We start from the raw sequence: 72,089 nt of genomic DNA, 5'->3' as shown, positions 1-72,089 counted from the left end.
CATCGAGCATTAGAAGCAGCAACGCTAGGAGCAGGGGCACCCTTACATACTTTCGTATTATAAGACACATAATCTGCACATAACTTGACAAATCCAATTGCCACTGTAACAGGGTCAGCAACCAGTTCATCATTAAACATAGCTTTGTTGCGGCAGTAGCAGGCAGCCCACGCAAGAGCTGCGAAGCAACTAAGCATAGCACCGTCCAGCCTATCACATACCCAGACAAACAAATCAGAAAAGGAGCTCTTTGGTGCATCAGACAGCAATTCCAGAAAATTGCTTTTTTCCCAAATTTTCGTGGCAGCATTACAGTAGAAAAACGCATGAATTATTGTCTCGTCTTCATTGTTGCACAGATTGTAGCGACTGGAAGGTCTTATGTGACGTTTGTGAAGCACATCAAGGACACCCAAGCTACCCATACATGCCCTCCAAACAAAGTGACACAATTTCGGTGGACCCTTCAGGTTCCATACCTTCTTCCACACATCAGCAGTATCTCCTCCATGAAACAGCTCCCAAGCACGCAAATGCCCAAGTCTACCTAGCCAATACCCAGACTTGACAGAGTATATGCCATCCTTGGTTGGCCACCAATACCTTTTATCACTCGGCAACCGATTCGACAGAGGCACGTCTAAAATGGCATTTCTGCCTTCAGCATTTAAGTGAGCATTCAACTCACCAATATCCCAACATCCACCATCAAAGTCAATCAAATCACATACACGAAGCTCAGCATTATGATTAGGAAGAGGCATAGGCACATAGTGTCGTCCTTCGCCATTTACCCAAGAGTCGTCCCTCACTCGAATTGAAGACCCATTCCCAACTCTCCATTTCAAACCGTCAAGGAGGAGAGATTTTGCCCCCCATATGATTCTCCAACTATAGCTCGGATCATGCCCTCTTGCGGCTCCTAAGAAATCAGAATTCTTATAATATCGAGCCTTCAAAACAGCATGTAATAAAGAGTTGCCATCTTGAGTGAGTCTCCAACATTGCTTCGCTAGTAACGCTTGATTGAAACACTTTAAATCACGGAACCCCAAACCTCCAATCGACTTTGGAAGACACAACTTTTCCCAACTATGCCAATGCATTTTCCTTTCTTCCCCATTCGATCCCCACCAAAATCTAGCAAGGAGAGAGTGGATATTGATAGGTTGTCGTACACCTGTCAAAAATAAATTCCTAACAAAACCAACTAACAATGTAGTAGGGTAAGTAGGGTCGAATCCACAGAGAGATGGTTATTCAATCTAACTTCTAAGGTATGGAGAAACTAAACTATGTCACGAAATTGGGATAGAAAAATAGTCTAAATTAAAATAGAAATAAAATAATTAATAAAAAGACCTAGGGTTATGGTTCACCATGTTTATAGTTCTAAATCTATCAAATATCCATAACAATTCAATCAATCAATCATCTAGAGCAATTGCTAAGCCTACGGTCGGGTCTTAACGCTCTCAATTCAACATATGCAGTACGGTCGCTAGCATAATCAAAATTGCTAATTGTAGGGAAGCCTCTAAAAGTAAGATCTTTCGATTCAAACTCTTATTAACAATAATTAATCAAACAATTGATCAGGTTGTAAAATTAACAATAAAACACTATCAATTAGAGAAATCAATAATCAAAATATTAAAATTATCAATCAAGATTCATAATATAAACATGGATTCCCAAACCCTAGAAATAAACTACTCAAACATGGAAGAAATAATTAAAACTAGATCTAAGGAATAAAACATAATTAAAAATAAGAGATATAAATAAAATACCTCAATGAATTAAAATAGTAAACCCAAGAATCATCCATGGAAGAATCCATGGAGATGCCATGAGAAACTAGGGTTTAAAAGAACGTAAAATAATAAAAGATATAAAAGGCATAAGGGAAAAATAAAATCCCTTGGAGTATTTATATTATCCTAAAACTAATCTAAAGATAAATAAATAAATAAATAAATAAATAAATAAATAAATAAAAGATAAGAAATTTAAATAACAAATGTTGTTCGATGATTGGACAATTAAAGGAGTCGTAGAGTCGATCAAGGATCGTTGCGATGATGCAAAACAAGGCTCGGAGATGACCTGCTGCTGGGCGCGGAAACCAGCGGCCGCTGGGTATCCATCGGCCAGACCAGTAGCTGCTCGTGGCTTGGGAGTGCCGAGCTTCGGGCGCTGGTGGTCCGCTGGTTCGCAGGGTCGTCTTTCAAGGGCTATAACTCCTGTTATAGAAGAAGTCTCTGGACGTGTGACCTATCAATGGAAATCTCTTCAAGTCTAGTTTCCAACGCAATTTGAATCACCTCAATCAGATCTGTAGAACTCAAGTTATGATCAAAAGAGTGAATAAGAGTCGGTTTTACCACTTTGTAAAACATCGTTTAACTTCGTTTCTAACTCAAATTCAATCCTGAAAAGTGCGTAAGGATCATTGTGGATGCTATTTTCATTTCTCATGCATAAAATCCTCATAGTCAACATCCACAAACATGAGGTCTTCGATTAATAAGCTCAATTCATCGACTTTTCATCTAAATATCATCCGAATCAACTCCAAACACTTCGAAAGCGTCCAAATGACTATAAAATCACCTGAAACATCAAGACAAACACAAACGGAACGTAATAGAGCACAAAACAAACAACTTATGCATTTGCGTCCTAAAAAGCAAGAAAAGACCTAAAAGCTACTATAAACTTAGCATAAACGTGCCTATAAACTCTATATAAATATGATTTATCAAATTCCCCCAAGCTAAACCGTTGCTTGTCCCCAAGAAACACTAGACTCAAAACGGAGAAACAAGACCAATAAGACTCCAGGGAACCAGAATAAGACCGTCCTGACTCTCGAGCAAACAATCAAAGCAAAGTTATTAAGACCAAAATCTAGCTCGGATACAAATAGAACCACTTAACATCACGATCCATAATTGAAACCAAACTTGGCCACAAACGATTTCCCAATCAAGCTAGTCATCGCCGCACACCTTGTAGAATATAAATATTTGATGCAACATAGGGTAATTTGACGATAGCAAGAGATAATGTTCACTCAATCACAAAACTGACATGCCGATCAAAAGGACTTTATAAACTTGTAATGGGGCTAAGGTAAAGAGGTAGGATATTATTTTAGGAAAATGTGAGTAAAAAGCCAACTTGGGGAGCAAAAACATAAACACGATCAAATAATGATCTAACTCCGATTGACATCACCAACTTTCTCCAAAACATTATATCGAACCAAGATTGAAATTAATTATACATCGTAATGAATAATTTTTTTTCTTTCTTTTTTCCTTTTTCTTTGCCTTTTTCTTTTAATTCTTCGGCTTTTTCAACGAATTACATATAAATAAGCTTTTTATTTTTTTTTTCTTTACATCTTCAAGTAACACTTCTCAACTATAAATACAACTTTTTTTTTTCAATCTTTACTCCATCAGGTTTTGCATAAATTGAAGCTTGACACACAAACGACACCACATCAATAAGCTCCCCAAGCTAGCTAGACTTGGGAATAGTAACAAATGGGGCTAAAGAGGCTTGTAATGTAGCTATATATCAATAAATGGGCAAGGCATAAACATGGGTGAGCAAAAAGGGAACAAATGTATCTAAATATCATCTGAAGGCTACCTAAAGAACATGGCCTTTATCATATGCGGCATGCGTGAATCATAATCAAATTACTAATAAATCTCAAGCCAAAGTCATTGAAATAACAAATTGCATCAATCACACAAACACAAAGTAAGGTGACCTAACAAGAGAATTGGCTAGCTATACTTGATATGGGACAACCAATCTTCCACAAACCATTCAATTGATTCACACAATGTCAAGCAGTTAGCAATGTATAGCACATACCGACTGAATTTTAGAATTATAACTAAGATCAAAAGAAGCTCAAGAGAGTCAAACCAAATCCGCACACGGTTCAAAGTCAAAATATAAAAGATACACACAAGTATGCACTAGCAAAAACAACTAAAAACAACTTAAAACACTAAGAAAGCAATACATTGTTTTTCGTTGTATGTAAACTCCCATTCCTAATGAATGGTACAAACCATACAACACCTAAAAAGCAATAAAAATAAACTAAACACAACTAACATGCACAGAGTAATGATGGCAATCATCCTCCCCCAAGCTAAACATCACATTGTCCTCAATGTGAACAAAGAGGAGCTAAAACATAAATAAGGGAGAGGCATAACTCACAAAGGGGTGGGTAAGAGAAGGGAGCGTCAAATGTATAGACACCTCCACCACAATTGGTAGTTGTAATTGGGTAGCCGACATAGCCAAGAAACTTAGCTATGTTTGTACCTAGCAAAAGACGTCATCACTAGAACACACATTAGCATTGATATTTAAATAACGAAAAAAAATGAAATGAAAATAGGAAGTAGAAAAAAAAAAAACAAAAAGAAAAATGGGTTGCCTCCCAATTAGCGCTGGTTTTTAAGGTCCCGCACGACCCTACTCAATTAGTCAAACGGAAGAATCCAATGCCTTGAGTAACTTATCATACGCCCCTGCAAACATATCATTGAGCACCACATATGGCTTGATAGCAAGCACACTAATCTTGAAATACATGGGGCTAGAAAAAATAAAAGAAAAATAATCGAAAAAAGAAAAGTTAAAATAAAAAGAAAAAGAATGTATACACCTTACCCCTGCTTGCCCCTTAGGCAATGTAGACCTTTTTGAATAATCATTAAGGTCCACATGACCAAGTGTATCATGAAATGGAGACATTTTGAGAAAGTATGGAGGATTTGACATAGTGAATGAAGGAACTAGATCAAGCCTATGGGTAAATGGGATTTGAAGGGGAGATGGGTTAGGCTTAACATAAATGTTTTTACCTTCAACTTCACCCTCATGAATAAGCTTGTCAACAAAATTTTCGACTACCAAAAGATCCAAAACCATTGGTTTCTCAACCAAGGACTTCACGATAATTGGTTGTTCTTCCTTCTCCACTACCTCTATATCATCATTCCAAAAACTTCCACCATCAGAATCATAAATAGATGGGAAATTATTCTCCTATATTATACTTTCATTTGACGGGGAGTAAATATCATGAGTCAAATTAGCGCTTTCCTCCACTGAAATACAATCCTCAAAACCAATATCATTATCATCATGTATCACCTGTTGGTTAGTATATTGTTGCACAACAAGTAATTCAATAGATTTTGAAATACGTTGACAATCATGCATCAATTCATTAAGCTCTTCATGCTGATAAACAATAAACTCATTCATCATATTAAAAAGTTCCCTACACTTCGATGAATTTGGTTGAGTATAATTATCCACTTGAGGTTGGTAAGAGGAATTATAATCAGGCATATAAGACTCACTAGGGTAATAAGAAATTTCACAGGAATTCATGCATATATTTTGTGAATTTTGATAATCATATGATGTATCAAACATAGAAACATTAGCATTACAATACCCAGAATTATAATCATATTGCCCTTGATAATTAAGATCATTCATCCCATACGAATTATAATCATACCACTCCATGAAAACACAATAAGAGTAAAACAAAAAGGAAGTATATACAAAAAAAAAAAATAGAAATATATACAAGTTTAGTTCAACAAAAAATAAAAGTCAAATAAAATAAATCCGTCTCCTTGGCAACGACGCCAAAATTTGATAGGTTGTCGTACACTTGTCAAAAATAAATTCCTAACAAAACCAACTAACAATGTAGTAGGGTAAGTAGGATCGAATCCACAGAGAGATGGTTATTCAATCTAACTTCTAAGGTATGGAGAAACTAAACTATGTCACGAAATTGGGATAGAAAAATAGTCTAAATTAAAATAGAAATAAAATAATTAATAAAAAGACCTAGGGTTATGGTTCACCATGTTTATAGTTCTAAATCTATCAAATATCAATAACAATTCAATCAATCAATCATCTAGAGCAATTGCTAAGCCTACGGTCGGGTCTTAACGCTCTCAATTCAACATATGCAGTACGGTCGCTAACATAATCAAAATTGCTAATTGTAGGGAAGCCTCTAAAAGTAAGATCTTTCGATTCAAACTCTTATTAACAATAATTAATCAAACAATTGATCAGGTTGTAAGATTAACAATAAAACACTATCAATTAGAGAAATCAATAATCAAAATATTAAAATTATCAATCAAGATTCATAATATAAACATGGATTCCCAAACCCTAGAAATAAACTACTCAAACATGGAAGAAATAATTAAAACTAGATCTAAGGAATAAAACATAATTAAAAATAAGAGATATAAATAAAATACCTCAATGAATTAAAATAGTAAACCCAAGAATCATCCATGGAAGAATCCATGGAGATGCCATGAGAAACTAGGGTTCAAAAGAACGTAAAATAATAAAAGATATAAAAGGCATAAGGGAAAAATAAAATCCCTTGGAGTATTTATATTATCCTAAAACTAATCTAAAGATAAATAAATAAATAAATAAATAAATAAATAAATAAATAAATAAAAGATAAGAAATTAAAATAACAAATGTTGTTCGATGATTGGACAATTAAGGAGTCGTAGAGTCGATCAAGGATCGTTGCGATGATGCAAAACAAGGCTCGGAGATGACCTGCTGCTGGGCGCGGAAACCAGCGGCCGCTGGGTATCCATCGGCCAGACCAGTAGCTGCTCGTGGCTTGGGAGTGCCGAGCTTCGGGCGCTGGTGGTCCGCTGGTTCGCAGGGTCGTCTTTCAAGGGCTATAACTCCTGTTACAGAAGGAGTCTCCAGGCGTGTGACCTATCAATGGAAATCTCTTCAAGTCTTGTTTCCAACGCAGTTTGAATCACCTCAATCAGATCTGTAGAAATCAAGTTATGATCAAAAGAGTGAATAAGAGTCGGTTTTACCACTTTGTAAAACATCGTTTAACTTCGTTTCTAACTCAAATTCAATTCTGAAAAGTGCGTAACGATTATTGTGGATGCTATTTTCATTTCTCATGCATAAAATCCTCATAGTCAACATCCACAAACATGAGGTCTTCGATTAATAAGCTCAATTCATCGACTTTTCATCTAAATATCATCCGAATCAACTCCAAACACTTCGAAAGCGTCCAAATGACTATAAAATCACCTGAAACATCAAGACAAACACAAACAGAGCGTAATAGAGCACAAAACAAACAACTTATGCATTTGCGTCCTAAAAAGCAAGAAAAGACCTAAAAAGCTACTATAAACTTAGCATTAACGTGCCTATAAACTCTATATAAATATGATTTATCAGATATCATCAATGAGGCCATCCGGAATTTTAAAAATGCTCATCATATATGTGGGAATAGCTTGGGCGACGACTTTGATCATCACTTCTTTCCCCGGACGAGATAACAATTTCTCTTTCCAACCCTGCAATTTTTTCCAGATTTTTTCCTTCAAACATGCAAAGACAACTTTTTTTTATCTCCCAATTATAGTTGGCAATCCCAAGTATTTTTCATGACGTACTACCTCACGAACCTCAAGAGTTTCCACAATCAGATTCCTTTGCTCGATTGGCACACCTTTGCTAAAAGTGACTTCCGTCTTGCTTAGATTGACTTTCTTACCCGATGCCCTTTCATATGTACTGATTATATCAGCAATTTTAGAGCATTCGTGCAAATTTGCTTTAGCAAAAACAATACTGTCATCGGAAAAAAAGAGATGAGATATTCAGGGAGCCCCTCTACAAATTCGAACCCCACTCACCTGTCTATCTACCACAGCCTTAGAGATGAGAGTGGAAAAAGCCTCTGCACAGATAAGAAAAAGGTACGGAGAAATTGGATCCCCTTGTCTTAGTCCCCGAGACGGAACAAGTGATCCTTTGATCATGCCATTATATTTGAAGGAGAACGAGACACTTGTAAGAAATTGCATTATGCGCTTAACCCAAGCAATCCGGAAGCCAAATTTAAGCATCACCCTCTCCAAGAAACACCATTCAACTCTGTCGTAGGCCTTACTCATATCCAACTTAAGAGCCGCCGTACTATCCCGACCTTCCCCACCTCTCTTCATAGCATGAAAAATCTCAAACGCAACAAGGGCATTATCAGTAATTAGCCTCTTCGGGACAAAAGCACTCTGCTGTATAGAAATTATCGACTCAAGGAGAGGTTTTAGTTTGTTTGCAAGGGTCTTTGAAATTATCTTATAAAGCACATTGCACAAACTAATAAGACAAAACTCCGTTATACTCTTCGGGTCATTGCATTTGGGAATAAGCACAATGCAAGTGGAGTTAACATCATTCAAAGGCAAATTTCCCCTCCACCAACCCTGCACAAACCGAATTACATCCCCACCAATAACATCCCAAAATTTCTGAAAAAAGAGAGCATGCATACCATCAGGGCCCGAAGCTTTATTAGGATGCATTTGAAATAACGCCTCTTTAATTTCCTCGGCAGTAGGTTCACATTCTAGGGCATCATTCATATCATCAGTAACAAGATGGTTAATTCCAGCCAGAGCATCATCAAAATTAGAAGGAGCACTCGTACTAAATAAATCATCAAAATATGCTGCAATAATCTGATTTATCCCTTCTTTTGAAGTCTGCCAAACTCAGAAGCTATCATTGAGTCCCATAATTCTGTTTCGAGCCCTTCTTTGACTAGCCTTGTGATGAAAGTAGCTAGTATTTTTGTCACCATCTCGAATCTCATTGGCTCTAGATCGAGCATGCCAATAAGACTCCTCCAATCTTCTAAGCTCCGCTATCTCACTCACCACATTGTTGCATTGCGCCAATTTCTCAGCATCAAGTCTGCCACCTTGCAGCGCATTTAGTCTTTTTTCAGCCTTTTCAATCTGTTTTTTCAGAGCCCCAAACTCATTACTAGCCCACGTCGACAGCTTCCTAGCAACATTATTAATTCGGACATGTATAGGATCGGTGCATCCCTCTTCCCATGCTTCTTTAACCACCTTGCCACACGCATCACTAAATAACCATAGAGCCTCAAATCTGAAAATTTGACCTTGTCTCTCCTCTTCCAATTTGTCACTATATTTCTACAAAATGGGTGCATGATCAGAGTAACAAATTGGGAGATTGATAACTTCCACAAAAGGGAACATAGTACACCACGAAGTGTCCGCAATGAACCTATCAAGCCTTTCCCTAACAAGAGTATCAATCGAGGTGCCCCTTTGCCATGTATAAATATTGCCTTTAAATCCCAAATCTCTACACAAGCAATCCTCTAGAGCATCCCGGAAAGCATCATTTTGACGCTCCCCTCTAATCGCACCACCATCCTTCTCATTCATGCTCAAAATTTCATTAAAATCACCACACATTAAGAGAGGGATTGTAGTATTCGACCTTATTCTTCTCATCAATCTCCATGTAAGGTGTTTTTTAGCCGCTTCCGGCCAACCATACACCCCCACAATCTTCCACATCGGATCCCCATTCACACTACAAATTTCTGCTTCAATATGATGCGCCGAGTATGAGCCAACCTTCACATTCAAGTCCCTCCACCATAATCCAAGACCTCCCGATCTCCCATCACTACTCAAACACATGCCATTCGAGAAACCACATCTATTACGTATCAATTCTAACCGTTGCGCATCTATCTTTGTCTCCATTACAAAAACCAACTTCGGCCTATCCCTCCAACATCGATCTTGGAGGGCTTTAACTCGCAATGGGTTGCCAAGCCCATTGCAATTCCAGCTTAATGTTTTCATTGTTGTTCGCGGGGTTGGGATACACCAACCTCCGCTACTTTACATGGGATATCATCAACACAAGCCATATCACACTCCTTCACCTTCTTCCCCGGCCCATCGACACCTCCATCTCCATCTCACTCACGTCCTCCCTCATACTCCTTTTAACACCAGTCAGACCCCTCTCCCCATCAGCACTCACCATATATTCATCAAAGGTTGGAGCTCTCGGGATATTTTTAAATGTTTTTTTGTGGTTCCCCCCAGTCTCGACTCTCTTTTCACTTGACCCTCCCTTACTGTCCAGAGTAGGAGACAAAACAGGAAAAGAATGTGAATTTTGAGGTGGGTCCCCATCAGGTTTCCGCTCCCCGACCCCACATCACCTTGCAACATGTCCCTTTTGTCAACAATATTTTTATTAACATTCCCACCCCTCTCATTTTGTGCAGCATCCCTCACTTCCACACATGACACCTCACTCACATTAGCACACTTCACATTTCCCTCCTTGATAACAAGAGCATCAGACATATGCGGTTTATGCACAGGTTCTTTAATAGCAAAGTCAGTGGCAACTTTAGTGATAAATGTCAGTTTTTTTGAGCAAGTCATTCTACTAACTTCCTCCATATTGTTCATCCACCCCTTTCTTGGAGAAGCTTTCAGCCAAGTTCCCCAACCCATACCTCTATCATGAGCATCTTCCGACACATTTAGACAATCCTTCTCACTATGACCCATGATTCCACACATGAAGCAGAAAAAAGGTAAACGTTCATACTTCAATTTATTTTTAGCAATGTTACCTTCTTTGTTCATGATGTTCTGAAATCGACGTAAGGGTTTACGTACATCAAGGCACATTTTCACACGTCTCGCTTTATCGATATTCAGAGTATCTTCCTCTATTTCAAGCACCTCACCAAGATTACTTGCAACGTCCCTAACATGGTCATCAGTTTGACAGTTAAATGGCAAATCCTCGAGGCGAACCCAAAACGGAGAGTGTACCAGCGCAATGCAACATCATTCGGCTGTTCATCCCCATTAATTTCATTAAGAGTTAGAAGGTTCTGTTCGAACCACCAAGGACGCCCTGCCATAATCTTCTCCTTGTCCTTCCAATGGAACAATTGGAAAGCAAACTTATTAGCCCCGATTGATCGAATAGCAATTTGTCCTGCCACACCCCAAGATCTTGTCATAGTCTTTTTGAAAGCTTCAAGATTAACACCTCGATCGGATAATAATCTCCCGACTAGCAGCAGCGAAACCGTAGCCTCTTGATCGCTAGAAGTAACGCCCCCTACGTCCACAATATCCTTTTCCTCTTCATCTAGTGTCAAATTAGAACATTGTATCGCTAGATCTTCAGCCATAGTGACCGGAGATCAACCACAACAATGGTAGAACGACCTTTCTCTCAAGGTAGCAAACCCTTTCTTTCGAGGGAGTTAATCGATCCATCCTAATTTAGCATTCACAAACTAGAATTTGTAACCCTATTGGATCTTACTTAATTAGGTAACAACAATTGGTAGTTAATACCGTACTTAAAAGAGCTCGTAAATATGAAGTGCGAGTACGTTTTAATCAAGGGAATGACCATATATTGGTCCAAATTTATGCAATAATTGCACTTTTCCATTATTGAGTGAGAACAACTCAAGTGGTAAGCTAATCGTCAAATTAGCTAGTCATGCCATATAAACTTTTAAACTAATTATCTTTTTAGCTAGTATGAGTCCCAACGACTAGCTAGCTTACTGTTAAATTATTAATTTATTATTTTTTTATCTTAATTACTAATTCACTTTTAACATTTTCTTTTTAACAAGTTTTTTTTTTTTTTTTTTTTTTTTTTTTTTTTTTTTTTTTTTTTTTTTTTGCTTCTTCAAGCAAATCAGCTTAACTAATTGTATATTTTTGCTCCAATTGTCAAGCTTGCAGTTAGGGACTATTTAAAATTACAAGCAGGTCCCTAGTTAGTAGTTACGAGTACAAACTTACAACTCTCGGATGGAGTTGCTCCCACAAGTTTCAAAATATGGAGTATTTATTTATCGGATATGATTTTGCACTAACTTTTTTTTGACCCAATGATTTTGCACTAAATTAACTTGCACGGAATTTTGTGAAAAATGTACGTGGTAGCTAGATGAACTCTCCCAAATCACTACTGTACTTCCTTTGACAACATTTATAATGGTAGTTACTCGTAATATCTCACTTAAATGAGTTTGAAGCCATGCTTTAATAATTGAGGTAACGAGCATATATTTAACGGTTCAAAATCATATGTTCTAATTATTGCATTGCTTTACCTATAAGAAACTATTAAATTAGAAGCTTGCAAAATTTCTGTTTACGGAACACGTTTTTTCTCTGCATTGCATGCGTTTGCTGAAAAATCTGCGTGCTTTGACTTGTTTAATTGTTTTGATATTCAAGCGTTATCATCTACCCTAACTTGGTCATTATATTTTTAAATGACGGGACTTAGCGTATGTACCTGCATAAATTAAATTAAATTAAATTAAAAAGACGAATAATGTAGTTTAACGCTTTAGACATTGATTAAAGTAGGAGTTTAATTCTAGAAGTCCTTGAGACCTTTAGCTTTTATTAAAAACAAAAAACTTTCTGTTATTATCTTTGTACTTACTACGTTGTTGAGCTGAGCCTCCGTTTTTTAGTGCATCGTAGGCTTAGCTTATTGTTATTATCTTTATATTTAGCTGACTTTATCGTAGGCTTAGCTTATAGGCTATAGATATATAGCCAAAGTTTTGTTAGAATAAGTTGTATGATCATATAAATCCGTTTATACAACAATACAAAATCACAAACGCAAGGAAAATCAAACATTCAAACTGATCATATATGTCTTCCTTTGTCAAACGTTTATTTCGCAAAAAAACCTCCAAAGTCCCAACACCTCCTAAATGGCAACCTTATAACACCAACCACCACTCGAACTCCGATGATGGTTACATAGCCAATAGATGGGAGCTTTTGATGGGACAAAATCATTGGGAAGGCCTACTCGAGCCACTCGACAAGGATCTCCGAAGAATCATCATCTTCTATGGAGAGATGGCTCAGGCAACCTATGACACTTTTATTCGAGATAAATACTCTAAATATGCGGGTGCTAGTCGTTTTAACAAGAATAACTTCTTCGCCAAGTTAGGTCTTGAATTAGGTCATCCTTACATGTACCGTGTTACAAAGTTCTTTTATGGAACTTCGGGGATAGAAATGCCTGATGCCTTCTTGTTTAAGCCATTCTCGTCTTTTGAGCCATGGAGCAAGGATACGAACTTCATGGGGTATATCGCGGTGGCTGATGACGAGTCTGTGGAGTTGTTGGGAAGAAGGGAGATTGTAGTGGCATGGAGAGGGAGTGTACAATTCTTAGAGTGGCTTAATGATTTTCAATTTTTGAAAGTTTCAGCATCTGATGTTCTTGGCCATGAAGGAGATCAAAGTGAGCCTGAGGTGCATCAAGGGTGGCATTCCATCTATACTACAAAGAATTTATTGTCACCTTTTGATAAGACTAGTGCAAGAGACCAGGTTAGTGAATTGTGAGAATTTTACAAAATAAAAAAAAGATAAAAGTTTCGAATAGAAAAGGTAAGTGTTCGAACTATTTTGAGATAGAGAAGTATTGTACGGAGTATAAAGATAAATCCTATAACATATAGAGTAACGTATGTTATTGTTATGATACCAAAAGAAACATATCTCTATAATTGCCGGGTAGCATACCATTTTAGTTATATAGCTATTAGCTAGGTATAAATTGTATGGTAGTTCATGCATGTAATAAAGTGGCATATATAAAAATTGATATAAATCTACTAGGACTACTACTCGTACATCGTTTATTACTTTGACACCTTTGATGCATGAATTTTAAATAAACTTTTACCAAGGTTTTCTTTCCCAAATACTGTAGTACGTAATCTAATTTAAAATTTGGGTCTAGTAAGGAAATTTATTTCATGGATCAAGGAACAACTTTATATTGAAATTTATGTACATCATTGGTCATTATTTGGTCGGTAAAGGCTACACATACAATTGTTGTATATGGTTCCTACATACAACCATAATTTATAATGTTTTTATTGGCTAAAATTATGGGTCCAAGTTCCATTTGAATTCAGCTCTCTTTTGTGTATCACCTATTTGGTATGTTTTTCTTAATATGCTACTCCGTATAGAAAATATACAACGATCATTCGATCAAGTTCACAAGCTACGTGTTTTTAGCAAGAACATACACTCATAAACTGCATTTTTTAAGCAGTTCGTCCAAAAGTGGACTTCTATGCTTTAAAGACGGTCTTAAATGGAAATTTTCTTGGTTAAAATGGTCCCCAATTGATCATTTTATTTGGTGGACTGACCATATTATTATTCCCTAAAATTTCCCTATTTAATTCACTAAAAGTCTATTTTCAGCATGTAATTGTAAAACATATTTAGGGCTCCTTTGGTCCATGTAGGAATTGCAAAGTTCTTGAAAATTTAGTTTCTCATGTAATTGGATTTCCTAGGAATTTAAAAAATGTTATGTTAACCACGAGATGTGAAAATATGAAAATTTCCACTTATACTACCTCCGTTACAGATTATGTGCAACGCTTAGACATTTTCCTTCTCCGTTTTATGTCAAATCGTTGCACATAACTTGTAACGGAGGTAGTATATATAGATCTCCTTAAGTAATTAAGTTCCTTTTTTTTTTGAAAGAAGGTAATTAAGTTCCTTAATTTTGTGGGAATTAGAAATTCACACCATACACATGCAGTACATGGATTAGTCAACTAAATGCCACAAATAAAAGCATTTCAATTCAAAGAAACTTCAACTTTCCATATAATTTTTCGTCAACTAACCAAATGACACTAGAGAACTAGTTCATTAATGAACCGGTGGGAAGAAAAGTTGTGGATTGGATGCATTTACCAAATTGGCAATTGATCCACACTATCCCAGTTCGCTAAGTCACTAGAGGTCTAATTCTCTAACTATCCCTATTTCTCAATATACTACAGTAAAATTTGTTCACATATCTATTTGATATAATACAGGATAGATATTGTGTTATAAAAAGATATATTTTGCGAATATTGTGTAAATATCAGGGTTCGTCGTTAGTGTAATAGGGGATACTTCGTCAGTGTTTTTTTTATAAGTGGTCACACGCTGGGTATGGTGGAGCTATGTTACACCCACACATCAAGCCCAACAGACTCTCATGTGAGGGAGAGTGATAGAGTATATAAAATATATTTCTAAGACTCAACCATCAGTTCAAACTTTTGGTTGAGTTTGTCTACTAACACTATACGATCTAAATGTCTAGCGTCCCAATAAAATGGTCAGGTGCATGGTGGGCATGATGTCCCGTGGAATTTGCTTGACAGTCCTTTCAAAGGCAGGGATAGTGGTTTCTCCCCCTACATAGGTGCTTTAAACTATTTCTATGGTGAACCTATGTCTTTTATGTATCATCTAGGTTAACAACTAACTCTTATGGTCTATAATAACTATAACTTAGCTCGTTCGGAGCACCCTTAATCTAGTTTCGAACTTCCTTTAACATAATCACTATTATCCATATATATATATCTCAGGTTCTAGAAGAGCTTACAAAGCTAGTGGAGCAATACAAGGACGAAGAGATCAACATAACAATAACTGGCCACAGTCTTGGGGCGGCTCTTGCAACATTGAACGCAGCTGACATCGTCGCAAACAAAATCAACCAACCAAATAACTATCCGAATCCCAAACCTTGCAAAGTAACAGCCATAGTATTTGGTTGCCCTCGAGTTGGAGATGCAAACTTCAAGAAAACACTGTTAAAATACGACGAACTTAGAATCTTACGTATTCAGAACAAGCAAGATCTTGTCCCTAAGTATCCACCAATCAATTATGCTGAAGTCGGCGATGTGCTAATAATCGACACAACTCAATCGGCCTACTTGAAAAACCCGGGGCTTCCTTCGGTTTCACATAACCTTGAAGTTTATATGCACGGTGTGGCGGGGACTAGAGGGGGTGGAGAAGGGTTTAAGTTGGTTGTGGAACGTGATGTCGCGCTATTGAACAAGTCTTCTGATTGTTTGAACGATGAATACCTTATTCCTATTGAATGGTGGGTTCTTAAATACAAGGGTATGGCTCAACAACCTGATGGTTCTTGGCTGTTGATGGATCATGAAATTGAGGATGATGATTGAGAGATTCACGCATATATACCTAAGGTATACAATAAAAATATGATTGATCTTATATCGGTACAATTAAATAATCTTTCAGTGTATTATGTAATAGAGGTTTTTTTTTATTTTTTTTATTTTTTTTTATTTTTGTATGTGGGGGTGGGGGTGAAGGAAGGTACGGTGTGTTTTAAAAGGCTATAAGCCTGTAATAGATTAACTCAACTGCTATTTGTCGCTCCCAATTTACCAGGTAACGCTCCCTTTTTGACTTGAATGGACCACTATGCCCTTTATGCAATTTGTGTTATAAAAAGGACCTTGTTCCCCATTTGGACACCATACATGAAACGGTCCCCTCACTTCACGACATTGTTGTCCCGAGCCTCCCAAAATCGGTCCCCACGGCCTTGCAACCAAATCGGTCCCCACGACCACCTAAATGTTCTATTTTTAAAAATCGTGAAATTTTCCGACGGGTCTTGGGTCATGGACGGCGAGTGGAACATACGTACGCCGGAGAATGCGTCGGATCATTCTGTAATTTTTTTTTTTTTAATTTTCGGTAATTAGGACATCCGCCTAAAATTTCCGGATGTACCATGGAACATCCGGAAATTTCAAGCGGAAGATGGGATCCGCCTTAAAAATCCGGATGTTCCATGGTACATCCGGAAATTTTAGGCGGATGTACCAAGGGACATCCGGAAATTTTAGGCGGATGTCCCTATTCATATTTTTTTTTTTAAATGTTAAGTACGTTTATTTAATTTTTGTTATGTTTATTAAGTTTTTTTTTTTTGATGTATTTTTTTTTCGTGGTCTTGTGATTATTGTTGTGATTTAGTATTTGATAATTAATGTAATTTTGTTGTATTAATATGATTATTAGTAATATGTTTATTTTTTGTTTCATTATTATTATTATTATTTATATTATTATTATTATTGAAAATATTATTATTATTATTATTATTATTATTATTATTATTATTATCATCGTCGTAGTTGTTGTTGTTGATGATATTATTGTTGTTGTTGTTGTTGTAGTTGATATTATTATTGTTGTTGTTGCTGTTATTTTTATTGTTGTTGTTGTTGATATTGTTATTATTAATTAGTGGAAATATAATTTTAATATTATTATTATTAATATTATTATTATTATTATTATTATTATTATTATTATTATTATTTATTAATTAATTAATGTTATGGTCTTATAAATTGTTTTGTAGTTGTTATTATAATTTTTTATTATCATTAATATTGTTATTGTTTTGTATTTGTTGTTATTGTTATTAGTATTGTTATTAGTATTGTTATTATTATTATTATTATTATTATTATTATTATTATTATTATTATTATTATTATTATTATTATTATTATTATTATTATTATTATTATTATTATTATTATTATTATTATTAGTAGTAGTAGTAGTAGTAGTAGTAGTATTGTTTTTATTATTATTATTATAATAATAATTATTATTATTATTTTGACATAAAGCATGTTTTGTTTAATTTGTATAGGATATGGAATCTGAGGAAGGCGGTGACGGTGTGAATTATAGTGGGAATTTTGTCACCGATACGTTTTTTCCTACATTTGACGATGCAGTTACATGGGCTGATGGTGTTTCCATAAAATTGGGATTTATATTGGTGAAATTGTCTTATAACAAAACCAGAGATGGTCGGCCGTATCGGTATTTGCGATGTGATCGGTCACGAAGGAGCAAGCCGAGAGATTTGGAGAACGCGATACGGAAGGACACCAAAACCAAAGCTAATGGTTGTCCATTCTACATCAAGATATATTATGATGTGAGCACCGAAAGTTGGAAGATCATTGCGAAAAATGATCACACCGGGACACATAACCACCCAATGATTGTGTACCCAGAGGGTCACCGTAAAGTGAGCGGATTGAGTCCGGGTGCAAAACAGGTTGTGCGGGACATGACAAAGTCCAAGGTTGCTCCCCATAACATCATGTCCACTATTGCCGAGCAATTTCCTGATGATCATCCAAACATCCGACACATTTACAATTGCCGAAATGACTTCAGGATGGAGATGTCCGAAGGAAGAGGAGTTGTTCAGCAATTTCTTCATCTGGCGAGAGAGAGTAAATACATTTACTGGGTCACGAACGATGATCACAAAGTTTTGCAACATGCATTTATGGTGCACCCGATCATGGTCAACATACTCCGCACATACCCACATGTCATAGGTATGGATTCTACTTACAAGACCAATCGATATAACATGCCTTTCTTTGAGGTTGTAGGCGTGACACCGACAAACCAGAATTTTCTAGTTGGATATGTTTTCATGCGCGACGAGTGCACGGCTATCTATCGGTGGGTGTTGCACAGATTAAGGGAGTTGATTGGGTTTGATATAGAGCCATCTGTATTTATTTCAGACCGTGATCTTGGGCTTTGTGCGGCTTTGAGAGAAGTCTTTCCAGGGACGTCACATTTACTCTGTCTATGGCACATCAACAGAGATGTGGAGGCTAAGGTGACGAAGATGTTTGGAAACAAGACGGTTGGTGTCAGTTTTAGAGCTGGGAGATGGTTCAAAATCGTGAATGCAACAACACAGGAGGAGTATGATCGTGCTCTAACTGCCATGCAAGTGAGGTGGGGAAAATATCCGGAAGTGATTCAGTATGTTCAGAGAACATGGCTTTGTCATAAGGAGAAATTTGTGAAATTTTGGACGAACCAGATTATTCATTTTGGTAACACCACCAACTGCAGAGTTGAGAGCCAACATTCAGCAGTGAAAACTTGGTTTGAATCATCCACAGGTTAGTTGTATGATTTTATTAGTTGTTCTCGTTGTTACGTAATTGTAATTGTATTTGAATTTACTAATTAGAATCATTGGCAGGTGCTTTGGATACCGTAAGGGCCCGAGTCCATTGTCATATCGGTAATCGCATCATACAAATTCGTAATGAGTTGGAGGCATCAAGGTCTAAAATTGGTCAGATGTACAGACAGTTGCCACTGTCACGTATAAATGGCAAAGTGTCTCACATTGCTTGAAAGTTCTGGATAAGGAGACGAAAAGGATGCGGGATTTGAGTTACCAGGTCCATGAACGGTGCGGATGTGCTATGCGTGTGACCCATGGTCTTCCATGTGCTTGCCAGATACATGATTCGATAGTCGACCTTAACACTCGTGGTCGACCGAAGAGAAATAACACTAGGCGTGATCGTAGCTATTTCGAGCATGTGAACCGTCAACACACTCAACGTGGTGGTGACCCAGAACCAGGTAATACTAAAATTCTATATTTAATATAAAAATATGTAAACTTAATACTTGTAGCTTTACTAATAATTTATCTTTTAATTTTGTGTTGTAGATCCAAGTGACATTAGTCAATGCAGGTATTTGAAATTGCTTCCAGCCCCAATGTTTCCGTACATTACGTTTTGGAAGGATGTCATCGGTGATGGGAACTGTGGCTTTCGTTGTGTCGCCGACTTCTTCTTTGGCGATCAAAATCAGTGGATTGACGCTCGGGAAACAATAGCGAACGAGATCGCTGGTCATCCTGCTTTGTACGAACGGATTTACGGGCTTGGGCGACTTTGGATGAACGTGGAGCGTATTCGATGGGATGGTGGGGCTGTCGGGGAGCGGCATTGGATGGTTACAATTCAAGATTTATTTCCTATTGCTACGTGGTTCGCAAGGGTGATTTGTCTCGGAGTAGGCCTAGTACCAACTTGCTACTACCCATGCATCACAGTCTTACCGCTTAGGGCACGCAATGGGATTCGGTCACCGACTCGAGAGTTTGTGATTGCTACAGTTGGTGGATCACATTTTATCCGTCTTGACCTTGTACCTGATTCACCACTCCCGCCGATCGCCGGTTGGTGGACGGAACACCACGAGGATAGTGTCAATGGATGGGATCAAGCATATCAATTGAGAAGGGACATGTGGGATGCATTAGTTAGGTAGTTTGTAATGTACATTCACTAACTTTGAACATTTGTAAGAAAATTAGAATTATGAAATTAATTTTAAATGTATTTGCTTTTAATCTAACATGATATGCAACAAAACATCAAATATAAAATAAAATAAGTGTCCAGTTTATACATTACATTTAAAAAAAAATTAAAAATAAGTTCATAACATAATTAAAACCACTAACAGAACATCTAATCAACATAATCTAAAGTACGGCTCAATGATGTTACGGTATTGGATGCAGCCAATGAATAAAGTGGGGGGCACTCGTAATGTAGGATCAGCTCCGTACGGTAGCCAGTTCACCTCACGGTCAGTAAGCGCATCAATCCTAGTACGAAAAGCTAACAGGCGCTCCAGGTTCTTGCTAGGACATCCCGCTCCAACATCCCAAGCAGACGCACGAGGCATTTGAAGGTCCCGGGTCAAGGTACCCTGCTGTGGCCGAAATCACGGAAAGTACTCGTAAATCCACGCTTGCAGAAGCGTGAGACAACCAGCAATCGAATCAGCACCTTTCCGTGATGCCGTGCTCAGTTGCCGATACAAGTAGGCCAGTGTAGTTGTTCCCCAAGCATACTCGTTAATAGGGACATCCGTGTGACATAGCTCGTGGAGGAAGGAAGGATGCGTACGGTTACCACTCTTGTCTACAAACAGTGTACCTCCAAGCACTAACCACAAGTATGCATCAAGATGCTCATTAAAATCCCGGTCGACCGCCAATGTCGACTCAAAAATCTTATCAGTCAACACCCCACTACCCTGCCAAATGGTCTTTGTGCCGCAAACCTCAGACAGATCATCTGGAGTCATATCCATGGTGACCGAGCACGCTTCCCGTAACACGTCCGTGCTAGGAGTAGTGGTCACCATATTGCCTGCAACCCGTAACCCAAGTATGTTGTACACGTCGTGCAGCAAGATCGTAATCTCCCCAAATGGCATGTGAAAGGTGTTCGTATCTGGCTGCCACCTCTCAACAAAAGCAGAAATCAACGGCCAATCAAGTCTCTTAAACATCAGGCCGGGCAAGTGAGACAACCAACTAGCATCAATCGCCGCAAGGTCCTCCACAGATTGACGACCTCGCCAAGTGAACAAGTTAGAACATAACTTTGTCCTACTCAAACAGCGCAAAACACTACGCTCCTGCTCCATCCAGATATACCGTGCCACGTGACCGCCAAAACTAGGGATAACTGACCCATCCTCAGGCCCACCCGGCATCGGTTCCTGCACTAACCATGCCTCTGCAGAGCTGGAAGTAGGCTGACTCGATCCACTACCAACAAATCTCCCAGGCTGACCCCTATATACCATATGGAAATCCTGAGGGTCCTGTTCCTCATCCCGGTCACCAGCATGACTAGTCGAACATTCTTCTTCCTCGTCAGATATGGGTGCTCCACTTGCAGAGTACAGGGGCCGACTACTACCAGACTGTTGGTCTCTCGACCAACCACTAGTAGACCCATATTGCTGCTGCTCGGGCTGAAGCGGTGAAGATCGAGATGTCTGTCTCCTAACAGACGCATTCAGACGTCGTGATATTGCATGTCGAGCACCAGAACCCTTGATCTACATAAAATAAAAAAATAATCCGATTTTAGTAATAATAATAATAATAACAATAATAATAATAATAATACTATTATAACAACAACAACAATAACCATAATAACAATAATAATAACACTAATATCAACAACTATAATACTAATCATAATTAAAAATATTAATAATAGTACTACTAATAACAATAATAATAATATTATTATAACAACAACAACAACAACAACAACAACAAAAATTAAACAACAACAATAACCATAAAAACCCTAATATCAAATTAGTTTAATAATAATACTAATCATATTTTTAAAAATAATAACACTAATAATAATAATAATAATAATAATAATAATAATAATAATAATAATAATAATAATAATAATAATAATAATAATAATAATAATAATAATAATAACAATAATAATAATAATATCAACAATAATAACAACAATAATAATAATAATACTAACCATAACACTTCAAAATAACAACAAAAATAACAAAATCCAAAAAAAAAAAAAAACAAATTAACAACAACAACAATAACCTTAACATTAATAATAAAAACCTAATTTCAACAAAATAATAAAAATTATCATATTTTTTAAAATAATTACATTACAAAATATACTAACCATAATAATAACAACAACAATAATAATAATATCAACAATAATAATAACAATAATCACCATAAAACTTCTAAATAACAAAAAAAAACAAAATCCGAAAAAAATAATTTAAATTAACAATTTTATTAACGGGCAAAAAAAAAAAAAAAAAAAAAAGGAACTTCCGCCCACAAATTCCGGAAGTTCCATGGAGGATCCGCCTGGAATTTCCGGATCCTCCATGGAACATCCGGAATTTCTGGGCGGATGTCACTTCCGCCCAAAAATTCCGGATGTTCCATGGAGGATCCGGAATTTCCAGGCGGATCCTCCATGGAACTTCCGGAATTTTTGGGCGGAAGTTCCTGGGATCCGAAATTAAAAAAAAAAAAAATTACCTCTTCGCCACCATCGCCGCCGCTGCCACCAGCGCCGCCGAAGCTCCTCCCTCCGAATCTCAGCCTAATCCGCCTCGAATCACCCTTTTTTTTTGTGTTTATGACGATTTTTGTTTTTTTAAAAAATGAAGAAAAATTTTTGAAATTTTTTTTTTAAATAGAGTGTTTTAGAGAGTTAGAGAGTAAGAGAGTTGGAGAGTAAGAGAGTTAGAGAGAGAAGTAAGAAAGTGAGAAATGTTGGTCGAGAAGGAAAAAACCGTATTTATATATTAGGGGTAAAATTGGAATTTCAAGACAAAAAGGGAGCGTTACCCGGTAAAATGAGAGCGACAAATAACAACACCCTATGGTGAGTTACAAAAGGGGTTGTTTCATTAGCAAGTAGGATTGTTACAACATTGAAAGAAATATTAGAATTAACTTCCTCCGTCCCTTATTGATAGTCCATTATGGTGAAATTTTACAGCAATTAAGAAACATAAATAACTTAAATAAGAAGTACTAAAAATACATTGCAAAGTTAAATTTACATGAGGTATACAAAAAAGTAGAGAGAGAAAGAGAGTAATAAAAGTAGGGTAATGTTATATGTAGCCCTAAGGGCTATATATAAGCATTAAATATACTCTTGGAAATTGTATATAATTAGGATCGAATTTATGACAAAACACGCGTAAATCAATGTTATTAAGGGGCCGTTTGGTTGGGGGTAATCAGGAAAGGGAATGAGAATCAACTGCCCCCATTCCCTTTGTTGATGTTTGTTTAGCACTTTTAATCATTCCCATTACCCTAAATCTTTCCAACTCCATTCCCCACCCCCTTAGACTTTCCCATTCCCTTTCCCTACCCACCTTCACACCACCACATCACCACCTTCACACCTACCAACACCACCGGAAAACCAGTCCGACCACCGCCGCCCCTACCCCGACCACCGCCGCCCCCCTGACAGGGTAAAGTCGTATCCCCTAATCAAAAATAATTACCTAATTCACTAACTAAAGTAGATAGGGAAGTAGGGTCGATCTCCACAGGGAAACAAGTCTTTTTACTCCTAATTAAATATTATAATCTAAATTATTTAAGTGACCAATATTAAAAGTTGAATATGAAGCTAAACTAAAAAGAGTAAGAAAAGGGAGAAAATAATATATAAAAGGATCTAGGGTATAGGTTCACCAATAAATAATATTCTGGGGCAAAATAGGGTAATCAATCATTGACATTGCACAAATAACATGATTAACAGGCTCTCGCAATTTATTAACCAACATAGACCTAACAGGCTCTCGCAATTTACTAGATCTAAGTTCTTATTGAAAATAGCCTTTAATATCAAATTAACATCTGCTCGATTCATCAATTTAATATCGCTATACTTTTACAAGCCGCAATTGTAAAACATTAAAACAATCCAATAAGAAATCATCGTGCAATACCAACAATCAATAATAGTCAATCATCAATACATCAATTAATCAGATTGTAAAGGGCTCTCGCTACTTATTACAATCACACAATTAACTTATCGGTATTAAATCTCATCTCTCGAATCTTGACTTAACCATTTATAAATTAACTTGCCTATTGAAACTAGACCTAAACATTAATTCTCATCTCTCGATTCTTGAATCAATATTGTCAAACTCATGCATAAAAGATAGGCCTAATCTAGTCACAGAGCATTAAATCAATCAATAGGAAATTAATCTAGCATTAATAATCAACAACAATAATTTACCCCTTCATATCATTTATTAGATCCCCATGAACCCTAGAAATTAAACTACTCACACATTATTAAATATAGACTAAGCAAAGCAATAAAATAAATCATGATCAAAGGAATAAAATAAATAACTAAGATTAAGGGAAGAGAAATCGTCACCAAAGTAAATCTGGAATTAATCAAAGAAATAAGAACAAAAGTTTAGAGAGAGATTAAGAGAGAGAAAACTAAGTAGAGAGAGAAAGTCTAGGAGAAAGGATTAAGAGAAGAAGAAGAAGATCCCCAAAAATCGTATTACGGAGGAGTATTTATACTCCGTACAAAAATCCTAAACTGAAACAAATTAAAACGACGTTAATCGTCTCCTAAATAAACACGCGCCCGATCGGGCGAGGCACCGCCCGATCGGGCGCGCCTTTTTATCTTTAATAGCTATCTCGCGCCCGGCCGGGCGCGTCACCGGGCGCTCCTCCCGCCCGGCCGGGCGCGCCTCCGGGCGCCAGCCTTTTTGGCCGGGCGGATCATTTGGGCCAATATTTGGACTTCGATTGGGCTCCAATTCTTCGGGCCAATCTAGGTTTCCTCTTTGGGTCTTGAATACTCGGTCCAAACGCCCCGGTATCACCTCTACCGAGCCCTTAATCACCGGTTCGATGGCTCCAACCGGCCCTGGGCTATAAAATCTGGTCGTGCTTCTCCAGTGCTCGTGATTGCTCCTAAATATCTCGGGAAAATACTCCAAAAGCATAAATCCCTGCAAAAGTCAACCAAATCTACGAAAACACTAGAAAACACCAATTAGTAATAAAAGTGGCTCTAAAGAGCCAAAAACACTACTAACTATGACCAAGGGACGGGGGTAAAATACTATATAAAATGGATACATCAAACTCCCCCAAGCCAAACCTTTGCTTGTCCCTAAGCAAAGATCTCATCAATGAATCAATAAATATGCTTCACCCCAATAAGTAAAAATCAAGCACAAGCGATCCAAGGTAAATCAAATAAACACGCTTTAGAGTCAACCAATCAAATCCATCCAATTACCTTTCTTCCCTAACAATTGTCAAACAAAGCAAACCACAAGAGCATATAGAATTCAAGACTAGTGCTCACACACTCGACTCTCATTTATGTGGCGAGTAAAAGATGTACTCGATCGCTCTCCAACCACCCTTTTATGTGAACAATGCCCTCCCAAACTCACACACTCGTGTGTATAAAAACAATGAACGCTCAATCCTACTAGTCGACTCGAAATATGCCAAATCATAACTTGCATTGATAAGCAACACTTTCACATTCATACAATTCTATGCACAAAGGTCGGAAGGTCTTTAAAGCTTGTAATGCAAGGCTAGGGTAAAGGGTAAGATAAATTTGGAAATACGTGAGAGAAAAGCTATGCTTAAGGGAGCAATATCCTAATAAAACCCATGATCAAAAATAAATAATGATCAACATCTCCTACATAACCAATTCTAACATCAACCAAATATACTCCAATCATAATAAATAAACCCAACTCTTACAATTTCACTCATAAGATATAATAATGGAGTAATAGAGTGAATAAACAAACTTTATTTTCCCAACTTGAAATTTTTCCATTGAGGCTCAAAATTATTCTTTACAAACCTCCAACTAGAACATTTGAACATTTTTTTCTTTTGAAGTTCGCATATTTTTTTTCACATTTTTTTTCCTTTGAACTTCTCTTTTTTTTTTTCATAATATCATGCTTTATTTTTTTCAAGAAAATATAACTCTCAAACTCATCAAAAATAAACATGAACAATCAACAAAACTACTTATCAAAATCCCACCCAAATTGTGCAAATAAATAGCACACTACAAACTCCCTCACCTCACTCACTAATAGCTCCCCCAAGCCAAGCTTGGGACTAGTAACCAATGGGGCAAAATAGGCTTGTAATGTGGCTAATAAACAATAAAAAGTCAAGGCAACAACATGGGTAGCAAGAAGGGAACAAATGTATCTACAATATCTGAAGGTTACCTAAAAGAACAAATGCCTTCGTCCTCCACAATGTGCATAATAATGAATCATATAAATATTACTAATAGTAGCAAACCAATACTCAAATTCATTGACATACCAGGAATTATGGAACTATCACACAATCCTTACCAAATCAACTAGTCAAGCACTATATTCACAAATAGTTGGACAAAATTGACGCATGTAAAGGTTTCAAGGCAATCAAACATCATATCATGATCAACTAATCCACAATGCCTATCATCAATTACCAAGAATCAAAACAATTTCGAAAAATTTTCATCAAGGGGCACAGGAAAGCATGATTCATAATTCATTGGAATAAAACTAACCTAAGGAAACAATAAAAACTGTACTAAGAAAAATAAAAGTAAAAAGAGCAGAGATAGAGTGAAAGATGTACCATACGAACACGAGAACCTCCCCCCAAGCTAAATCAGACAATGTCCTCATTGTCTTAAAGGGAAGCTAGAAGTCAAGGTGACTACTCTTCATCATCACCACATCAATGTCACCAAAGTCTCGAGGATTGCAATACATCTCTTTGGAACAAAATTGGGCAAGAAAGAAACAAAGTGTTAGTGGGAAAAAGTTCAAATTTGAGTCAGGTTCACGATTCTGATCATAACTTTTGATATATAAATGATAATGCAGTTATTCCAATTGCATTGAAAACTAGACTTGAATAGCTTTCCAACGACAGGTCACACGCAAAAATCGGATAAGAAACGCAAAAGTTATGGCCTGTCAAAATTGACGTAGTTTGCTGACGCGTACGCGCGCCCGATCGGGCGAGCTCTGCCCGATCGGGCCCGTGCTACTGATTTGACGGGGCAGCTTGCTGCTGCTAATTGGCCCGGGATTCCTTTAGCCCTTCGATCTTTTCTCAACTTTTCTAGTATCTGTGCACAAAATCACACTCCCACAAATATAAGATATACTCTCCTCTACCTCTCTAAAACAAAACAAAAAGAAAACACACAAACAAATAAATAAATAAATAAAAAGCAACAAAATACGGGTTGCCTCCCGCAAAGCGCTAGTTTATCAAGGTCCTGCTCGACCATACTCCTTCTCTCAATCGGAAGAATTCAATGCCTTGAGTAACTTATCAAACGCTCCTGCAAACATTTCATTAAGCACTATATAGGGCTTAATAGCAAGCACATTTATCCCTATAAAGAAAAAGTTAGGAGCACATAAAGAGAACTCAAGGTAGAAAGAAAAATCAAAAGAGGGAGATGAAAATACACCACAACCTTCTACTTCCTCCGCTAAAAATTTAGAATTAATAGAACGAACATGGAGGTAGTCATTGTCTTTATCATCCAATAATGACTTTAAAATTTTACCCTCACAAATAACCTCATCATCAACAAAGGAATTATCAACCACCGTTTCTACAACTAATGATTTTTCAATCACCGATTCGTCAACCAATGATTTTTCAACCACAAATTCTATAACCGATGGTTCTTCATCCTCAATAACATTTGTATTATTATAGTGTCCGTAAACTTTTTCATCAAGAGCCTTCCAATAACTTTCATTAGCAATTAATCGTTTCCGAATATGATCATATGTATACGGAAAGACTCTAAAATCATCCGGAGCACGCACAAAAAACTCACTATAAGGGCATTCAGGATTTTCATGACAAAGACGTTGACAACTACAGTAGTTAGGTGCTGCATAAAAATTATATAATTCTTGTAGTGACATAAGCATGGATATTTTCAACTCATAAAAAAAAAATATTAAAAAATAAAAAAAATAATAATAATAATAAATTAAAAATAATCTAGACTCTAATAATAACTAGAAATAAAAATAAAACCGTTTCCCCGGCAACGGCGCCAAATTTTGACAGGGTAAAGTCGTATCCCCTAATCAAAAATAATTACCTAATTCACTAACTAAAGTAGATAGGGAAGTAGGGTCGATCTCCACAGGGAAACAAGTCTTTTTACTCCTAATTAAATATTATAATCTAAATTATTTAAGTGACCAATATTAAAAGTTGAATATGAAACTAAACTAAAAAGAGTAAGAAAAGGGAGAAAATAATATATAAAAGGATCTAGGGTATAGGTTCACCAATAAATAATATTCTGGGGCAAAATAGGGTAATCAATCATTGACATTGCACAAATAACATGATTAACAGGCTCTCGCAATTTATTAACCAACATAGACCTAACAGGCTCTCGCAATTTACTAGATCTAAGTTCTTATTGAAAATAGCCTTTAATATCAAATTAACATCTGCTCGATTCATCAATTTAATATCGCTATACTTTTACAAGCCGCAATTGTAAAACATTAAAACAATCCAATAAGAAATCATCGTGCAATACCAACAATCAATAATAGTCAATCATCAATACATCAATTAATCAGATTGTAAAGGGCTCTCGCTACTTATTACAATCACACAATTAACTTATCGGTATTAAATCTCATCTCTCGAATCTTGACTTAACCATTTATAAATTAACTTGCCTATTGAAACTAGACCTAAACATTAATTCTCATCTCTCGATTCTTGAATCAATATTGTCAAACTCATGCATAAAAGATAGGCCTAATCTAGTCACAGAGCATTAAATCAATCAATAGGAAATTAATCTAGCATTAATAATCAACAACAATAATTTACCCCTTCATATCATTTATTAGATCCCCATGAACCCTAGAAATTAAACTACTCACACATTATTAAATATAGACTAAGCAAAGCAATAAAATAAATCATGATCAAAGGAATAAAATAAATAACTAAGATTAAGGGAAGAGAAATCGTCACCAAAGTAAATCTGGAATTAATCAAAGAAATAAGAACAAAAGTTTAGAGAGAGATTAAGAGAGAGAAAACTAAGTAGAGAGAGAAAGTCTAGGAGAAAGGATTAAGAGAAGAAGAAGAAGATCCCCAAAAATCGTATTACGGAGGAGTATTTATACTCCGTACAAAAATCCTAAACTGAAACAAATTAAAACGACGTTAATCGTCTCCTAAATAAACACGCGCCCGATCGGGCGAGGCACCGCCCGATCGGGCGCGCCTTTTTATCTTTAATAGCTATCTCGCGCCCGGCCGGGCGCGTCACCGGGCGCTCCTCCCGCCCGGCCGGGCGCGCCTCCGGGCGCCAGCCTTTTTGGCCGGGCGGATCATTTGGGCCAATATTTGGACTTCGATTGGGCTCCAATTCTTCGGGCCAATCTAGGTTTCCTCTTTGGGTCTTGAATACTCGGTCCAAACGCCCCGGTATCACCTCTACCGAGCCCTTAATCACCGGTTCGATGGCTCCAACCGGCCCTGGGCTATAAAATCTGGTCGTGCTTCTCCAGTGCTCGTGATTGCTCCTAAATATCTCGGGAAAATACTCCAAAAGCATAAATCCCTGCAAAAGTCAACCAAATCTACGAAAACACTAGAAAACACCAATTAGTAATAAAAGTGGCTCTAAAGAGCCAAAAACACTACTAACTATGACCAAGGGACGGGGGTAAAATACTATATAAAATGGATACATCACCCCCCAAGCCTTGCCGCCCTCCCCTCCCACGTAAAAACCACCCTAGCCCCGATCTCTCTCCCACCACCCGCGAAACCCTAGCCGCCCCTTCCCCTCCCCTCGCCGCCCACCGATAAACGCGCGCCGCTCAAAACCCCCTCCCCTCGCCGCCCAAAAACCCCTCCCCTATCTCGAAAAACCTCCGAAAGAGGGGTTTCGTGGCTGGGAATGATGAAAACCATATGAATTGTGTGGTGGTTGTGGTGGTGGGATTGATTCCCTTGTTTTAAAAACAAACAACAAAGCAAAAAAAGGGTATTTTCATTCCATTCTTCTCCTTTCCCTTTGTTCATTCCATTCCAATTCCCTCGTGCGAACCAAACGGCCCCTTAGTGTTTATATTTTGATGATTTCTTAACTTTTACGATTTTCAAGTGTAAATTTAATGCTTATATGTAGCACTAAGGGCTATGTATAACATTTTCCATAAAAGTATATTCAAATGCAAAATTTACATAGGGAAACTAAATTTGCACAAATATTGTTACAAGTTGGAGGGAGTTTTGGTAAAAGCTATTATTAATAGTAGTTGGAAAAACCAATGGGACTATTATTTTGAGACTAAAATTTGGCCATAAGAGACTATCAATAAGGGACGGAGAGAGTATGTATATTACAGATAAGATAGCATAGTTTGCAATTAATATGACATGATAAATTAGATTCCACATGCATAATTAAAGTATGTTTCATCTTTATTATAAATCACTACCTTTCAGATAAAGAAAACAATAAATCACTAAAGATAATCAAAAACCAATGGCATTATTTTATTATTATTTTTTTTTTACTAAATGTTCATGCGGCTGTGGTTTAGTAATAATATGATTTTATGGTATTCATATTCATTTTTAATATACTAATTAATAGGATTTTTTGAAACATGTACACTTTTTATTTCTAAATATTCATTTTTTTTTACATGTTCATTTTTTTTTATTAATGAATGTTCATCTTTTTTACGTGCCCATAACTTTTATTAAATGTTAATTTTATAGAGCGTGGTCTAGTTATCGTAGCTAAGACCTATTGGCTTGACGCTTCGCTTGATCAGATTCCTTCGTCTATTGATCCTTTGTACCGACTTGTCGTTTAACGCTTGAATTTGACGCTTTTAAGCCCAAATGCCAACATATTGACCTAAACTATATCTATAGACGTATATGGACCTTTCGGCCCAATTCGTCTTACACTTTGATTTCGTGCTTAGGGTATGACCCAGTAGGTTTAGTCAAGAGCAAGCTGTGATACTAATGATATTAATCTCACTAATCGAAAGTGGCCTCCAACTAGACATTTCGATCACTTGATGACTTTGTAGAATAATTATCCATATAATTAATTTGAACCATCAATCTATTGGAATATTACACTTGTTCAAAGGACACTACTTCCTTAAGATTAACTATATTCTATGCACAAACTAGCTGCACAGCAAGCCTAAATTTGCAATACCGCAACTGATAGATGCTAAGCCTTTGATCTTGAAGGCACATAACACCACTTTCCTGGCTTATCATCTAGAATGGTTCGTAAAAGTTCATTTATAACCAATCTAAAATAACTTAATTATAAATCACTGTTTTTCAGGATTATTGGTGGTACACAAATGAAGATAAAATGGCAAGCATAGTAGCATTAGTATCACTACGTACTAGTAAAGGTTGTGAGGAAGGCGATGTGTGAGGACAACCTCAAGTGGTGTGGCTTTTACATTGGTTAGTCCAAATCGCTCAGTCATGTCGACAGGTTCATCTGATGGAGTCGCGATCTCAAATCCATGGAGTAAACTAGCAAGCATAAATTGCATTACCTGAAGAGCAAAGGATATACCAGGACACATCCTCCTACCACTTCCAAATGGCAAATATTCATAACTTTGGCCTCTAACATCATAATCCTTAAAAGTCGTTAGAAATCTTTCAGGCTCAAAGTCTAGAGGATGTTCCCACACTCGAGGGTCTCTGTGAATTTTGTAAAGATTAACAAAGAGATGAGTACCTGCTGGCACGTGGTAACCGCTCACGGTGCAGTCTGTGATGGCTTCTCTTGGGACTGAAAGCGGCCCTGCAGGGTAAAGTCGCATTGTCTCTTTGAGGACTGCTTGTAAGTAGACTAAATTCTTGAGGTCTGATTCTTCGACTTGTCTTTCTTTACCCACCACATTGTCTAGTTCAGCTTGAGTTTTCCTCAGGACGTCTTTATTGTTGAGTAGCAATGACAGTGCCCATGTTAGTGTTACTGATGTCGAGTCTGAACCCGCTAAAATCAATGTCTAATCAGTCAAACAAAAACAAATTATGTTCTTACTCTGTTTCGCAAACATCAAATTTTGTTAACTAATTAATCATATGAATATGAATGAAAAAGTTGTTACCATGGAAGCAGCTTTAATGATGGTGTCTTGATCATATTTGGAGAGCTTTTCCTGTTGAGTCTCGGAAATTCCAAGCATCACATCTATAAAATCCTTTTCTTTAGCCACATTAGAGATCCTTGTCTTATGATCCTCCAACCACATTTGTGCTACTTGATCAATCTCTTTTGCAACCTTGTTCATTTCTTTTTCGTACCCTCCGATATCAAACCTTCTTAAAAAGGGAAGTGCATCAGCAGGAACAAATGCACCCGCCAATTCGAAGAAATCCCTGAATGCCTGACTACACTCATTGCATTTCTCAGCTTGGTAGAATTCCTTCAACAACTTCCCCGAAACTAGTCTTACCATAATGTTCAAGCTTATGTCGTTTAACCATAGATTCATTTCAACTGACGAACTTCCCTTGATTCTACAATCATCGAAGAGGACTTTTAAGGCTGATCGTATTACAGAGATCCTGACATCTTTGAACATCTCAATCCGATGATTGGATAAGATCTCGATGGTGGTGATCTTACGCATCTCACGCCAGTACTGGCCATATGGGCTCATACCCCATATAGCCGATTTGTAACTCATGAGTTCAACAAAGATCTTCTGAGGCCGGCTTAAGAATACTTTGTCATTTTTACCTAAGCACTCTTTAGCCATCTCTGCTGAACTCACAACCAAGGCTCGTGTGAAACCGAGCTTGATCATAAAGATTGGACCATATTTGTCAGCTAACTTTCCCAAGGTTACATGAGGGAGTTTTCCTAAAAGTAGTAAATGGCCAATAATAGGCCATGAACCTGATGGTTCAGGTGGATCAAATTTGGTTTTATTATGCTTCTTTTTCCATCTTACTAGGCAGTACAGGACTAGTATGAACGCAAGCACGCCTGTGGCGGCTTCAACCGAGAACTTGATGGGGTTGTGAAACTCCATTCAGAGCTTATTTCTATTCGGTTTAGTTGTCTGAAACTCTGAATTTAGATGTTGGTTGTAAATAGTTTTTTGTTACTGTTTTCAGTCTTAAACAATAATGTGCAATTCCGACCACAGAGTAAGAAATATCATATATACTTTGAAGATTTTTCCTAGCTTATCTGTAATTTGCTGTTCTTTATAATTATTTGATTTAATTGTTAGTGGGGTTATATGTTGGTGATATAGTATAGTTTTCTGGAAAACATGACATGATTTGATATGAATTTGAGATTAATAACGTTTGCCTTGCATTGCTGTCATGGTAAATGTTTGTTGGCAAGTGAGCATACCTTTGTTTGAAAATTCTGATCATTTTTTGTATTCTCTTGTATTTGTTTAATTCTGTTTCAATGAATTTCTACCCACTTAGCATCTTTCATAAGCCACTTCGTATTAAGTAACTTTATACTTCCCTTCATTCACTTTTAGTTGCAGCAGTTTGACAAAAAAAAAAAACTTTCACAACTTTTGTCAAATTTTTGCGAGTAAAAGTGAACAAGTTATAAAATGGTTTGCTGGCCGACATTTTGTCTTTCATGCCCCCTTATTCAAATGTAACATTTTAGTCAAACAGTGTTGTCTTTAAAAATTTCTAATAATTTTCTAAAAATTAAGCCATTCTATATAGGATTGATGTGTAGGGAAGATGATTTCGAACGCTCTCAAAAGTTTTATCTTCTATTTTTAACATTAGAAGAAATTAAAAAAGGAAAAAGATATATGCAGCCCTTAGGGCTGCATATAAGAAGTTAAAAGTGAAAAGAATTAACAATAAATAAACATTTATTACACCGATTTACTCGTGAATTGTCGATAAATTACCAACTTAATACTTAAAAAGGAAGGATATTAAATGCTTATATGCAGCCCTTAGGGCTGCATATAGCATTACCCATTAAAAAAATCTACAATTAAAGAATAATTCAAACTGGTTCATACAAGTATGACAATCTTAAAAGATCAGATCAAACATATAAAATATAGTGAAAGAATATTAGTAGTTTTAGTACACACTAATTATAGGACATACATAACTTCAGTACTTCACACAAATAAAGATTATTTATAAAGGTGTTCAGGTTGGCGATGCTTGAGGATGACTTCAAGTGGTGTAACTTTGAGGTTGGTTATTCCGAAACCCTCAGTCATGTCAACAAGTTCATCTAAGTGAATCGAGATGTCAAATCCATGGAGTAAGTTAGCTAGTGTAAACTGCATGACCATAAGGGCGAAAGATATACCAGGACAGATCCTCCTTCCACTTCCAAACGGCATAAATTCAAAATTTTGGCCTCGAACATCATAGTCTTTGTGAGTTGTGAGAAACCTTTCAGGGTGAAAATCTAAAGGGTTTTCCCAAACCTGTGGATCTCTGTGTATTTTGTAAAGATTAACAAAGAGTTGTGTGCCAACTGGGACGTTGTAACCGCTGACAGTGCAGTCTGTGATGGCTACTCGAGGAACTGAAAGTGGCACAGCAGGATATAGTCTCATAGCCTCCTTAAGAACTGCTTGCAAGTAGACTAAATTCTTGAGGTCTGATTCTTCCACCTGCCTTTCGTTGCCCACCACGTTGTCGAGTTCTGCTTGAGTCTTCTTCAGGACATCTTTATTGTTGAGTAGCAGTGACAGTGCCCATGTTAAGGTTACTGATGTAGTGTCTGCTGCCGCTAAAATCATTGCCTACCAAGTAGAAGAACATAACATTTTTATCTAATTATTGGTTATTATATCAGACATTAGAAATTAAATATTAAGTCCTTTCCTAGCTTGGTTAGTAGAATATGATTTAGCACAAATAATGTTACATATATACTTCATATTATAATAATTAGAGGGTGGAAACTTATCAATTAGAAATAAGTAAAACATGAGTATTATATTTATTTCATTTCTACTAATCAACAAAAATGTCATCTCTAAACAATAAACAAGTATGAAGAAATTCTTTTCCTCTGTAAAAAATTCTTTTCCTCTGTACGTTTGCCTTGCATTGCTGTCATGGTACATGTTTGTTGGCAAGTGAGCATACCTTTGTTTGAAAATTCTAATCATTTTTGCATTGTCTTGTAACTTGTATCGTTGCGTTTCCATCTTACTAAACAGTAAAGGACTTGTATGAACGCAAGCACGCCTGTGGCGGCTTCAACCGAGAGCTTGATGGGTTGTGACACTCCATTCATAGCTTTTTTCTCTTTGGTTTAGTTGTCTGAAACTTTGAATTTATATTTTGGTTTTAAATAGTTTTTACTGTTTTCAGTCTTAAACAAAAATGTGAAATTCCAACTAGAGTAAGAAAAATCATACTTGGTGGCTGATTTGTTTTCTTTAGCTCGTGATTTTCTGTAGTTTTTCTGGAAAACATGACATGATTTGATAAGCTTTTGGAATTAACTTTTAACTTGTATTGCTGTCATTGTAAATGCTCCCAAGTGAATTCTAATCACTTTTTGTTTTGATTCAATGAATTTGTACCTCACTTGGCTTCTGCATAGGCCAATTTTTATTAGGTAAACTTTATATTTCCTCGGTTCACTTTTAGTTGATTGCAATAGTTTGGCCGAAAAGGTTTTTATAATTTTATTCACGTTTTTTGCAAGTAAAAGTGAATAGCTAGAGGAAGTCATTTAATGGTTCACCCTGCCGACATTTTGTCTTCTATGCCATTGGTCTAATACGTAACTCAGATTATTCCCGTTAAAATATATGGACCAAATGGAATTTTTTTTTTTCTATTTTACATATGATTAATGTAAAGGGGCGATGATTTTGAATGCTCTTAAAAGTTTATGTTCTATTCTTAAACATTAGAAGAAAAAAAAAATCTACAATTAAAGAACATTTCAATATAGTTTATTCAAGGATGGCAATCTTAAAAGAGCAAACATAAAAAAATAATTTATCAATAAAAATTACTATAACGAATTGATACAGAGTATATATGTCATGGATATTAATTTAGGTGATTTTGTTAATTTTAGCCAAGGTCAATGAATTGAAGACGTACTTTATTTTATATACTACGTATTAACAATTCAATTAAAACACAATCCTATATGTAATTACATGAAATCAGATGACTAACTAATTTATAAGAAACAATATGTAGCACATATACTCTGTACTAAATTCATATTGCACTTCTAAATTTGTCCTTTAACCGATGAACTCTTGGCAGAAAAACGAACACGAAATCCATCAGGAAACTGTAAGCCTGGAGTCCGAAGTATGATCCCTCCTTTTATTTGCTGCCACCTGAAATTATAAACGTGTTATGGACCTTAAAACTTATAAATTATTCAATCAATCACAGCCTTAATCCCATAAGTGAAGTCGGCTACCTTAAAACTTATAAAGACGAGTTATATATATATATATATATATATATATATATATATATATATATATATATATATATATATATATATATATATATATATATACACGAGTATAAGTTTGCCTTTACCTACAATTGGTAACTAAGTAGTGTAGAAACACGGCCATTTGCACCTTGCTAAAATCTGCGCCGATACAAAATCTCATACCGCCTCCAAAAGCCATGAAATGTTTAGATGCTCCATTTATTTCTCCTCCCTTTATGCCAATATAGTTCGTGCTTTATTAATATTGTTATTAGCTTTCTAATAAATGACAGTAAGAATTTGATACATGTATGGTACGTACCTCCCATCTCCATGGATTGAAATCGAGGGGATTTTCGTAAATATCAGGATTTAAGTGTACCGCTGGGGGACAAACCATCACAGCCCAACCCGCCGGAATTGTATAGCCTAAATTATGTAACAGGGTATTTCGATTAGCCTGTATTAGTACATTTATCTAATTACTAATGAAGGTTGGTTGATTTGAACATGTGACTTATTATTTCTAGTGTTTTTGGGCGAATTTACATATTAGGCATGCAAATCAATTACTGACTTATAATCAATGTCACAAAATTTAATTGAACAAGTACAAAACATTTCAGAAACATACCCTTGAAGCTCACATCTTTTAGAGCTTTTCTGAAAATTCCCGGAACTATGTTTCCATGCCTTACTGTTTCATTGATGAACTGCAAATAAAACATAAAATTCAGCCAATCTAATATAAAGTATGTTTTATTAGGCTTTCATGGAAATTAAAGCATGTTTCAAATAAAATTAAGAGGCCTTAACAAACCTTAAAAGTAAAAGTCATTGACTTGTACTCCTTCCATGAGAGTTGAGAATCTGAATTTCGACGACTCTTCAGAATTGATTCATGTTCTTCCTGTTAATTTCATTTGATGACATGTGAATTTAGTTTTTACTTCTAAATATTAATTAAATTAGATTAGAGTGAAAAAATAGAATAATAAGATTACCGTTAATGTTTGCAGCACTAAAGGGTTGTCTGTAAGATATTTCATAGCTAATGTGAGAGCATGAGATGTCGTTTCGTAGCTTGCAAAGAGGAGAACAAACATAAGATCTAAAGCGATCCCCTCGGTTAGTGAGGTTCCTTCCTTAGATAATTCCTCTAGGACAAAATCAAAGAAGTCTTTATTCTGTTTTCTTGGGTTCATCCTTCTTTCTTGAAGTAATCGTTTCAACATTTTCATTGCTTTTTTTCTTCCCTATAATATAAACATGTATGTTTATTTTACAGTTTGTAAGTATTAATTATTTGTTTAGTTGGATTGAAAGAAATTTTGTGAAATGTAAAATTACTTGTAAGCACTTGTGGTATGCTGTGCCAGGAATGTTTATAGGAAAAGATACTAATCCCTGCATAAAATCGACAAAGTTCTCCCTTAAATCCTCTGAAGAGCTTTCGGGATCATGACTGATTAGCTTCTCCGCTGTCAGATTAAATATCATCTGCATACATAATACAAAGCACAAACTTAAACTGATAAAGAATATCTATAGAATATTCTTCTCCTAAGTTTAGGATATATTTGGTTCAGTATTCACGTGTCAGTGTTGACACTTGGAAGTGAGGAGCGAGGAATGTTAAGAGATCCTTACCCCCCAAGTCCTGTAGTTGGGATGATTTAACCTTGTGACCTCAAGGTTACAAGGAGAATCCCGAACCAACTACACTAAGCTTGCTTGGATATGATATGACAATTAATTAATTACCCTCGCAGTTGCATCTTTGAGTTCAACAGAGTCCATTCTACACCACTGATGTATATGTTTAAGGACTGCAACTTCGACTTCAGATATCATATTCTTTAGGCTTTCTGTACCAAACAGACTCAACACCATGTTTTTCAGATATTTGTACATAAATCCATCCAAAGAACCAATATTTTGGCGTCCGAAAATTTCATTAAATGTGTCTGGATACCAACTTTGGAAAGATCGACCCTCTTGCTGGAATATAATGTAGTTCAGCTCTTGATCTGCAGACACTATAAGTGGGTTACCCACTATACTGGTTTTGAATATAGGTCCGTACCTGAATATGACATAGTTTAGTAATAAAATACGGAGGGAGTATGCCATTTAGCAAAGGGTGCAATATTACTAGAACGGAGAAAGTATAATTAAGTTTAGTGTTTGCGTTGACATATGTACCTGATCATCCGTTGTTTGACAAAAGGAGGTATGTCATAGGAAGAATCAGGGCTAAAAAATTGAAAACTTTCACCAATAAGAGGCCATCCCATCGAACCGGGTGGTAGATTGGGTTTGTGTTTAGGGTTCCACCATTTGTATAGCAGCAGATTTGTGATGCTAATGACGATTACTGTCAACAGGCCAAGTGCAAACAGAGACATCAAGGAAGATTATTTCTTTGTTGTTTGACTGTGAAACTTGAGAGCTTTAGATTTTTGGTGCTTATTTATTCAAAATTTTATTTTTATTGAGAGAGTGCAAACTAATAAAGAGTTCAATTCACCAAACATACAAGCCTTATATATAAAGGATGCAAAGGCTTGTTGATAATGTTTGTTGTTTTTTCTAGTGATTATCGGAGAAAAAATGGAGTAATTTGAGGAAACATGAAATTTGTTCATTCATTGAGAGGTTGAGTTTAGAAGAGCAACTCCAAATAAAGGTACGAAACTACTGACAAGGACCTAATTAAATTATGAAAAAATTGTAACTTCAAGGTTGTAGGCTTGTAGCCTAAACAGGCTACATACTTATAATTTGATTAAAGAACAAGCTTCACTTATAGTGTGACATTTGTAACACATAGTTTACATTACTCTGTATTAATAAAAAATACAAGCTACAATACCTTATAAGTTATAGCTTACCGTTTGAGATGTTTAAGTAATTTTTTTTTTGTTAAGTAATTAAGTTTTTGATAAGGAGGGTTGATTTCATTAAATAATAATAGTCCATTTTGCATTTACAATCATTTTTTTAAGAGATCTATATTCTAAATACAAGTATTTAACACCTCTAAGCTAATGACATCGCTTCTGAACTGCTCGTGAATATTATAGATATCTTTGCATCATTCTTAACGGAGCTTCATTGATGTATAGTCGCAAAAGTGATAAAATTTGATTGGTAATCAAGATCGGCAAATTTGCAAAACGAATCTTCTAAATCTGTACCCCTAAACCAATAGACCCACAATTCCACAAATTCGCAAGACGAATCTTTCAAATTTGTATCCTTGCACACACGAACAACAAACAAACTAACTAAACCCTACATAGAGGGTCTGATTATAATCACAATACTGTTGGTGATTTTTATTGACTAAAAATATAAAATTAAAGAAGAATTTGGGGCTTACCATTGATTAAGGTAATTAAGTCAATAAAAAGAATTCCCTCAAAAAAGTCGATAAATGAAGAATTAGAAATTTTTTTTATATTTTTTAATCAATTAGAAAAATTGATAAGCTCATATTGTCCTTATATTACTGTTTTTCCAAACTAGATCATTTGATAGTTGTGAATTGAGACATATACGCTAAAAGCCTAAAAGAGTATATAGTTAGTTGTAGGCTTGTAGTATAACTCCAAGTAAATTGTTACCCCATAATTTTCTCATTCATTGGTTTCTTGCTTTTCTTTGTTTAGAGTAAGGCAAACGAAACTTACAAACAATTCCAACACAAAATAAACATGATACTTGGAACTTAATTAGTTCGTTCAACTTTTCAAAGTTGTTTTTACTAATTAATTTATTTTTTTTATGAGATAATTAAGTTGTTAATCTTAGAATGGTTCTTCTTATTTATCCTTATGTCATTATAAACTTCATTTAAGGAGCAAACTAAGTACACTACTCATGTTCTTCATCCAATTTTAAAACCTAATCAAATGGCGAACATTCAAAATCACCCTCTTCACCATTCCCATGTTTACAAACTAAGGGCAATCCTTAATCGAACTTACATCATTTTTCATATTATAGCCTTAATAGCCATTTTCTACTATAGAACAACCTTTTTTTTCAACAAAAATGGTGCACCAATATTACCATGGATTTTTATATTTTCAGCCGAGGTTATGTTCTCATTCATGTGGATTCTCAGGCAACCCTTTTACTGGCGGCCAGTTACTCGAACGGTCTTTCCCGAGAAGTTGCCTAAGGATGAGGACTTACCTGGACTCGACGTGTTCATATGTACGGCTGATCATAATAGAGAGCCTACTTTTAAGGTTATGAACACCGTTGTATCGGCTATGTGCTTAGATTATCCTAGTAAAAATTTGAGTGTGTACTTGTCTGATGATGGAGGTGCATCTATTACTTTGAATGGTATGAAGGAGGCTTGGGTTTTCGCGACTTGGTGGCTACCATTTTGTAAGAGGTATAATGTTAAGCAAATATGTCCTCAAGCTTATTTTGAGGATTCACAAGAATTAAGTCAAAGTAAGGAGTTTATTGAAGATAGAGATTTAATTAAGGTTAGTTCTTTATTTTAGGGTTAATTATAATTTTAAGTTTTCTACACTAATAAAAAAGAATTATATTATTATATATGATGATGATAACAGTGAGGGATAGCTCAAGTGATTAGAGTTTCCTTTCGGTTTCAGGTGATCCTGGGATTAATTATAATATGATGTTGATTATTATTATGATATGATGATCTAATATGTATATGTAGGATAAATATGAGAGTTTCAAGCAGCGAGTGGTCAACTGGAAGGAAAGAGGTGACAATGATGCTAAGGGAAATGCATTCGATCATCCAGCCGTTATACAGGTTTTAATTTATCGTCTTTTCATTTAAATCATTTAGCCCTTATATATATATATATATTTCGCAAATATGATGATGGAGGCATATGCACAGTGCTCATTATGTATGAACATCAAGTCTAAAATTAAAGAACATAAGATTTACAAAAAAAAATCCAATGAACATAAGAGTAATAGCGTAGCTAAGATTATGTTATGTTCATTGGAGTTTATGTTGTACATGTTCATTAGATGTGCATTGTGCTTTAAACATGGACCGTCTCAAAATTATACGAAGTAAATCTTAATTTGGAGAAAAATTCGAATTACATGTCAGGTAATAAATGAGAACATCTTAGAAGATGATGCAGCAACGATAAATCCAGAAAGTATACGCATGCCTCTACTTGTTTACCTTGCTCGAGAAAAAAGACCAACTCAACCACATCACTTCAAAGCTGGAGCTCTTAATTCTCTGGTAAAATAGCATTATAGTTGCTTACTAGTTTAAGTCACGGTTTTTACTTAGCATATTTATAAATTATAATGTTAATTTAACAATAATTAATAATTAATTAAAAATAACAATCAATATTTTTAATTGAAACAAATACTTGATTTTGTTTTCCATAAAATACCTATTATAAAATATTATATGTCAAAATATTTTCATTGAATGCATATAGAATATACTTTATATATAGTTGTCAAATTGAAAGTTAAATATTACAGGATATTATAAAATAATGTTCATAAATATTTGTTAAAAACAGGAAAGTAAAAGTGGCGGGAATTTTTTTAATCAAAACCTGACAAGTGTCATATCATATTCGCCTTTAGTATAATGTAATTGATTGAATTGTTACTTGCATTATTATAATAACAATCATATATATCAATGCAATTTACACAATTTTTTTGTGTTTGTGCATGAATTAAAGCTAAGGGTTTCAAGCACATTGAGTAATTCTCCCTACATCTTGGTTCTAGACTGTGACATGTACTGCAATGACCCGATTTCGGCCCGCCAAGCAATGTGTTTTCACCTTGATCCTAAGAGTTCTTCTTGGTTAGGTTGGGTTCAATACCCTCAAAAATTCCATAATATAAGTCAGAGTGACATCTATGACAGTCAGATGAGAGTAGCATGGCCGGTAAGTAGATCGATCTAAATTTACCTTTTAATTGCTCCCTTAATTTTTTTGGTTATGTAGATAATTTTTTTGGTTATGTAGATCACTTACAATTCATGGAGTCAAATTTATGACCATATTTTGTAATTTACATATTGTATGCCAGTATTATGTAAGATCTTGTTAGATTGATCCATTTAAATTTAATCGAGCTCAATGGTATATTATATTATAGGTACTTTGGTCAGGGATGGATGGACTTCAAGGGCCAACTCTATCTGGTTCAAATTTTTACATTAAGAGGAAGGCCTTGTTTGGCGATGACATTAACGTAATACATGGTGTGTTTGTTTTTTAATTTCTTCATCTTTGTCAAAATTCATGATATTGTTTACCATTATAAGAATACCTATCTACAAGGTGGTTTTATGATGATAAGACAGTCTTATTTAAAATTTGTACATTATTGTTCAAAAACATGACAATATTGTTTATTTCTTAAAGGTAATGACATCAAAGAATTGAAAGCGACTTTTGGTCCTTCAAATGAGTTCCTTAAATCTCTTGGAAAAAACTGCAAGCCAAATGCAATCAAAGAAAAGAAGCAAATTTCCTCTGTTTCTCTGCAAGAAGCTCAATCCTTAGCCTCTTGCTCTTATGAAGAGAGCACACAATGGGGTAAAAAGGCAAGTTATGTCACCATAAAATGTAAAACTTAAAAAGTATACAACTTTTTATTTTACTCCGATCCTATTACTCCATTCTTACATCTTACCTCTATTCAGAATTAGTTGTCACATTGTCCAACTTGATTATGATATGCCAATTTTTCACAAAAATGACACTCTTTTTTTTAATTGTATATAATACTCCATAGTTGTGATAGATGTAATGATTTCTTTCCTTAATGTTACATACATGTAGAAAATCAGGTAACATAATTAAGTTCAATCATTCATTGACAAAACTATGCTATTTGGCTTTATTATTGCCGTGTGCAGATTGGGTTTAACTATGAGTCAGTAGTAGAAGATGTGATGACTTCTTTTATGCTACAAAGCAAAGGATGGAGGTCTGTTTACTTGAATCCATCAAGGCCTCAGTTCTTAGGTTCCGCTACAACGAATCTAGATCAAGCACTCATTCAACTCTCCAGATGGACTGCAGGGCTTCTTCAACTTGGTCTGTCCAAGTATTGTCCTCTTTTTTACAGTACATCAAGAATGCAAATTTTTCAGCAGATGCTGTACTCGTCGATTTCATTCTTGTCCCTTGAATTTCTGCCGGTTTTATGTTTTGCTATCGTTCCCCCTACTTGTCTCTTCTATGAAATCCCTTTATACCCTAAGGTAATTTAGCAGTCAAATTAAATTTAACAGACTACCTCAATTTCATATTATTTGCAACGATTTGACATAAAGTGTGTGTAACAAATATGTCTAATCGTTGCAAATAATAAGAAAAAGAGGTATATTACTAAATATCTTAGGTAGAACACACCAATATACTCATTTTGATTGCTCATATCATATGTGAATGTAGGTTTCAGATCCATTCTTTGTAGCGTTTGCTTATGTATTCATATCATCACAACTGAAGCAGCTATATGAGGTTATTATCCTTAGCAGAGGCTCAATAAGATGTTGGCTCAACGAGCAAAGGATATCGATTATAAAAGATGTAACAAGCTATGCATACGGAACTCTAGAGTGTGTCATGGCAAAGTTGGGAATCCGAGAGGCAAGTTTTATACCTACAAATAAAGTTGAAGATGATGATACAACTAAATGGTATCAACTCGGCAAGTATGACTTTCGTACATCATACATGTTTCTTGTCCCGATTGTGACCTTAGTTACATTAAATCTCTTCTGCTTTGTTGGTGGACTAGCAAGAGTCATTGTTGCTCGAAGTTGGGATGCATTGTTTGGTCAAGTGTTCTTCTCATCGTACGTGTTGATCATGAGTTTTCCGGTGATTGAGGGTATGTTGTTTAGGATGGACAATGCTAGGGTTCCTATATCGGCTACTTTGATTTCTACTTCATTGTCTTCGATTGTCTTGAGTTTAGGATGCTTCATTTTTTTGCATTAGAAGGACGGACTTTTTCTATTAATACTACCTCTTTTTATTAGGTCTATGATTAGTTGAAGCTTTTCTTGAAATTTGTTTTGTTATTAGTCTAATTAGGATGGTAATGTAATGCAAGTCCGTCATCACTAACTACAAACTTTGTACATTGAGTAAGTTGAGTTTTCTTGAATTTGTGTACAACCTTGTTTAATCATTTATTAGCATAGAGATTCTTTAATATTGTATGATTGATTTTGAGGATGAAAAAAAGAAATTTGAGGTGATTTTGAGGGTGAAAAAAAAAAAAGAATATGGGTGATTTCGGGGATAGGGGATTGTATTTAGGGTGGTTTCGAGTCATAATTAACCCTAATGATTGAGTAATTTAACAATTATTAGTTATATGGTAAATTTTTGTGAAAACTCGGGAATATATGATGAATTTTAAAAAGGTTAGGGGTATATGATGGATAAATAAATAAATAAATAAAAAAAAAAAAAAAATAAAAAAAAAAAAAAAAAAAAAAAAACCTCAAGGTATATTGATGAAAAAACCGTACAAACAGTCTCTAGACGAATTTGCTCTTAAAAAAATATTAATCAAATCTATCATATTTAAATTTCATAGTCAAACCATATTTTAAAAAAATAAATTAAATATAAATAACGATAATCAAATCAATCTTTATCTTTCATAATTTCATGGACATCAAACAAACATATTTACAAGATTAATCATACAAAATTGAAAGGCTAAGATTTACCCCTATAACAATGGCTACATTTTGTAACGGTTGACTTTTTACTCTTTACTAAGTCATAACCAAACCCATATTTTACTCTCCCTAAACTCTTCTTATTCTCACATACGGAGTAGAGCACTCCATATCTCAATTTTCCTCTCTCATTCACTCTACATTATCTCTACAAAAACACCACCATGGATTCCACAACACTACTTTGCACAGCCGGGCTCGTCTTCGGAGCACTCTACTGGTTCATACACATCCATGGAGCAGCTGAACAGAAAGGAAAACGACTCATCCATCTCACCGGCGGCGCTATCTCGGGAGAAAAGATCCAAGAGAAGTACCGCCAATACTGGTCTTTCTTCCGCTCTCCTAAGGAGATCGACACGGTTGAAAAGGTTCCTGACTTTGTCGACACGTTCTACAACCTTGTAACGGATATTTACGAGTGGGGTTGGGGACAGAGTTTCCATTTCTCTCCTTCCATCCCCGGAAAGTCTCACAGGGAAGCCACTAGGGTACATGAAGAGATGGCTGTGGATCTAATCAAGGTTTCCCCTGGGAAAAAGATCCTTGATGTTGGGTGCGGGGTGGGCGGACCTATGCGGGCGATAGCCGCCCACTCCCGCACTAATGTGGTTGGGATAACTATTAATGAGTATCAAGTTAATCGTGCTAAAATGCACAATAAAAAAGCCGGACTAGACTCACTTTGTGAGGTAGTCCTTGGCAATTTCTTAGAAATGCCTTTTAATGATAATAGCTTTGATGGGGCATACTCCATCGAGGCTACATGTCACGCGCCAAAATTAGAAGACGTGTACGCTGAGGTATTCCGGGTTTTAAAACCCGGATCACTTTACGTGTCGTACGAGTGGGTCACAACTAAAAAATTCAACGCTAATAATAGTGAGCACCGTGACATTATCCAAGGGATCGAGAGAGGTGACGCGTTGCCGGGGCTTAGGAGCTACACCGACATAGCGGCTATAGCCAAAAAGGTGGGGTTCGAGGTGGTGGACGAAAGAGATTTGGCTACGAAGCACCCGTGGTGGAACCGGCTTAAAATGGGTCAGATCGCGTATTGGAGGAACCATATTATGGTAACGGTTCTTGCTGCCCTAGGAGTAGCACCAAAAGGAACGGTGGATGTGCATGATATGTTGTGTAAGACCGCTGATTATCTTACACGTGGCGGCGAGGCTGGTATATTTAGTCCCATGCATATGATTTTATGCAGAAAGCCTATTGATGCTAATGGTGTGGACAAGTCGGATGGTTGATTAATGTACTAGTATGTTTAATTTCAGTTTTGTTTATGATCGGTAGATTATATCAAATAATAAGGCTTTTAGGTGGCTAAGTTAGCTATATTTAAGTTGTTTAATTTAATTATCAAAGTTGTTTTTAAATTGTTCTTTAATTTAGTTTAATTTGAGTTTAGTTTACATCTTTAGCGTGACTGATTGGTTCCATATCAAATTTTAGAAGGGCAATATAGTCTTGTTAAAATTTGATGTTGATTCCTTAGTTTTAGGATCTTTTCATTGAAGCTGTTTGTGAGTTGTTACATTGCTACACCGGTAAAATCTCGTTGTGGATTGTCGTTTTTTTTTTAAAAAAAAATAAAATCCATCAAGTTACATACAAATCATCTAACTGATTGGAAGAACAGAGGACAGAAAAGGCTAATGGGGGTGGGGGGAGGATTGTTTTGTGAAAGCACGTGAAGTGATCAACCTTAGAAATAGGGTCAATTGCTCGGAATCCAGCCTAAAGGTGTAATCTCGCAATAAAAATTCACTAAAAAATAACAATAATTTAAAAGGTGGTTTCTGGCAAATTTTCCATTTTAGTAAAAATTATAAAAACTTGTCATTTTGAAGGTATATTTTGAGAAAAATCTAAACAATATCCCACTTGATGAGTATATTTTGTCCAATGTATAAATCACTAAGGTGATTAAAATAGTAAGTGAATAGTGTAAAACTCTAAACATTGTGATTAAAAAAGAACAAAAATAGTATATCAATCAATAACTATATACTAAAAGACACACCAACAATGACACGTGTCATCTTCTGGTGTGTCTTTAGATAATTTTTTTTTAAATCTATAAGTTACGAAACAAATCATTTACAAATATATTATTATTTTTTTTATACATATTCCATATTAATACGTAGTAATTATTACATTTAAAATAAATAGATTCTACAAATCTTTCTTAAAAGAAATGGACAACTATAAATCAAAAAATCAAATTCTTAAAATAATTTGTTACCTAAAAAAAATATTGCTCAGATTTTTTGCTTACTTTTGTTTTTACAACGCCTTTTTGGTGCAGCAGGCCACACCATGTGGCCTGCTGCCATGTCAGCCAAAATAACGGAGTGGACGCGCCTATAACGGGATTGAGGGAAACGCGCTGAAATAAAACAAACTATAAAAACACCCGCACAAATCCCTAAAACCTAAAACCCAGAAAAAGAAATTTATTGCGGCGAACAATTATTCTTCTAGAAAAGCTATAAAAACGAGGAAAATCGAACTAAAAACTCAAGCAATCATTCTTCTGAATCCAGAAATTCCAGAATAACAATGACAGACGAATTCGAACAATTACCTGATTCACAAGAATCAATAGAGATCGAGCAAATAGAAGATTTTTTGATGAATCTCGAAATCCAAACCAGTAATCAGGTATTGAATCTAGAAGATGAAATTGCAGAATCTAATCAGGTATTGGATCTGGAAGATCAACACAGATACAAACAAATTGAAGTAATTGATGTCAACAACAACATACAAGGTAAAATCTATTTTATTTTTATCATTTAATAAGTAAAATATTATGAATGAACAAGTAACGCTACCAAAATCTACATTAGTTACTTGCATCTTTACTATATTATGAATGAATAAATTTATAATATAGTAAACATACAAGTAACAACTAAATAAATTAGGGTTACATGTAACTCTACTTTAACAAATAATGTATACAATATAGTAGGGTTACAAGTAACAAGTATTTTTGGTTACTTCTATTGGTTACTTGTAATTTTATAAGCATTTCAAGTAACCAGTAAAAAACAAGTAATACTGTAAAAAAAATTACAAGTAACTAGTAATTATTCAGGTAACCATTGATACAAGTAACTACTACTAATACAAGTAGTTAATATAAGTAATAAATTACAAGTAACCAATACAAGTAACCAATAATACAGGTAATTAAAAACAAGTAACTAATACAAGTAACCAAAAAATTAAATACAAGTAACGCAATACAAGTAAACACGTAACCAATACAAGTAATCTAATATACAAGTAACCAATAATACAAGTAATCAATACAAGTAACCAAAAAATACAAGTAACACAAAAATACAAGTAACGCAATACAAGTAAACAAGTAATTATTCAGGTAACCATTGATACAAGTAACTACTTCTAATACAAGTAATACTGTAAAAAAAATTTACAAGTAACCATTAATTATTCAGGTAACCATTGATACAAGTAACAAATACAAGTAACACAAAAATACAAGTAACGCAATACAAGTAATAAACAAGTAACCAATACAAGTAATCTAATATACAAGTAACCAAAAAATACAAGTAATAAAAAATACAAGTAACCAAAAAATACAAGTAACAAAAAAACACAAGTAACAAAAAAATAGAGGGAGCCCCCATTGCTCACCGTGAGGAACATCAGCGTTTCTCACAATGGCAAATTCGAAATTATTTACATGTTTAGATCAATAGGAGATGCTGAGTGGGATATTGTGGGGACAACCTATGTGGCAATAAGGGTGACTTATGTCGTTACCCAGCCAACAGCTTTCACCTCTAACCGTTAAGTTTTCTCTCTCCTCTATATCAATGGCGATTTTTCCTTGGCTAATTCCGTTGAAGTAAGTCGTGGGTATCCCGAACAAAAAAATTCCAGCATTTGACTCCATTGAAGTTAAAGGTAAGTAAGCTTCCTACTCATCTCTGTATTCGTACTTTTTTCGAGCAATTTTGCAAATTTTTAGATCTAGGGTTTTTAAAATGAATTATCTGATTAGTCAAAAAATTCACGAAATTGAATTTATAATTCCATTTGTTTTGAAATTGATTTCGTAATTCACTCTGTGATTGGATTAGTATGAATCCCTCTGTTTGGCTCATTGATTATCTGAAAACTCAAAATTTGGCGTTTGTAAATTAGCTGATTTAGGATTGGCTATCAACAAACATTGCATTGAAGGAAAGTTTAGTGAATTTATCCCCTTATATCACCTTTTTTATCTCGCAACATTGTTGTACATGTTTTTCAGTGTATTATTTTGTCAGTATCATGTAGTTGTACACTGATTGGAATAATTTGTGCTCATATTTTAGATTTATTATGTGCGGTACAAGTATCAATGGGACATGGATATGTTATGGTGTACAAGGATCAAATCTGTTGTGATGTTGCCATGTCTTGTATCTGAAAGGTGATCTGTTGTTGGTGTATATTGTTTGGATGGAAATGGAACTGGAATTGGAAATTGAAGGCGTTATAAGGGGCAGTGAGGTAGGTGTAGGTGATAGGGGCAGTGGTGTTAAGTATATGAATGACATTGATATGGAGGAGGGTAATGATATGGAGGGTATAGAAGACATAGTCGTTGCAGATAGTTGTGGTCAGAGTGCAGTTGACTTGAATGTTAGGTATTTATCCCCCTTGAAAACACTACATACCACTCACACTGTTGTTGGTAGCAACGATGTGACTGTGATTGTTGAGGAGCCTAAAGAAGGAATGGTTTTCCGGTCTTGCAATGAGGTAGAAGCGTACTATAAGGAGTATGCTGAGCAGATTGGTTTTGGAGTGTCTAGGGTTCAAGGTGTAAATTCTAAGACAGATAAGAAAAAAAGAATAGCTATGACTTGGAAGTGTGAGTGTTGGGGAAAGCCCGACATGAGGGCTAGGAGGGAAGCGAAGAAGAGGGCAAAGGAAATGGGTTTTGGTGGCTCAGGTGGCTTAGTTGATGGGGTGGTATGTGAGGATGAGTTAAGTCGTATGAAGAGGACCTCGAAAAAGTGCGAATGTGAGGCGCGTGTTTATGCTAGAATGAATGATGATGGATTGTGGGCGTTGAAGACCGTGCACTTAGAGCATAATCACAAGATTGATCCGGCAAATTCCAAGCTTGTGAAAGAGTACCGCATGAAGCACATGACCTCTAAAGTGAGGAAGAAGTTGATGGATTACTATGAGCAAGGTGTTCCCATATCTCAAATACACGGTTGCATGGCAACTGAACGAAACGGAATGGAAAACATGCCCCTCACCGTCAAAGATTTACAACACGAGGTGTACAAGGCCCGGCGGTTGAATATGGTTGGAGGGGACTCGGTGGCAATGATGGATTATTTTGAAAAAATACAATCCGGTAATCAAAATTTTTTCCATGCACAACGTTTGGATGAAGAAGGAAGGCTTAAGGATGTGTTGTGGGTGGATGCAAGAAGTAGGGTAGCTTATGAAGATTTCGGTGATGCGGTTTGCTTCGACGCAACATACCTAACAAATGAATACGAGCTCCCATTTGCGAACTTTGTTGGTGTAAACCACCATGGGCAATCGTTGTTGTTGGGATGTGCTCTTATTTCACATGAAGATTGTGATACATTTGCTTGGATTTTTCGACAGTGGCTAGCTTGTATGAATAATAGAGCTCCTAATGCCATTTTGACCGATCAAACGGCAGCTATGCGGAGGCCCCTAGCTGAAGTTATGCCCAACACTATGCATCGTTGGTGCATTTGGCATATCATGAGCAAAATCCCTGACAAACTCGGCAAGTGTGCACGGTAAGTGGTTTACACAATTATCACACTCTTTGTGATAATTTTCTGCCATGCTTATTTGGTATAATTGTTGTATGTGTATATGATTGTTTGATATATTTGCGTTATTTATTTGATGATATTCTTCCATGTTGATTTGATAATATATGCTGTGTTGTTAAAAATAATAGTAACTGATCGAAACGTGAGCATATTGAGTCTTAGGTACCATTTTAGGCTATTATCCATTCCTTTGTGTAAGGAAACATGGCACACAGATAGAGCCGGTGAGTACAGGCAGACTAATAAGTATTGCTGCTCTTAGTGTTCAGGTGTTGTTCTGATGTCAGCTTACCTGCTGTTTATCTCAGCTAACTTTCTGTTAGCTATATTGATGTTAGCTATATTTATCTCAGCTAACCTTCTGTTAGCTATATTGATGGTATGATGTTCTCATGTGTTGGATATCTGCTGTTAACTAAACTGTTACTATGATGTGCTAAAACTGTGGCTGAATATTGTACAGTTACCAAGAATTCGTCAACCCCCTTAAGGCGGTGGTGTATGAGAGCTTCGATCCCGAAGAGTTTCATACCCGATGGGCAGAATTTATTATTGAGTATGGGTTGGAAGACAATGAATGGCTGCAGAGCCTACACAGAGAAAGTCATATGTGGGTCCCTGCGTACATGAAGGAGTTTTTTTGGGCTGGAATGAAGACCACGCAAAGGGTGGAGAGCATCAATAGATTTTTTGATGGCTATGTCAACTGCAAAACCAAGCTACATGAGTTTCCTCAGAAATACACCATGGCTCTAAATCAACGCGTTCGAGATGAAGTGAGTGCAGATGAGCGGTGCTCGAAGTACGTTAGGAGGTTGGTTAGTGGCTATACAGTTGAAAAAGTTTTCCAAAAGTTGTACACGGACAACAAGTTTCAAGAAGTTCAAACGGAGTGTTCGAGAACGATGTACTGCAATGTACAAGGAGAAAAGGTTATGTCCGAAAACTGTATTCAATTTTCAGTGATTAATCGTGTGTGGATAGTACCTCCCGGTGCTAGTGAGGATGTCATTACTGATAGGCGACGACTATACAATGTCACATTTTGTCCTTTAACAAAGGAAGTGCAATGCGATTGTAGGAAGTTTGAGACAAGTGGCATACTTTGCAAACATTGCATTCGGATTCTGGATGAAATGTTGCCCGACGTGGTGCTATAAAAGTACATTCTAGCCCGTTGGAGGAAGGACGTACCACGAAAGCACACAAGGGTGAAGGTGGCTTATCATGATCCGGGCGACATAGACACTGTGAAGAGGTTTAACAAAATGATGGAGAAATTCGAACCTTTATGTGAAACCGCTTCCTTGGTGAACGATCAAACAATCAATATGGTAATTGAAGCACTTTCGAAGCTTCAAATTGCCATTAATGAGTGTAAGGAAAAGAAAAGTAAGGAGCATGTTCCTGTAGTCAGTACATTGTCATCAGCAGCTGAAGAGGGAACGATTTCCTCGATTCGTAACCTAGTTCCTAGTACTTCAGAGCATCTAGACCCCTGTCCATCTGCCATGGAACCTGTCATCAAAGATCCTATAATTAAGAAAAGGAAAAGGGGCAGGCCCAAGGCTTCGAGGCACAAGACACTTGCTGAAACCGGATACAAGAAAACCACCAACAAGGAGAAGCTGCAAAACAATGTAAGATTCGTTTATTTCTATCTATTTTAAGTGGTCTGATTGCTAATCAGTTTATTATTTCATTACATATGTCTGTGACTGCTATCTGGATATGTGAATGCATTTTGGATTCATATAGGGTGCTAAAAGTGATGTTGAGGACGGTCGACATGCAACTAAGGGGAAGAAGGCACCCAAGGAGAAGGACACAACCAAGGGGGGAGTGGGAAAGTCTAAGGGGAAGAAGGCACCCAAGGAGAAGGACACAACCAATGGGGGAGTGGGAAAGTCTAGCACAGTTAACAGAAAAGGATAGGCGCAAGGGGAGAAGGAGACAACCAAGAGAGTTGCAAGTAGGGGAAAGGGAGATGCACTACAAGGTCAAGGAAAGGGAAATTCACAAAGAAGTACTGTGAAGGCTAAGGGGAAGGCCATTGCAATGGAAGGGAAGTCCATTCCCATCAAAGGTGTTGCAACCAAGAATTCTCGCAAGCAACCTGTAAGTATGATAAATACAATTATGTCATCTAATTAAGTGCTTAATATTACCAATGTTAACACCTCATTTCACAGGTTAAGGAGAAGCGTCTTGATGAACTCATGGCCTAAAACTCCATTACAGATGGCTAAATGGTAATGGCATATAACTGTCTGGGATTTTATAGCATAACTTATCCAATGTGATTTTTATCTACATTGTGAATCTTGTTGTACTAAATTCAGGGAATTGCATATAGTTCTCTTAAATGTGACTCTGTATTTTTATATCTACAGATGGGTTAGAACGATTTCTTGGGATACTCCCTGACTTGTTTCAAGAGCGCCACTTGAAGCTATTCCAGAAAGTTAAGGATGTTTCAGTAGGGTTTGCAAATTATGTTAATTCTTTGATTGTTATAAGGTAGCTGCAGAACTGTTTATGGTTATGGCCATCATTTTAAACTTTGGAATTAGATGATTTGCACCAGTTTAGGTAAGATTTACACTTGGGATATTATCATTTGGTTAGCTGTGAAACACATGGTATTTTGCAACCTTTCAGGGTATGAACTGAGGCAGGAGAACTTATCAATTTCAGTTACTAGATGAGGGCATTAATCCTTTCAAGTAGTAAGCCGTATTTCTTGGAATCATTGTTCTTGATTTTATTGTTTATTCTCTTAGTAATTGAACCTGGTGTTGTGTTTCGATGATGTGGAGAATTAGATCGATGTAGTTGTTAAGGACCCAGGCCCGTATCTGAGCCGGGGCAGCTGCCAGGCCCCCATATAGAAGCCCAAAATATTGGTTATAATTAAATTAAATGCAGCTTGTTTTAACTTTGTAGCATTTGTCTTAGCAATAATGAATAGAGTATATTTTCTTGAACAGGCGGAGGTTCGATACCACTCCTTTCTATTTGTCCTTTACACTCAATAAAAGCTTTCTTAATTAAATAGAGTATATGAGATACTTGTAAATGCACAAAATTTTCTCTAATTTAATGTATTTTATGTACTTATAGTTTCTAGTAATGACTAGTGGTGCACGCGCGCGATGCGCGCGCAGCACTTTGGTTATCGGGATAAATAAATCAAATATAAATCTTGCTGTCGAATAAATTAGCAACATTATAGAACGATCTTTTTATTTAGCATCAAGAAGCTCAATGTGTAAATTTATTTATTGGAATGCATTTAAGAATAAGGGTGATAGATATATCAAACAATGACAATATGTTAATTAATAGGATTTGGTATATAAAAATCCTAAATAATAATCCATGTAAAATGTGGGAGGTCCAAATTCAATGTTGTTGGTTATTGTATTTAATATTAATGTAACATCATTTTTATTTTATTAATGTAACATTTGAGTAAAATATAATTAAGAAATGACACTTGAAAAATTAAAATTTATATTTTTGAATAATTTACTACATGTGAGTTTTAGTAATCATCTAATTTTTTAAAATGGAATGGCGTGTATTTAATTTACACTCGTCTAAGTTTTTGCTCGGCACTATTTTGTTACTTGGGTATAAGCTAGAAACTATCATTTTAATGTATGAGGTTAATTGGGTTGAAATTAAAACAATCCTTTTATACTGTAGTTAACGTTTTGTATTAAACAAAAATTCCGGGAAAAATTAATTATATGAGTGTGTACGTAGGTTTGGTATTAAACAAATGTGAAAGAAACTTGCTTTCTAATTTTGGATACTCTTAGTAGTAGTTATATATAACAAGCTTATTGCTCCAGAAAAAATAATTATAGAGTTTTAGTTTTAAAACTGTTGCGTTTCCTCGATCATTGTGCAATTTATGAAACAACGCGACCTTTCTTCTTCTGCATGCTATGAAGACAATTGAAAAGACTTCAAGTGACAGCTTGTGGTGTATTAAAAGAGAGATTGATATTTCACACATCTCCAAAAACCCTCTATTTTCTTTTGATGCAAATTGAAAAAGCTGTTCGTATTCGGCATTTCTATCTTCCATTAAACTTTGAAACTTAAGCTCTTTCATGGCTAAAAGTGATGAAGACACTCCATTTACAGAATGGTATCGTAAATTCTTAGAAAGAAGGAAAGAAAACCTTTGGGGTAGATATTACGCAGCGGATGAGGCTCGTCTTGATGCAACCCAAAAATTAACAGAGCTAGCGAAGAAAATACAAGATATTGATGAACAACTTGCAAAGTGCGCTGAGGTTGCTCGGGAAAAGGAGAAGAATAAGGGGCTTAAAATTGGCAGCAACTCTGCTCCTTCGATCCCAGTTGCTGAGGATAAGAACAAGAATAAGGGGATTACAATTGGTAGTAATCTTGCTTCTCCAATTTAAGTTGACAGCGATAGCGACAGCGACGAAGAACCTGTCAGAAAGAGGAGCTTTGTGGGTTTCAAAGGGGAATCATCCAAAAGCAGGGGTCAGTGTGGCAAGGGTAATGAGGTTTTAGGTGTTGGTGTCGAGGGAGGGGAAGCGGACATGGAAATCAGTGATGAAGAGCCTGTTGTGAAACAGGTAATATCTTCAACCGTTGTTGTTCAAGCTGAAGGAGTGCAGGAGCAGCCTGAAATTGGTGAGGTGAACGTTGGTGTGGCGCAGCAAGAGCAACAACAAGCACAGATTAATCAGGAGAGGGGCTCAGAGGTAGAAGAAGAAAACGAAGAGGAGGAAGCTGGGTTGCAGGCAGAATATGATTCGTGGTATGATGGAGAATCCGAAGAAGACATGGGCTACCCATACCATCATCATTCACCTGAAGTGTCTGGTGATGATTCTGAAGCTTTTGGGTTTGACTCTGATTAAGCTAAGCAAGTAGTTTATGCAGTATAGATTTTGGTTAAGTAGGTAGTCATTCTAGGGCCAGCTAGCTTTTTAAGTGGTTTAATGTAATTTTGTTATTAGAAATACTGGCCTCTATATATATTATGTAGGTGTAATGACTATGATATTCTTATTATATATATATATATATATATATATATATATATATATATATATATATATATATATATATATATATATATATATATATATATATATATATATATATATATATATATATATATATATATATATATATTATGTGTGGAATATTTAATATTGATGGCTTTATAAATATGTTTGTCTAAATTTTTATTTCTTTAGCTATATATAATCAGAGGTATTTTGTATGAAGTGAATTTTGGTTAATTAGTTGTTGGTTTAATTGATAGTTTTTTAACTCAATTGTAGTTGGGCTAGCATTTTCTTATTACTTCTGGTTTGGAATGCACATGGGAAGCAAAATATAGTTAATTGTAATTGGATTTGCTATGCAAATTGATTCCTAACCTGGAAACAAATTGATGAATTAATTCAAAACCATGGTATCATTCAGCATTTCTTGAATATCTTAATTGGAACATGGTTGACCTATTTCAAGGTCATCACTCAACACCAAGTAAGCCATCACTAAGGAATACAGATCATAAAATAAATAATTGCTTGACTTGAGATTTGTTGGTCATCATGTTTGCATAACAAAAGTGCAGCCATAAGATATTAGTTTTGAAGTTAGGCATGATAACCATACATAAGTTGCTACTTAAGTACACAAATTATATAAAAGTTCACATGGCAGAGCATTTAAGGAGTACAGAATCAGCACCAGTGACTTGTGCAAAAGGAACTTACTATTTTTTCAAAAGGTGTCCAGCAAGAACACGTTCAAAATGACAAGCTACTCTTGTTCGATATATCGTGTTCTTACAAGAAGCCTTAGTTCTTGGCATTCATGACCTCTTTTGGAGCAACTGATTTGGCTTTCTTGCCTTCTTTTGGAGCAGCTGTTTTGGCTGATTTGGCATCTTCAGCTTCTTTTGCACCAAATGCTTTAGCATTCATGGGTTCTTCCATAACAACTGATTTGATAACCCACTTGAGGTAGCCAAATCTCTTGATTGCACCTGTTAGCCCAACTTCAACATTCACTGGTTTTCCTTTAAGTGCAGCAGCTAAATCGTCAAAGCCATCCCAGCCTGATATCTACATAACAAATGAAAAGAGTTGTTTAAGGTGTGGTCTGGTTTACTTTAAAGTGTAGACAATAAATAATTAACTTAGAGCAGTATATTGAATGCTTTTACCTTCTCTTCAATTAGTTATGCTTCTTTCAGGCCTAGTAGCCTTATTCTACTCACTCCGATTGCCAAATTTAACACCAAAAGTAGCCTTATTCTACCCATTCCGAGATGACAGATTGTTCAGAGTAGCTAAATAATTTAAGTGGTAAACAGTACAATGGATCATCCCTCCTACCCTTCTTGTTAACCAGTTCCTTTTTAGGGTTTCAAATTGTTTGTGTTCGTAGGAAAATCATGCCATATCAAAAATTTCTTCATAGATACAAGTATCAAACATTGCAACAATTGAAACCTCAAAACTAAAAGAATCTTAATAAGTGCCTTACATGTGAAGGAGTAGCCCTATTTCGTTCGAGATCAGCATGTTGGACATAGAAGTTGATTAAGCTTTTTTTTTTTTGCTGACCGTCATCAAATGGGTCATCTTCTGCTGCTTACCCATCATAAGAGCTTCGTAGTGGATGATCATTTCCTCGTAAGGTAAATCAGGGGCAGTTGAGAGCTTGAGACAATAAATCTTACTCATAAATTTTGAAAATAATATATTTTAAAACATTTTTATCAATTATAAATATTATTAATTCCGATGAGAACAAATGACATCAGAAAAGACAGTTCTTAATGTAATGAATGCAACTAAAATTGATCTTAACTTCTATATTTTCATTAATTGCAATTCATTAAGGTCCAAAACACCAATGCACATGAAAGCCACACAAAACAGAATTATGACACAACCCACAACAGAATCCCAAAATCATCATTACAATTTCACAACCTTAATATTAGTCCATATTCTGAGATTAAATGCCACACAAAACCAAATTATACGACACTATCCAATACAATCTTCCAAATCTATCATATTTTAAACTTATAAATCCTCACTCAAAGGGACCTCCTGAAGTTTAGTTTCTGTAAGACTTCACACACACTCAATCTGTCTATCACCATACTATTAAAAAGAAAGTCAATCTAAAGAACCTCATCATTCAAGCTCAAAATAAAATAACACAATCAAATGATCAAACTCATTGTCCCACCAAGATAAATGCGACACAAAAGAACCTCAAGTTTCAACCTAAAGTTTCTATTAATGACACAAATGTTAAATCCATTTCACTTTACACTGTGATGTGTGCTGCTTTTCACAGTATTTTCAGTGACTAAGATGCACACAACCTTACCCTATTCACTATCCCGCCATTTCTTTTATTTTGGATTATTAGTTGTACAAGGAACAGAAACCACTGGTACAATAGCAAAAACAAGGCAGTCATCTTTTACAAATGCAGATGAACTATGCCAAACAGCACTGTGGACTGAAAGGAAGTAGATGGAGAGGGCAATTCTCCAAATACTTGATCAATTATGAATATGACTAACCAACAACACTCAATAAAAACAGGACCTCAGGAGATTTATCGTCCTATTCAAGAACTTTGGACCTGATGTTTGTGACTTTATCAACTCAAGATTGTAAGCAACGAAATAGCCACCTTCGAATGAGTCAAATCAATATTGTAAGCAATGAAAGAGTTGAGCATGAAGATGTTTACATTGGACCATATCACTTCTATAATTACAGCCAAAGAATATAAAATAATGACAACAGATAATAATTGCAATAATAAGAAAAATTTCATCAGCAAAAAATTGTTGGCTATAATAAGGTACTCCTTAAAGGGTTTATTAAACACGCATACAAACCTTAGATACACCCACATAAATTTGATGGAAAATTTAGAAAATTAAGACCACCCCGAAAATTGATGGAAAAACTAAGAAACCCCAGATAAATTATCAGGAAATGAGAGAAAAAAAAAGAAGAACATTAATACAAACCAGATTATTAAACAAACAAGATAGAAGAGAACCTGAAGATCTTCTTCCATTCGTCTTCAATTTCCTATTAATTCTCTGCAATTTTAATACATTATCTCCATAATTGAAATTGCTGTTATGTTATTTCTACTGTTGGATGCTGTTTTGATAACTGCGTTTTTGAATTTGAGCAACAGAAAAGGAATTTCAAATTCAGAAACAGGTTCGCCGAGCTAATTACCTCTCTTTCTCTTGTTCTCCTGGTTCGAATTACCTCCCTAACTGGGAAGAGTTTCTGGAAATTCACCCAATCTGAAAGTTTTTGTTTTGGGTTTAGGGTCTACAAAAACTGTAAAAAATGGAGGGAGGAGAGGCAAGTGGAGAGTGAAGAAAGAGAAAATGAAGTGAGAAAGAAGGGATGGAATGAGAGTGCGAAGACCGATTCAAAGGAGACAGAAAGCAAATGGAAGAAAGAGGAAAATAAGGAAAAAGCAAGAATGAGGGATTCAAGGACAGAACCGTCACTACACTGGTATGACTGAAATAGTGACACATGTTCTGGTACTTAAAAGGGAAAGGATAGTTTTGAAGGGACTTTTGTAAGGGTAAAAAGGGAATGATACTGTTCATATGCATAGGAAAGCAGAAACCATTTTCTCACCAATTTGTCTTTTAAGGGTTATAGTTATATGCAATTATCCATTATATTTAGTTCGTTCAAAATATTATTTATACTACAGTATACTAATATATAGTTGGATTTAGAGCTATCAATTCGGGTTAGTGTGGCTCGGGTCTTCTCGGGTCGGGTCAACACGGGCTAATGTCGGGACCTATAAGGGTCGTATTTGGGGTGGGTCATGAGTTGGGTCACGTCGGGTCAAACATCTTATCGGGTTTGGGTCAAGTTTAGGTCGGGTAACATTCGGGTCGGGTGGAAAACAGGTCGAGTTACATTTGGGTTTTTACGGGTTTAAACGAGTTATGGTCCTGGTCGGGTTCGAGTCGGGTTCAGTTCAAGTCAATTATTTGCCGGTTATAATCATGTCGGGTCATTATCGGGTTCGAGTCGGGTTCTGTTCAAGTCAATAATTTGTGGGTTATAATCACGTCGTGTCATTTCCTAGTCGAGGCATTTTCGGGTTGAGTCGGGTTCGTTTCAAGTCACTAAAATTGTTGTAAATATTTTTTTTTACGCTCCACATCAAATTGCATAATTTAAAACATTTAAAAACATATTAAAACAAACAAAAAAATACTAAAATTTGAAAAAAGGGATCAATAAAAGGATTATAAGTAGTTATATGGAAGTTGATTTTGATGATAAATTTAGAAAAAAAAACAAAACATTTGGCTGATTTAATTAGACAAAATCACTATCATCGATTCACCTCAATCACCTCATATAGCCTCAAATACGTTTAAATTCGGGTTAGTGATAGGTCGAGTTTAAATTCGGGTTAGTGATAGGTCGAGTTTAAATTCGGGTTAGTAATAGGTCGAGTTTAAATTCGGGTCGGGTCAATAACAAGTCAGGTTTAATTTTGGTCGGATTAGAAACAAGTCGGGTTTGTAACAATTCGGGTTTAAATTTGGGTTTTGGACGGGGTAATTCGGGTTTGGGTCATTCTCGGGTTCGAGTTAGGTTCGGTTCAGGTCAATAATTTACGGGTCACATTCGGGTCGGGTCCTCTCTAGGTCGGGTTATGGTCGTGTTAGGGTCTCAAATACTCGGGTCAACTCGGGTCTAGGGTTGGTTTCCGGTCGGGTTTGGGTCACCATTTTTTCGTGTTCAAACGGGTTAGGGTTAGGGTCGGGTTAGGGTCGGTAATTCGGGTTAGGGTTGGTAATTCGGGTCGGGTCAGCTTTTGACAGCTCTAGGTGGACTATATGAATTTTATTTATGTTTTCTTTCTAAATAAGTGAGCAAGAGCTAAAAGTAAGTTATTTATTCAAAGTTATACCTCCTATATCCAAGTTAAAAATTTCGTTGGCTTAAAACAAAAAAAAAAAGGTGACAAACTCCGTTTAAAATTCCGTTGGCTTAAAGCAAAAAAAAAAAGGTGACAAACTCCGTTTAAATAAAAAAGGTAAAAAAACTAGATCGAGAAATGAGAGACTATCTGCCTACAGGGTACTCTCGGTTCAAGGGTACCCCGTGATGCATATGAGTTAATATCATATGAGGAACATATATATGATACGCCGTATATATTTATTTGAATGGATTTTTTTATCTAGTATTATTTGTAAATTATATCCTTAAAAGAGCTTTTACTTTGTTTTAACATTTTATAGGATTAAATATGCACTTTATTACTATTTAATAGCACACTATTTACGTTAAGCATTTTGTCAGTTACATTACACTAGTAAGTTCCAATTTTATAATTATTATACATTGCAATTTTCTTTATTACTTTTGCAAATTCATTTTAAACCCTAACTCCACCCAATTTATTACATTCTCTAGCTACCAGAGCAGCTTCTACACTTCCCATTTAGCCGACGATTCGAATACTACTAGCTCCGACCAAGTATGTATCCCCTACCTTAACTTTCACTTCCTTAACAATTGTACCTAGATTGTATAATTATGGTATTTGATAGCATAATTCAAGTTGAATTTTGTTAATTATGTTGGTTAATATGTCTATATAGTTAGTGAGGGTTGGTCTCTTGTTCGAAATTTCTTTATCTATACATGCAACTTGGTATACCATTAGATTTGTCAATTGATTTTTGAATTCTGCAAAGTTAGTGCACTAATCTGTTGTCTCATTAGCCTATTGACTTATCAAGATTGAGAATTACTGTTCATTGCAAATTGGGGGGGGGGGGTACTATTTACTCTGTTTTTCGCTGGTTTTGGGTAGCGTGTGTTTGTGTTACTCATATTGTATTTCTCATCTTTTAGTAAGCCTGGCCTTAAGTCCATGTAAACGAGTAAGAAAGGGTTGTTAATGTTTTAGATCTACAACCAAAGTTACAAATTCTAAATTCTGACAAACATAGCGGAATTAAGATTCCAGACTCTTAGAGACTTAGAGTTCATACCAATTTGAATATGCCAGTGAAAGGTATGAATTAGTCATATGTCAGGAAAAAGGGCAAGTCAGTCTTGTTGGGTTGACAATAATAGTCCAGGTGTGACATATTAATTGCTTTATGATATTTTTATCTATATGCACTCCATAGTCCATATTAAGTATCTCTTTCATGATTGTATTATGTGGCTTATTGAAATTCAATTCCGATTACATTATAATCTCAATAATGTTTGTCCTTTTGTTATGGATCTACACAATGCAATTGCTATAGGAAAGGAATGTCAGCTTGGACATTTGAATTCACAATCGATGCTCATCGATTGCTTGAAATTGTGGTGAGCTTGCCATGCATTTATAAGTTTATTGTGTTGAATATTTCATTTTACCGTTGCACATTGCTAATACTTAATCCGGGCAAATATAAATGCAGCCTATTCCACACCGAATGAACAGGGAACTGCAAGAAATATGGGCTAAGAACGATGAAGCCAAAGGTGTGATACGCCTTCACCGCGGTACTGAGAACAAAGTGTACCCAGTACGATTGGGACATGTCTTTCACGGTCCTGGGAAGTTCGAGAGTTTTTTAGGTGGAGGCTGGAGTCAATTTGTCACCTCTAACAAGTTACGCATTCTCGACCACATTGAGTTACTTTTAGAGGACGAGGAGGAAATGCTATATAGGGTTAGGATTTGGCGTTCCGGAAAAGAAATTACAGTTGTAGATCCTCGTGTAATAATAGAGATTGACGGTACAATTACAGAAGCCGACGCATCAGAGTTTGTGCCCACGGAGGTTTTTTTTAAGCCTCCCTCCTTCAAATTCACATTCACCAAAGGTTACATCGACAAACCTAGTATCGTGAGTTCATAGAACTTTATAGCTTGGTTGTGTTATTATTTTGTTTAATCATAAGTTATTTAATAATGTTTATGATATTTTACTAGTTTTGTTTATCATATGTTATTTCTCGGTGTACAATTCTTATATCTTTATACTTTGATGTTGAATGTGGTACAGAATATTCCGGTACCGTTTGCCCAAGAACATTTCCAAGGTTTTAAAAATCCCACTGTTGTTGAACTGTATGTCCATCAGAAATGGCATGCAACAATGCGCTTTAAGTTCGACAAGAAGAAGATTGTAGCTTGCACCATCCGTAAAGGAGTTCCGGAAATGGTAGCTGGTGAAGAGATTGAACTCGGTGAAAAGATTCTTGTTGAATTAGAAGGTATGGAACCACCGCAATTCATCATTACATTCACTTGATTATTTCAAGTTAGATAGCAAATTGATGTTGTTGCGGTTTGGGGCCATTACTTGTCTAGTTGCAATTATATGACTAAAGATCACTGACTTTTTGTTGTCTATTTTGAATTCATGATCCTAGGACAAGTTATAATTAGTATTTAGTAACTCTAACTCTAATTAGTACTTGTATAGTTGCAATTATATGACTCTATGGATAATTGAATTTTGATTTTTTAATTTGAATACATGATCCTTGGACTCATGTTATTATTACTTATTAGTAAATCTACTTATTGTATTGTAATTATTCTTTGGATGTTATCGCTGCTCTAGGGATTGTTATAATAAAAAAAAAAGATTAAGACAACACATAATAACACTTTCATTATCACAATAAGGTCCATACTAAACATACTTAAATTGGCAGACACGCCTTCATTACTACTATTTACTACTTAATATGTAATTTTGAGACACTCACATTGCTTACGTTTGTGCTACTTAATACATAATATTCATTACTACTAGTTCTAGTCACATAACGAGTAATAATTTTCCATTCAACGCCACAATGAATAGTACACAACATATCTAACTCTACACCAACTAGTTCCAACACAATTGATTTACCATAAACTACTCCCGAGTCTGCCCTAGAGTCGATCCTCGGTTGGTAATACGAGGGTTCCTTTGGAAACGGACCTTGGGTAGGGCGTATACAACCCCGCTGCTGCGGATTTTAGCAGACTCAATAGTCTCCCTCGGATTAAAAACCCGGCTTTGATTGATTAGCATGATTGTTTTTGGGTCATGATTAAAGGTAGTACCCCATAAATGGTACAGGTTAGCAAGATAGGTGTCGAGGCGACCATCAACTCTGACTTTCTTTGGCTTGTCATTCATTGGGGCTATGTAGAACACCTTGATCTCAGTGTTCATGTTAGCATCCGGATTCTGGAAAACAAAATTTGTTAAACTTTACTTATCTCTTAACCAATTACAACAAAGAGGTGAAAAGCAACAATGGTAATGTTTTACATGCTGAGATATTTGAAACAAATAAAAATTGATAAATTACCTTTTGATTGGCCACAAGCATGTCACCATGCCTAAGCCCAACATACTTGGCGATGTCATTTGGCGAGATTACAACTCCGGTCCTCCTATTCGTCAAGACCATGTCCTTCACACGACAATCTACTTTTTCAGCATAGTCCTTGTATATGTCTTTAAAGCTCTGGTTGCCCTTCATGGCATACATCACACCTAGATCGTCCGATGTGTTGCTAGACACAACCACGTAGTGCACAGAACCTACAGAGAAGGGCTTTTGCTTGGGTCCATCGTCGAGGCTGATTACATCAACGCTGCCTTTTTTTTGTTATCAAAGTCAACTTCATTTGGGATGCCATCTAGATCGACAACAACATCAGCTTTGTGTTTGCTAGAATTTCCATTGATTTTTTCCATATTGGACCATGGCGCTAGGATGTAGCCAGGACACTCATTGTGAATTGCCTCAAAGGCATTCTTCCTAAGAGTAGATGTTAAAAGGGGAGATGTTTGGGATGTTTTCTTGTTTGAGTTTGTGATTTTCAACGAGGATTTTGCAATGGGAGACATAAGGGATTTTTTCTTGTTTGAGTTTTTTATTTTCAATTTGGTTGACCCTCCAACATTGGAACGGGTGGGAGTAGAGGAAACCTTCATTGTTATGTTAATTGAATGTCACTTAGTAGGTTTGGATGTATGTTAAATGAGTGTGCGGAATTGATTATTTATATAGCAGGTGAACTAGCTGCAAAATAGGGTTTCTATAAGGTTTGATAATTGACTTTTGAGGTGCTTTAGCTATAACTCGTACCTGACTCGGTCAACGCTCGGTCCACTCTTCACTCGAGTTAGCTCGACTTGAATTCGATTCCCGCCGAGATGTTAACGAGCACGAGTTGAGAGCGGTTTTACTCGACTCGGTAAGCTCGTGAGCAACCCTATCACATAATATTCAACTAGAATTTGCATACAAATTTAATATCTACATTTTGCGGAGTTTTCATTTGGACCATCTTCGGAGTGTCACATTTTAAATAATGGCTGTTTGGGATAATCTTAAAACCGCTTGGTAATAAAAATTATGTTTGGTAAGTGGAATAATAAATTAATTCTCAATTATCAACACATTTTATAATTTACCCTTTAACACATTTTGGTAAATTAGTAGCTTGGAACTGAACTGAATATTTTTGAACCACCTAGGGCATGTTCACCCCTCCGATTCTTAATACTCAAATCCGTTACAAGTTGATCTTCTTACTTTAACTATACACGTTTGTCAACGCATTACTTTTACATAACAATTGAACATTAATAAACTACGTATTGCGACAATTATACAAGACCCAACATGACTAAGTTAAAGTAAATATTCTTTCATATTATAAATAAGAGTTCAAGTGAGAAGATCTTTTTCAAATAAAGGGAGTATTTTCTATTATTAATTAAGGGCCAATTTTTAGATTCTTCTCTTGCCCAAACAATATCTTATTCAATTACATTTAACATAATAATAATTAGATTAATATGTATAGGGGTAATTGTATTTATTTTATTTTATTTATTTTTTACAAGAATATAGGGGTGATAGCCTTGAAACTACTTTAACTAAATTGGACTTATTGTCATTTCTAGGTGAAGTGAGTAGGGACTATATGATTAGCATAGCTTGGAACTTTTTTTTATTTAGAAGTAATTATATTTTGGCATTTATAATTACAAGTATTGATATTTGGCATTTTTTTATCATCACTACCCTATATGACACAATTTTTTAGCCTAAATTTAGCCTATATGAAACGTCAACTTGTATTATTTAGCCTAAATGACACAATAATTTTGTTTAGAACCGTCAAAATTAATTCTTAATACGCAAGACGGTAGATACCAACTAGAATAATTGAATTTGTACTACGAGTAATAATTAAAATTTTCACTCCCACATATTCTCATATATTGCTTCTTTGGAACCTTTATTTCAAGTTACAACATTCGTATGGGTTGACTATGTTGAATATCTTTTATTCACACCACTCAACAAGGATCATGCATCAGAAAAAGTTCAAAGATTTAATTATTACCTAACTAGTGATTACATGAATATATGTGAACCCATGCTTCCTTTGTCTGCTAGTGAGAACTATCGATTTTGTCCAATTTCGAATATGTCTATACTGCGTTTTGTACACTTTCGAATTGGTCTGACATTGACATCTTTTCTATGGCTTTGTACACTTTCGAATATGTCTGACATTGACATGTTTTCCATGCGAAAAGTGGATGTCAATTCCTAATATAGTCATACATAGTCATACACGCAGACCTACAAAGTGTTACTACTTACATGACATATTAATTGGATTAGGGTTTTTTTTTTATGTTTTAATAGTATTTGTATTTTTTAATAGAATTATGTTTTTACTTACGTGAGAGTTGTATTATTTCCAGTGTAAAGATTTTAATGGAAAGAATTTAATGTAAATGAAATAAAAGTATGCAAATAAAGAGGATTTATTATTAAACACGTTGTTAATTGTGATTATTAATCGAAATTGGAATAAACGGATCGACACTAATTCGACACTAATTAAAGGGGCCTAGTCATGCGAATATCTAGTCAATCAACTTATACGTATTAATTCAATAACTTTACGTCCAATCATATACTGGAGTAAACTCGGAAATGCTGTAATTACCCAAGCCTAAGTATGAAACTGGAACAGCCCGAGTCGGTCGAATAAACCTAGGTCGACTATGCATATAACCTATATCGGATCATTTGTTGACTTTACTAATTGCTCCCATTGAATATCATTCTCGTTCCGTCTCACATGTCCAATTAGACACCAATTATAGGGGCATATGCAGGTCCATGCGATTATCTAGTCCAATCAATGTACGCTTAGAAATTCAATAACATTACGTCCAATCATATACTGGAAAAAACTCAGAAATTCTGTAATTACTCATGCATGCCTAGGTATGACTAATTTCAATTTACTAATCAACCCTTTCAATTAGCATCCATGAATGTCATTCAGTTTCCGTCTCCACGTGTCTACATCATTCATTATTTAATGTGGCATTGTCAAGGTTATATTATTCATTGACAATATACGAGGTTGATAAAAATAGAAAGAGTGAAATAACATAGGCAACATCTCCATAATGAAAATATTGATTAAGCATTATTCATCGACAATATACGAGGTTGATAAAAATAGAAAGAGTGAAATAACATAGGCAACATCTCCATAATGAAAATATTGATTAAGCTTTATTCGCAAGTTTTTTGCAAAGTTTAAAAATATAAGTACTCTTTCCATTTAATTCATCATCAGAAAAACAAAAGTTTGATCATTTTATTAAAAAACCATTAAGTCATTACTTAACGGTACTTTGAATGGGTTCAATAGAATTAAGTCGTTCCACCATTGACGAGGAAAATATCCTCACAAATATAGTCCTATTCTCATCATTATTCCCATCAAAATATAACTGTAGCAGTTCTCCTTCACGGATTTCATTATCAGTAACAAAAGCTTTCCAACCAACATCTAAACACATGTACTCCTTGTGTTGCTCAATGGCTTTCACCAATTGGACAGGCCATATTTGACTATTGATCCCAAAACACAGTTCCAATGGAGTAGATACACTGCCTAAGATAGAACTCCAGTTGTCCGGTAACACCTACAATACCTCATAATTTAAAATTACATCGTCAATTAATGGAAACTTATTAATCTGTAAAGAAATGTTGTTTCTTACCAATTTTTCTCGACAATCAGCATGGAAATCCACCGAATAGCTAGGCAAATCCTTGTATAGACTCATAACTCCTTTAATGACTACTAAAATTGTCAAATAGACACATAAAATGTATCAAGTTAAATAATCCTTTTCGGGTACAACTCAATAAGTTATCAAATGTTTGAACATCTTAAGCCATATCTATTCACACAATAGAAATATACAACACACTTTACAAATAAAATAATAGCACAACAAGAACTATAACCAGTACAGTTACATACCTATTGGGTACAACAATGTCCTTAAAGTACTTTAGGAATAGATCATCTTTAGGAAATTGTTGACAAACTATTGCTTACGTTTCCTTATATATGACTTCCGTACCCGTATTTGTTTTGAGGATAGTCATGATAACAACAACAAGTATTAAAGTTTCTAGTTATGAACACCAAGATAATTGAAGTTAAGATTGACTATAACTTATGAATATGAGTAAATACAGTCAACGTCTTATAATGACCACATTAAAAATCAATGAACTCAGCAAACGAAATCATCAAATTGAGCTCCAAATTAAGTATCGATAACTTATAATAAGCTAAATCAAAACAATAAATCCTCCAAATTAAGGCATAAAAGAGAGTTAACGTATTCACATTATAATTCCATTGATTCATTAATCAAATTCAACATATTTAGGTAATTGAAAACACTAACTCCAGCAAATTCAGTCTTCAAATGGAGTCAATGTTATGATAGTAAAATCAAAGGAGTCATCAAATTAAGGAACATAAATATTCAATCAAATGGAGTCCACAACTTAAAAACATCACTTATATACGTTGACTGTTATTTGGTCATAGGCATTAATAATAACTGTTAGAGATATGAGATGTCGGAAAATATATGTATGATATATTTTCCGTAGATATCATTCAGGGAATAATATATTTAGGTTTATTATATGTTAAGATATTATTTAGTGAATATATCATTAGGATATATGGCATATCTTTTGGGAATATAGTTTCCTATCTTATGAGCATAGATTTTGTATAAATACTCAACCTATTGATGAATAATAATCAAGCAATACAAAAGTCATTCATTCTCTCTTATCCCTAATTTGTCATGATATCAACAGCAGGTTAAATCTTGGGACCGTTCACAAAAAATTTCCCCCCTACCAGTGGGTTAGAAATTAAACCCACCGGTGGGATGATCCTTTAGTAAAAATTACCAATTTGTTTTTTAGTTTATTCTGCTGTGCAAGTTAGTGTTGGTGCAGAGTTTGAGTTGAGTACTTGATGTATACATTACATCATGCGTGGCTTTTCTAAGCATTGAGATCAAAATAAAGTTGTTGGTGTGTCTTTGATTCTAAAGATGTAAGAAAAAAAAAAAAAAAAAAAAAAAGTTTACGGCTCTCTTGTGTCGTGAGACAAGGTTTGTGAGTTGATTCGAGCATAATTTTGCTCCTTTGAATTTGAGTGTGGTTTACTCTGAAAGACCAATAAGAAATTTGAACGACTAGAGTCAATTGGAACAATGGGATAAATCCTAACAACTAATATTCCTGATCTGCATTTTGGCTTGAATGTCGAGTTACCCATTTTAAACCAGGCCACATTATCATACGTATTTCCATACATTATGATTCTACTTTATTAGTCATGTCAAATTTTGTCTCATATCTCTTGTATTGTAGATAATATCAAACCCATTCTGCTGTACTTTATGCGTGGGTAACTAAGAAAATTTTGCCAATATTTTCCTTGGCTATACTCAAGTAGCTCCAATCAATCAAACTGACAAGTACAAAATAAAAGACAAGTACATACTCTAACAAAACCCATTTGCAACCTCAGTCGATTACATTACCAACCTTTTTTTTGACACATTTTACATTACCAGCCTCAATTAACCAATTTTCACTTCTACTAGCTCCAATCAATCATGCCCAGGGTTGCAATATCACCAGATAGTAGTCGGGCGTTGCTTTTCTTCAACCCCCCTCGTTCTTTATCCCCAGAAATTGACCTCAATTCGAAGGTTTTCTTATGCCGGGACGATAATGACAACCCTTTATTTGTCTCAAGACGAATTATTGCTAGCATCATACTCAAACCCACTAAGGTCACACCAGAGTTCTCCACCTTGAAAGAAAGGTCATCCGATATGACTGGTGAACTCCGTCCTGCCCACATACCGCACATGGATGATTGTTATCCTTTGACAAAGCAAGCTAAATTCCTTATTGAATTCTATCTAAGGAATTATTTCACAATTCCTTACTTCTTGCAGCACTTGATTGATCCGGAGCCCGTTATTGATCTATCTTCACCCGTTTTCAAACTCGATTTTGACCTCTTGTTCTTGTGCATGGCCACATTCTCAGATGCCATTCAAGTAGTCACTGTTCCTTTCTATCCAAGTGTGGTTATATTAACCATATTTAAAGCGGTTAGCTCCGAGAAACGTGCACCCCACCATTTTGTTTCATTCGATCATGTTTCTTGCCCTACATGGGTTCCCAATGTCAACAATTTGCCATCAAACACTCGATTTCTCACATGGAATGTTCGGGGTATCACTAGGGAGTCTTTCCTCCGTAATTTCTCCATAATTTATTAAGCTATCAATCCCTCCGTGATTATACTACTGGAGACAAGGCATATGTTTGAAAATGTCACTGAAATGATAAGTCGTCTTCCTCGGCAATTTAGTTTAATCACCTCCCCTATAAGATCATTTTCCGGGGGCGTCGCTTTGTTATGGAAGGCTGAGACTATTAAAATCAATGAGCATCCCACATTCACTAGGGCCGACGTTATCAATGTGGTGGTACAGGTCAGGGTTTTATTTTGAATTTGTTGATTTCAAATGTTAACTGTACACTTAGATTAGATTATCTAAATGTGTGATATTGACCATATATGCATGCTACAATTAGTCTAAATAAGTTACCAATATGAAAAATGATTTTTAAGAAATGGCCATTTGTAAGAAATCCTAATAATAATCATTTGTATTAACCATTTGATTGTAGTTACTTAATATTAATATGAGGTGAAACGTTTATATTATTGCAAATATCACCTTAAATTGGTCACTTACTAATTTGTTTTTCTAAAATGACAGGGAAGACCACCATTGTCGAAGAAGCCACACCTTGGAATTACTAAACCTTCATTCAAGTGTTGTGGGGGGAGGGGCAATTAAATTATTCAAGACTTCAATCCTAAATGATTGATTTAAACTAAACCTAAATGTATTCCAAACCTAGAATTTTCAATTAATGAAGGAATATTGTAGTTTCAATTAATGCACACATATTTATTACACGTTCTATTATTAGGAATATCTGGATGATGGCTTTGCTATTATGTACACAAATCAATTATTGTGGACTATGTCAAATTGTTGATGTGGGAATAATTGTTTTAGCTACTTTGCGGTTAACTATTAATCTGTTATATAATCTTAATTATTGTTAACTTTAATTAAACTTAAAAAATCAACACATATTGCATTCATATTGCTCAACGACAACTACAAATTGCTTTTGGGGTATTGCTTTATTACAATTTGGAGTACTAGACTATCAAGTACTTTCATTTGCAAGATTTTATG

The 72,089-nt window shown here is 35.6% G+C and overlaps 5 protein-coding genes, 2 long non-coding RNA genes and 1 pseudogene across 9 annotated transcripts; 5 read left to right on the top strand and 3 right to left on the bottom strand.

The window, feature by feature from the left end:
• The first annotated feature begins 3,557 nt into the window (after window positions 1-3,557).
• LOC145637149 (phospholipase A1-IIgamma-like) lies at window positions 3,558-16,438 on the top strand. The gene is made up of 4 exons (XM_081688645.1): window positions 3,558-3,575; window positions 4,446-4,482; window positions 12,763-13,352; window positions 15,425-16,438. Exons 1-4 carry the CDS (start codon window positions 3,558-3,560, stop codon window positions 16,034-16,036), a joined length of 1,257 nt encoding a protein of 418 aa, XP_081544771.1. The 3' UTR covers window positions 16,037-16,438.
• Window positions 16,439-31,598: 15,160 nt separating this feature from the next.
• Window positions 31,599-33,251, bottom strand: LOC145635125 (cytochrome P450 CYP82D47-like). The gene is made up of 2 exons (XM_081686410.1): window positions 32,322-33,251; window positions 31,599-32,219 (listed from the first exon to the last, which is right to left on the bottom strand). Exons 1-2 carry the CDS (start codon window positions 33,249-33,251, stop codon window positions 31,599-31,601), a joined length of 1,551 nt encoding a protein of 516 aa, XP_081542536.1.
• Window positions 33,252-34,352: 1,101 nt separating this feature from the next.
• LOC145637148 (cytochrome P450 87A3-like) lies at window positions 34,353-39,063 on the bottom strand. Its single transcript, XM_081688644.1, has 10 exons — window positions 38,861-39,063; window positions 38,420-38,741; window positions 38,006-38,155; window positions 37,660-37,911; window positions 37,476-37,565; window positions 37,290-37,368; window positions 36,978-37,084; window positions 36,760-36,887; window positions 36,455-36,548; window positions 34,353-34,976 (listed from the first exon to the last, which is right to left on the bottom strand). The coding sequence occupies exons 1-10, from the start codon at window positions 39,061-39,063 to the stop codon at window positions 34,353-34,355; spliced, it is 2,049 nt and encodes a 682-aa protein (XP_081544770.1).
• Window positions 39,064-40,572: 1,509 nt separating this feature from the next.
• On the top strand, window positions 40,573-44,667 carry LOC145637147 (quillaic acid 3-O-glycosyltransferase CSL1-like). The gene is made up of 8 exons (XM_081688643.1): window positions 40,573-41,163; window positions 41,367-41,465; window positions 41,778-41,918; window positions 42,382-42,594; window positions 42,809-42,914; window positions 43,078-43,259; window positions 43,575-43,922; window positions 44,116-44,667. Exons 1-8 carry the CDS (start codon window positions 40,573-40,575, stop codon window positions 44,665-44,667), a joined length of 2,232 nt encoding a protein of 743 aa, XP_081544769.1.
• Window positions 44,668-45,586: 919 nt separating this feature from the next.
• LOC145637146 (24-methylenesterol C-methyltransferase 2 pseudogene) lies at window positions 45,587-46,678 on the top strand (annotated as a pseudogene).
• Window positions 46,679-49,243: 2,565 nt separating this feature from the next.
• On the top strand, window positions 49,244-54,281 carry LOC145636223 (protein FAR-RED IMPAIRED RESPONSE 1-like). The gene is made up of 6 exons (XM_081687721.1): window positions 49,244-49,379; window positions 49,793-51,253; window positions 51,756-52,932; window positions 53,051-53,410; window positions 53,485-53,544; window positions 53,686-54,281. Exons 2-3 carry the CDS (start codon window positions 49,920-49,922, stop codon window positions 52,450-52,452), a joined length of 2,031 nt encoding a protein of 676 aa, XP_081543847.1. The 5' UTR covers window positions 49,244-49,379; window positions 49,793-49,919; the 3' UTR covers window positions 52,453-52,932; window positions 53,051-53,410; window positions 53,485-53,544; window positions 53,686-54,281.
• A 2,468-nt stretch (window positions 54,282-56,749) lies between these two features.
• LOC145635124 (uncharacterized) lies at window positions 56,750-59,862 on the bottom strand. Of its 3 annotated transcripts, none has more exons than XR_014113788.1 (3): window positions 59,399-59,862; window positions 57,848-58,023; window positions 56,750-57,423 (listed from the first exon to the last, which is right to left on the bottom strand). It is a non-coding gene; the product is annotated as an uncharacterized LOC145635124 (long non-coding RNA). The 3 variants fall into 3 exon arrangements; XR_014113789.1 differs by having other exon boundaries at window positions 57,848-57,971; XR_014113787.1 differs by having other exon boundaries at window positions 57,848-59,862.
• Window positions 59,863-62,630: 2,768 nt separating this feature from the next.
• LOC145635123 (uncharacterized) lies at window positions 62,631-63,954 on the top strand. Its single transcript, XR_014113786.1, has 2 exons — window positions 62,631-62,730; window positions 62,849-63,954. It is a non-coding gene; the product is annotated as an uncharacterized LOC145635123 (long non-coding RNA).
• Window positions 63,955-72,089: the final 8,135 nt, after the last annotated feature.

This window comes from Chenopodium album, chromosome 6 (genome assembly GCF_948465745.1).
Source record: "Chenopodium album chromosome 6, dcCheAlbu1.1, whole genome shotgun sequence".
Taxonomy (NCBI): Eukaryota; Viridiplantae; Streptophyta; class Magnoliopsida; order Caryophyllales; family Amaranthaceae; genus Chenopodium; species Chenopodium album.
Note: the sequence above shows the minus strand (reverse complement) of the source record. Positions and strands in the feature narration are given on the sequence as shown.

What these genes read in the sequence shown, in the direction of transcription:
- LOC145637149 (XM_081688645.1), top strand. An exon ending in AGAAAAATGGGTTGCCTCCC is followed by an intron (nt 4,483 to 12,762) that starts AATTAGCGCTGG and finishes ACTCCGATGATG; the next exon opens with GTTACATAGCCAATAGATGG. An exon ending in AGACTAGTGCAAGAGACCAG is followed by an intron (nt 13,353 to 15,424) that starts GTTAGTGAATTG and finishes TATATATCTCAG; the next exon opens with GTTCTAGAAGAGCTTACAAA.
- LOC145635125 (XM_081686410.1), bottom strand. Translation starts at nt 33,251, where the DNA reads ATGGAGTTTCACAACCCCATCAAGTTCTCGGTTGAAGCCGCCACAGGC. An exon ending in TCATTAAAGCTGCTTCCATG is followed by an intron (nt 32,220 to 32,321) that starts GTAACAACTTTT and finishes TTGACTGATTAG; the next exon opens with ACATTGATTTTAGCGGGTTC.
- LOC145637148 (XM_081688644.1), bottom strand. Translation starts at nt 39,063, where the DNA reads ATGTCTCTGTTTGCACTTGGCCTGTTGACAGTAATCGTCATTAGCATC. An exon ending in TCAATCCATGGAGATGGGAG is followed by an intron (nt 36,888 to 36,977) that starts GTACGTACCATA and finishes ATTGGCATAAAG; the next exon opens with GGAGGAGAAATAAATGGAGC. An exon ending in TTTCTGCCAAGAGTTCATCG is followed by an intron (nt 34,977 to 36,454) that starts GTTAAAGGACAA and finishes TCTACTTGGTAG; the next exon opens with GCAATGATTTTAGCGGCAGC.
- LOC145637147 (XM_081688643.1), top strand. Translation starts at nt 40,573, where the DNA reads ATGGCGAACATTCAAAATCACCCTCTTCACCATTCCCATGTTTACAAA. An exon ending in ATCATCCAGCCGTTATACAG is followed by an intron (nt 41,466 to 41,777) that starts GTTTTAATTTAT and finishes ATTACATGTCAG; the next exon opens with GTAATAAATGAGAACATCTT. An exon ending in AAATCCCTTTATACCCTAAG is followed by an intron (nt 43,923 to 44,115) that starts GTAATTTAGCAG and finishes ATGTGAATGTAG; the next exon opens with GTTTCAGATCCATTCTTTGT.
- LOC145636223 (XM_081687721.1), top strand. Translation starts at nt 49,920, where the DNA reads ATGGAAATGGAACTGGAATTGGAAATTGAAGGCGTTATAAGGGGCAGT. An exon ending in AAACTCGGCAAGTGTGCACG is followed by an intron (nt 51,254 to 51,755) that starts GTAAGTGGTTTA and finishes AATATTGTACAG; the next exon opens with TTACCAAGAATTCGTCAACC.